Genomic DNA, 65787 nt, shown 5'->3' with positions numbered 1-65787 from the left:
CCTCTGGTGATAGAAAGGTGTTAGTAGCAGTCTCCTGTTGTAACTTTCCCCCTGATGGCTTTTTCTGTTTTACACTTTCTTTCTCTGTCTGACTAGCTGGAGAGACCTTCTCTTTTACTTGAATCTTTTCCTCTGTCTGACTAGCTTGAGAGACCTTCTTTTTTACTTGAATTTTTTCCTCTGTCTGACTAGCTCGAGAGACCTTCTCTTTTACTTGAATCTTTTCCTCTGTCTGACTAACTTGAAAGACCTTCTCTTTTACTTGAATCAATATGTCTTCTCCTTCCTCTACCATTGTCTGAACTGAAGGCTTTGGACTAAGCAAACAAGATACCAACATCCACAATGGCAATGTGCCAACTGGCAGAGTCCCTGGGCTTTTCTTTTCTATTCTTTTTAAATCTTCACCATGATGGTTCCATTGTGATATATTTAACAACTCCTCATTAAAAAGCCATGGGCTACATTTTTGTATTGTATCAACGTATGCCCTGACTGTTCTTGATTTTACTGAGATGCCTCCTTCCTCTAACAATTTACTTAACACTCTTTCAGTTTGTTTTTTACTAATTTCTGATCCCATATTTCTACTATAATACAACTCAAAAAGATGATGCCAAACAAAGCCGAGACAGAAAGAAACAAAAATGGAACAACACAAAATCATTATATCACCCTTTCTATCCTCCTGAAATGTCCATCCGTCCTTTCTCCCTATCTGTTCCTCAGATGCAAATAGTTTTTCCTCAGATGTGAGCGGTTTTTCTTCCGTTTCACCCATCTCCNTCAATTGGCTTGGTGTATCCTCCTCCCTTCTGCTTGTGATGGTCGTTCAGCTAAAATTTGGGGGCCAACAGAGGTGAGGCAAAGAACCTCACCACCCCACGCCCCCCCGGTACAAAGGCCTATCCACAGGTGTGGCTGTATGCTGGACCGGTAGTCAATGATGGGTAAGATCCAATTGCAATGGTACCAACCTAAGACAGGAGGCTGACGCCTTGAGGTCAGCTCATCCGATGATGGGTAAGGACCATATGTACTATTGGACAACCTAAGGCAGGCACGGTCCCTTAGCCACATGCTTGTTGTTTAAATAGAGAGGGGGAGATGTTGAGAGCCACAGCTGAAGGGGCCCCAGCAAACTTCCAGCTGCTAGCTGATTGGCTCCTCTGCGGAGATGCTCATTGGGCTGTTTCCCCACCCTTTCAGACCACGGAGCTGCTCATTGGGGGACTCTTTTGGCTCCACCCATGTGACCCAGCCAATCGGCCTCAAGAGCGGGAGGAGTGGGGGTTGAGAGGCTTGTGGGAAGCCGGTGGTGGCAGTTGGGCTCTGAGGGAATTCCTGAAGAGCTGTGTGGTGTGGCGTGTGTGTTCTAAAAATAAAGTTTGTTTCTGCTTGACAAGTGGCTCGTGAATTGTGCCCAGCCAGACTGCGGCAGACCAGGAAACAGGGGGAGAGACTCCACTCTCCAGATATAAAATATATACTGCAAAGGCTCACCCTCAATGCCTACCTCCTCCAGCCACACCCCACCTGCCTTCAGCTACCACCCAGGTAATCCCATCAGGGGATTAATTCACAGATGGGTTAAGTCTCTCTTAACCCAACCATTTTGCCTCCAAATGTTCTTGTCTCACAGATGAGCTTTTGGGGAACACCTAATATCTAAACCATAACAGCTAGGTCACTTAGTAGCAGAGAGTTCCATTTGAATAAAGGTCTCCAATTTCCCTTGGAAAATAACTCAACTGGCATTTTCCAAATACACCCCAGCCCTGTGCCCTCAGGTTGTTGAGGCCCAATGCAGACTGTGCCTGGGCTCACTATCAGCACTCGAGGGTGACAAGTGACTGTGACAGAAATGTAACTAGGATTTCTTAATAAGTGAGGTTTTCCTGCTCTCTCGTGACATGCAGGCCACGGGTCAGGGAGGGGGTGGTCTGCAGGGAGAAGAGGGAGAGTGTGCTTGGTTGGAGAGAAGGATTTTAGCAAGGGCTCCTGCTGGATGGGCACCAGGGCTCAGGATGACTTTGGAGCTGCCTAAAACACTCATCAAGTCTCTGGGCTCCTTCTGGTCCATAGCACCTGGGTTTCCCTGCAGACATTGGGTCATCTTTCAGGCAGGAAGAAGAGAATCAAGAGAAAGGGCAAAAGAGAAATCAGGCACTGAGCCCCACTTGGGGAGGTCAGAGGGCCCCCCCCCAACAGGTGAGTCTTAACATTCTAAGAAATCCTTGCACTCTGGAGAGGAAGAGAGCTTCCTGGACCCCACCTGGATGTTAGTACTGCTCTGGCGGAGGCGCAGATGTCCAATCCTGCGCTTCCTCTGATTTGTCTAGTGAGGGATCTAATGGATAATGTGTCCTGGGCACTACCCTGATGGTGTTGCTGGGTTCCTCCAGTGCCCCGTATAATTGTGGTCATGGGCCCCAGAGCATTGGGCCCCCCTGTCCGTTTTTTGGCAATGGAGCCCGATGCCTTTCTCCATGATATCGTGGGTACAGGGCATGCTAATCTTTGAGGTCCTGTCTCAGGATCCCATCTCTCAACTACGGGGGTTGGGGGCCTCCCAGCATATGGAGGTGGAGCTTTTGGTTGGACACTTACGCCCTCTGGTGATAGAAAGGTGTTAGTAGCAGTCTCCTGTTGTAACTTTTCCCCTGATGGCTTTTTCTGCTCTAAACTTTCTTCCTCTGTCTGACTAGCTGGAGAGACCTTCTCTTTTACTTGAATCTTTTCCTCTGTCTGACTAGCTTGAGAGACCTTCTTTTTTACTTGAATTTTTTCCTCTGTCTGACTAGCTCGAGAGACCTTCTCTTTTACTTGAATCTTTTCCTCTGTCTGACTAACTTGAAAGACCTTCTCTTTTACTTGAATCAATATGTCTTCTCCTTCCTCTACCATTGTCTGAACTGAAGGCTTTGGACTAAGCAAACAAGATATCAACATCCACAATGGCAATGTGCCAACTGGCAGAGTCCCTGGGCTTTTCTTTTCTATTCTTTTTAAATCTTCACCATGATGGTTCCATTGTGATATATTTAACAACTCCTCCTTAAAAAGCCATGGGCTACATTTTTGTATTGTATCAACGTATGCCCTGACTGTTCTTGATTTTACTGAGATGCCTCCTTCCTCTAACAATTTACTTAACACTCTTTCAGTTTGTTTTTTACTAATTTCTGATCCCGTATTTCTACTATAATACAACCCAACAAGATAACGCCTAACAAAACTGAAACAGAGTGAAACAAAATTGAAACAACACAAAATCATTATAATAGCCTCCTGAAATGTCCATCCGTCCTTTCTCCCTATCTGTTCCTCAGATGTGAGCGGTTTTTCTTCCATCTCACCCATCTCCAGGGACAGGCAACTTAAAAGCGAAACAAAAAGAAAGAAGAATCTTAAAATGGCTACCCATCCTCTCGCCCTGCCCTCAGGGGCGAGCAGTTTACCTTATCACTTACCCTCAGTCGCTCCCCGTGAGGGCCACCAAATGCCGCAGTCTGGCTGGGCACAATCAGGAGCCACTTGTCAAAAGAAACTAACTTTATTTTTAGAACCACACACGCCAAACAAAACAGCCTCTCAGGAAAAACCCTCAGAGCCTCAACTGCCACCACCGGCTTTCCACAAGCCTCCCTCTCCTGGAAAGAGATGGACATCGTTACCCTAAGTACATGTATGAAGACAGGAATGGTGTGACCCTACTTTGTGTACAACCAGACATGAAAAACTGTGCTCTATATGTGCACTAGGAATTGAAATGCATTCTGCTGCCCTATATAACAAATTAGAATAAATAAATAATTAATTAATGTTCAAAATAAGGGGTCCTGCATTTTTATTTATGCACAGCAAGTAAAGTAGCCGGTCCTGTCTGTCACTGGTGAGCTGAGTGTTCTTGGGCCTCCTGTTGAATTTCGTGGCAATGATACCAAGTATTAACCACAGAGGTTGCTCTGAAGATTTTGTGGATTAATATGAAAATTATCACGAGAGTATGTAACAGATATTCGATCACTTTTAGTTATCATTATCACTCTAGGGTTTAAAGGCATCGTTGGCAGATCCTCAAAGGCTCATGTTTCCTTCTCTGTGCACAGAACCCTGTGGCTGGCCTCTTGTCCTTCAGTACATCTAGTTCCATGGTCAACTGATACCGCCGATTATGGGTGACGAGTCCTGCTCCCCGCATGTTGAAGTCTGAACATTGGAGAAGCACGCCTGGGCAGGCATATCAAGCAGGGTTTCTTCCAAAAGGGGCCACATAGACTTCTCCCGGCAGGGAGTGGGGGCCATAGCTGGTTCCTGGTACCCCGAGAAGCGAGGTGTTCTGCCTTTTTATATGTCCTAGGCTTCCTTTGTTCTCCTGCCCTCGTCCCCTGATCTTTCTCCTTCCTGTGTAAGACTAGGCCCAGGGTGGCCAAAAGGTGGGAACCAGGTGGGCCAAAGGGGGAAGGGCAGGACACATTAATTAACAAGCTTCTACTCCATGTAGGGAGGGACAATTCCCAGGACAGGTTACCTTAGTAACAGGCTGGAGCAGGGGCAGGTTTTTGATAAGGGTGGAGGAAGGAATTAACATTTCAGTCCTTCAGGGGACAGTCTCCAACTTCCTGGGTTCACTCAAAATTGGCCTCCTGGATCCGACCTGACTCGATTTACCTATCTACACTGACTGCCTGTCTGATTCTGGCTTCACAGCCACTAGCTGTGAAGGGCACCGTGAAGATAAATCTGACCTTGGTCCCCACCCCAAGGAGCTCACCTCTAACAGGAAAACCTCTGGTCACTAGCTACCTTATCTCGTCTTTTATTTGTATTGATGAATACAAGTGAGCAGAGGGCCCCCCCACAAACCACAGGGAGCCCGAGCCACCAGGATCTGAAAAGAGACAGTGCCTGTGTTCCTGCTTCCTTGTACCTGCCGAGGGGCCTGGGACAGATCATCCCTTCTCCCCAGAGACAGATCAATAAAAGTAACCACCCCCTGCTCCAAGGAGGTCATGGTTATGGACATGGCCGCATGGGTCACCAAGAGGTGCACGGGAGCTGGTTAGGACCAGATGGAGAGCCCCCTTCTTCCGCTCCCCTGCTCACACTCACCCTCCAGGGGTGGAGGACGGCGGGGCTGAGTGAAGAACCGTCAGGTCCTGGGGCACCAGCCCCTTCTTCCATGGGGAATCAACTCCTGGTCCTTTGCCTGAGACAGTCTCCAGAGCTTCCGCAGCCTTCGTGGGGTGAAAAAGGAAACCAGCGTGAGCTTCCCTTTGACTCCAGAAATGAGCTTAAAATAAAACCCACAAAAATGTCCAGGTCCCTGCCTGGGCCACAGAAATCAGGATCAGGGTGGACCAGGGACAAGGGCACCTCTTAGACACTGACCCAGTGATACCAATGAGCAGCCAGGTGGGGACCTCGGTGCCAGGGATTTCTCCCTGCCTCTGCAGGGCTTGGCTTCTTAAATCCCTTCTGCATTTTCTTATCTCCAATCTTTCCTTTTTCCTTCCCTCCTTCCCTCCCTTCATTTTCGTCTGGTTGGGTTGCTATTTTTTTTTTGGTCACAGCTTGGTTTAGATGAGGGCACAGCTCAAGCCACTCATTCCCGGGAGGTTTGGCTGGTCACCCTTTTTGCGAGGAAACTGTCAATAGACATGTCAGAGCCCCGGGACTCCGAGGGCTGCCCTGGGTGGGGGCAAGGGGTGTCTGACAATCCATGATGCACTCCGGAGCTAAGCGGAGAGGGGACCAACTGTGGGCAGATACAGAGGGACGGGCCGCAGAGTGTGGTCAAGGGGGAGAGTGTCATCCCGGGTGAAGAGAGCCTGGGGGCTCCAGGCACAGTGGTTGAAAGAACCCTGTATGGGAGTAAGGGGGCCTTGGCTTGGCCCCAGGGGCTTGGTTAATGGCTTCTGGGGGGCTTTGAGCCAGGTCCCCTCTCTGGGGCACTCTGTTCTCATTCTCTGTGGCCTAATAGACACAATGGTGTCCTTCCCGATCAACCTTACACTTGCTGTTCCCAGAGGCTGAGCAGCCTCCCTCAACAAGCACCAGTCACCCCACGGGGGGCTTCTCCTTGGGACAGGTCACATGCCAGGGGGAGCAGCTCCTGAGCAGTGATGGCTTTGGTGCCTGAATACCCACCCTCCTCCTCCTCTGCAGGAGCAGCTCTGGGGGTTTGTGTTGGACCATCTTCTGTGGGTCCCCACTGGGACAGAGGACCAGCTGCTCGCAGCACACTGCTGGCTTCCCATCTGTCTCTCTTCTCTCCTCTCTGAGTGCTTCCTGGGGTCACCTTCTCCCCCCAAATGGCCACACCCAAATCCTTGACCCAGGGCCTGCACTTGAGTGGACCAAACCCAAACCCTCGGTGACGCTGTTGTTGGGTGTGTCCACATCGAGGACTGCCATGGCTTCTCAGTGAGTTGACCCCTTTGTCCTTAGACATGTCCCTGTGGAACCCAGCTTTCCTTGGGGGGATCTTGAGCTGCGTCTCTTCTGCCTCTTACTCTCAACCCAGCTGTGTGCTTAGCTCTCTAGTTCCGCCCCAGGGTTACAGTACCCCCGGACTCACAAGAAAGCTCAAAGGATTTTGCTACCTGCATGGTTGGGGTCTCTGCAAGGCAGGTCCAGCACGGCCTGAGAGAGCAAGGGAAGGACACTGGCCCGGGGCCTTTGTTTGGTTAGGGGACAGGCCGTGGTGAGCTTTGGGAGGTTTGGATCTTTGGCTTAAAGGAGGAAGCACCAGCCTTGCTTATCAGCATTTCCAGATAAGGGGCAAGATGGGCGGGGGAGGGGAGAGGCTTCAAAGCTGTGGGCAGTGCATTATCCAGGAGCGGAGTGGGCGCCTCATTACGCACCACCGGGTTGGTCTTGCTTTTAAAATCTAATCTAATAATCTCTTTTAATTGAGAATTTTAAGACATTTTCATTTCACATGATTATCGGTATGGTTGGATTAAAATCTGGTTTAACAGAATATTCTATGTGGTTCTGTGTTCTTGGTTCCTTTATTTCCCAGTTTAACTGCTTGCTTTTGGATCGAATGTTTTTAATGCTTCAATATTTTTCTCTATTATTGGCTACAATTTTTCCTTTTCTTTCTTTCTTTCTTTTTCTTTTTCTTTTTTTTTTTTGTGTGTGTATAGTATTCACCCCCAGCTTCCAAAAGCTCATGCCCATCTCACAATGAAAAATATATTTAGTCCCTTTCCCAGAGTTCCCGCAGTCCTAATGGTTGTAGCGTTGCTCAAAAGTCCAGGTCCAAAATACATGTGAGACTCAAGACAAACTCCTAACAACGAGTCCCTGTAAACATTGACAGCAAGTCACATGTCCATTGTAGACAGGAGCAGAGTAACACTTCCATACTATAAGGGGAAATAGGGGCACAGCAAGACAAGATGGGACCAAAGCATACCCAGATTCAGCTGGGCAGACAAGCCCCATGGCTCCATGTTCAGGATTCGGGGTACCTGGCATCCACTGTTCTCTCCCAAGAGCTGTGTCGCTTGCTCCTGTGGCCTTGTGGGTTGCAGCCCAGTGGCCCCTCTTTTGGCTTGTTTGAGCTTGCTTTCTGCGGCCCTCCTTGGCAGACACTCCATGGTGCTGGCATTTCTTAATCCTGGGGCTCCGTCTCACTTCTTCATGCATTGCCCTCTCAGGGTCTCAGAGCCCTCAGGGACACTGGCCCTGCTGCACTTTGCCTGGCCGCCGGGGCCTTCCTTGGAAATCTCGGTGGGAGCCTCCATCACCCCCTAACTCCAGCATCCTGCGTTCCTGCAGAACCAGCCTCCCGCAGATGATGCCATGCTCTGCTGCCATCTCAAGCAGCAGTCAGGCCTCTGGGGACCACAGTCACAACAGCTTCTGAGTGCCTGGGTGGCTGAACAAGGTGAAACAACTTCCCAGGCACCTCTGTGCAAGCAGGATGCTCCCATGGTCTCCTCTCAAAGGAATTTTTACCTTTACATCCTTGAGTGTGTGGCCTTGCCAATTGCTGAGATACCCGCAAGCCACATTTCCTGTCGTCTCTGGGTGGGGTATCCACCATGTCTTTAGTGGCTGCCATCTTCTTAACAACCCCACCTTCCTTAGCCCCAGCTTTACTTGAAGTTTTCTGGCCAAACTGCAAGTTTTTCAACTCTTTCTGCTCCTGATTATCATAATAAACTTGGCTAAAAGCTGCCAGCAATATCCATGTCACTGCCTGCATGCTAGGCTGCTGTGACCCAAAGACCTGACAAGAACAAATGTAGAGGAAGAAAAGCTTATTTGGGGGCTCACAGTTTCACAGGTCTCAGTCCATAGATGGCTGACTCCATTCCTTGGGGCTCGAGGTGAGGCAGAGCATCATGGCAGAGGATGTGGCAAAGCAGTTCAGTCCCTGGCCATCAGGAAGCTCAGACAGAGCATTCTGCTCAGCAGGGACAAAATATATACCCCAAAGGTACACACCGTCAGTCACCTACGTCGTTTAGTCACACCCTACTTGCCTCTAGTTACCACTCAATTAATCCATATAAGTGGATTAAGCCATTGATTAGGTTACACCTTGCATAACCTCATCATTTTGCCCCTGAACCTTGTTGCATTGTCTCAAATGTGAGCCTCTGGGGGACATCTCTTATCCAAACCGTGACGTTACCCATCCGTTCATGTAAGCTTTTCATAAGATTATTTTAAGTCCCCCGTCTGTTGGCTTGACACCTCGGTTATCTCTGAATCTGGGTCTGTTGTTTGCTTTCTCTCTTGTCGATAGATGTTTTCTTGCTCTGTGTGTGGGTGTGTTTACAATTTTTGGATTCAATGCTTTACATAATGTGTAAGAAAGTAGAAACTGAAGGCATTTAGAAATAAAAATGGGCGTGTCTTTTCTTCTTGATTGCGTGCATGCGTGCGTGCGTGTGTGTGTGTATGTGTGCACACTGTTACCTTGGATATCCTAAGTGCACCACCAGCTTCAAATTCTTCCAGTGTGCCCTTGAGCTCTGTTCTGTATCCCCTGTGCGCAGGAAGGTTCTGAAGGGGTTTTAGAAATGTTTTGCTCCGCCCTCAGCTCCACACCTGCCTTGTGCTCCTGCCTACAGGGAAGGTCTCTCTCCAGACCTCTACTCTTCCCCAGCGGGAAAGTCCTGGGACTGGGTCTTTGCATCCGGGAATTGTTTCTCTTCCCTGGTTCAGTCTCAACCTTGGGGAGCCTGGCGTTCCCCTCAGGGATCCTGCCTCTCACCAGCACTCAAAGTTCTCTAATGATCTTGACCCGGGAGAGGCTGGTGCGCCATAGAGGTATAGAGCTCAACATTTTTCCTTTTGTTCGGCCTCAACAGGTGCTCACCAGTTCCTGAGGAGGGGTCAGGTCTGCTGCCCTCTTCCTGGTGGTTGTTTTTGTTCTTTATGGGAGATAGGACCTGGCAGAGCTTCAGGCCCGCACCCTTGGAAGCAGGTTTTCTCAGCCTTACTCCCCGTGCTCAGCCTTTCTCATGAGCACCACAGAGGGGTCCACGGAGAGGAGTCTGTCGGAGTGTAGACTCTCCCTGGGAGTGTGGTTTGGTGATATTGCATTTCTGGATGCCAGGCCGGTTTCCTGGCATATGTCTCCTCAAATCCTCAGAATCTCTAAAGTGTCTTTTTGGATGCAAATGATTGCTGGCACCCCCAGGTAGCTTCTGGAAGGTGCTGGTCTGTGGAAAGACAAAAGCAGGGAAAGTGGGCTGGGACTTAAAGCCCCCCAGCCCCCAAGGGGAGAGGGACTGAAGGCTGAGCTGGTTACCAACCTCTGATGGTCTCATCAATCATGCCGACATAAGGAAGCCCCCACGCATGTCTGAAAGGTCAGGATTCGGGGAGATTCTGGAGAACTGAGCTTGTGGAGGGTGGCACACAGAACTATGGGTACTCTGTGCTACGAGTACCCTGTGCTTCTGTCCGCATAGCTCACCTTCTATCTGTATCCTTTGTAATATCGTTTACACACACACACACACTGAATTCCCTGAATTCAGTAAGCTGCTTAAACAAATTAATCGAACTCAAGGAGAGAGTTTTGGGAATCCCAATTTATAGCCAGTCAATAAGAAGTTCAGGTAAAAACCATGTGGAGTTGTGCCTGGCACCTGAAGGAGGGGGCAGTTTTGTTAGAGACAGCATCAGAACCCAATTGAGTTAGAGGCGGCTCGGCTGCTGCAGAATTGCTTGCTTGATATGTGGGGAACAACCCCCACATATGTGGAGTCAGAAGGGATCTGGATTGTGAGTGTATGGGGCAAGCTGGGGCTGAGTTTGGTTTTTCTACTCGAGTTCCAGGGATTTTAATCTGTCATACTAGGCCACATTTAGCCTTTAGCACTGGATTAAACCATTTAGAATATTTCTATTCACACGTAGGACAACCAAATTCTCCTCCTGTCGATGGAAAATAAGCCAGCATTCACATCCACCTCTCCTCCAAATGCTCTCTTCCTTTGGATTTCAGGGTGCCCACGTGCCTTGCCCCTTCAGCTCTCTGGTGCAGAAAGTTCTGATTCTGAGGACAATCCAGCTGTCCCTTACTGTCACAGTTGGAGTGAGACTCTTCAGAGCTTTGACTGCTGCAGAACCCAGCAGTCAGCCCTCAACTTCTGAAGGAGGCTGTTTTAGAATGATACTTTAAAGGTCTTGCTCTAGTGAGGTCACTGCTGAGACCTGAAGTGGTCGGTCCAGGGTACAGAAGGGCTCAGAAGAGGTTTTGGAGGGGAGAGTCTCGTGGAGGGGCCTGGGTGGTGACTGTGTATGTCGAGGAGGGGACTGCAGAACTGTGGGACGGTCAGGAAGCCATGGAACTATGCCACAGGCTCGCCGTGGCACCTGGCCTTCTCCACAGATAGTTCCAAATTGAGGAGGGAGACCCTCCACACTGACCATCCCAGATCCTATTGTTGGAAGTTGTTGGGGGTCCTGTGACATGAGGCAGGTCCAGGGTCCCATACTGCTGGACTGGGCAGGTCCAGAGGATGAACTACCCCAACAGAAGTGAAGCCTTCCTATCTCCTGATGGTGCCTCCCTCTGCAGACTCTCTCTGAGGAGGAAGGCCTCATCTCTAGCTCCAGTCCCAGAGACTGATTTGATAACAGGAAGAACATTTATTTCACAAATGGAGGTCATAAGCAAAAACATTCCCCCTCCCTGGTCTATGCCCAGCCCAGCCCACAAGTCTCCATCCTCTCAGAACCCACACCTGTTTTGCCCCTGGGGTTCTTGGAGGGTGGCACACAGAACTATGAGTACTCTGTGCTTCTGTCCCTCATACACAGCTCTCTTCTCTGGCCAGTGGCGTTCATACACTCCTGTCTTTCGTGAAGCAGGTGTCCTACTCTCCCAGACTTCAGCGTGGTCCAGAAAACCACTTCCCTGTGTTTCAGCCCCATGGCGGCCTTGGTTTGGGGGCCAATCTTCAGGTACTCTTCTTTCTGGCTGTACTCTGGCCAGTGGGGGAGTCCTTTTCCATTGGGGTTCCTGAGAACAGAATCAAATAGAAATTACCCAAAGCTACTTCGTGGTCCGAACATTTCTCTGAGACCTTTCAGGGAACCCCCTGGACTTTCTCTGCTTTCCAGAGATAGGGAACTCTCCATCTCTCGGGGCAGCCTGTAAGTTCTCAGAGCACCACCATCACAGTTCTGGGGTCTATCACTCGCACTTTCACCTCTTCCCAAAGGGTAGGCCCCACCCCGTGCCGCCCACCCACCTACCCACCCTGCTCCCTGTTTGCCACCAGTCTCACCCATGGCGAGCAAAGTTGGCCCAGAATCTCATCACCATCCTGCTGAGTTTGGTCTCCTCTTGTGAGGCGCCCCCTGTTGGTGAAGAAGGAAAAAAGGCTTTGACTGCATGGGCCAGCAGCAGCACCTTGTGGGAAATGCAGGACATGCATCTGGGGGAGGAGGATCAGGAGTTGAAAGCCAGCCTCAGCAACTTAGCATGACTCTCAGCAACTGAGAAAGACCCTGTCTCAAAGTGAAATACCCAAAGGGTTGGGGATGTGACTCTGTGGTCAAGTATCCCTGTGTTCGGTCCCTGGCGTGCACGCGCACACATACACACACACACACACACACACACATACACATCTTGAGTAAAGGACTCAGCCACGGGCACGCAGTTCATCGGGAAGCTGGTTGCCTCTGTCTTCTGCTCACTTATCCTGTCCTTGCGCACTCAAGGTCCAAAAGTCACCCCGGGGTTTCCTTTATCTTGTAGGATTTCTAGCTCTCGGGTTGTTTCTTAATCTCCTGTGTGCATTCACATTTCGAGAGAGTCTGAAAAATATCAGACATGCTAAGAGCCTAAGGAGTCACCTGACTGGGAGACGCCTGGTGTGTCATGAACAGCCATGAGGTGGGTCACAAGTCATCTGCAACTGCTGAGTTCACATATCAAAGACACTTGTGAAAAGTTTCTTAAAAATATTACATTATTACTATTTTTAGTATTATTTTACTGGTCTAGGTAGAATAGATGACTTTTAGATACAGACATAGACAGACGGTTACATATGACAGTGGATTTGAAGTCATCACCAGTTTTAACCTCACCCTTCCTCACATTCTGAGATGCCTTTTAAAGTGGAAATCAAGCAGCAGCATTTTTATTATAGAGGAGGGCCCTGCAGGTGGACCACCACCTCTCTCATTGATGTCACAGGTCAGGATTCTGAGAGTCACTCTGGCTCAGGACACACGCACATACCTCCTCCTTGCATAGTAGCAGGAGAGAGGCTGGGAACTGCTCTGGGTAGCTCAGCCCTGTTCCAGGGAGTCAGAAGCTCAGCCTGGGACAGCAGAAGTTGCTCAAGGCCACCAAAGCAACACTGGAACCCAGGCCTACTGTCCACAAGCTTGCAGCCAGCACAGCCGTTACCTTTTAAAAATGGCATCCCAAAGACAGAGTAGACGTCGTCCCCATGGTCTCCTTCCACCGACTTGGGTCTTTCACGTGATGCGAAGCTCGGGCGATACTGAAACTCATACATGTAGGTGATGGCTCCGGCATCTGAGAAGATACAGGTTTGTGCACAGTTCACATCACCAGACACACAGCTGGATGGTCTCAAGGTCTCTGGCTGTGCAGGAAACCCCTGGGTGTCAGCCTGGGACGGGGACAGAGTTCCTGGAGAGCCCAGGGACTGGCCTCCGGCTGCAGAGCTGGTCGAGGTGGAAATGGGACGTGGGCCAGCTGTTGCTGGAAGGAATGAATGTCGACCCCTTGGGTGGATCCACTTAAAATCTCATTATAGGGACATTGGTCCCATCCACATTCACACACAAAACATCTTTATGTGCCCAGTTAACACTGTGCATCGTCGAAAACAGACTCGTGCTCATTTGTTTCAAGAGAATGTTGAACCTGGTTGTTGTCTCCTGTTCTGCCTAGTTTTGAGCATTTCCAGTGATTTTCGCACCTACTCAGAGAAGAAGGAAGCAAAAACCAAGTGGCTTTTCTGAAAGTGAGGATATTTAAACCCAAACACAGGCAGAAAGAGAAGCACGCATCTCTGCGTCTCAGGAAACTGCAAAGTGGGGGGATTCATACTTCTGTCACCTCGCAAATCTCACTTCCTTCCTCACCCAGGGTGCATTAAGGTGACAAGATGGTGGCAGGGAAGAGACGGGGTCAGGAAGTGAGACCCTGCCTCTCTCCTGACCTTTCTTCTTCTCTGCCTTTTCATCTACCACCAAGGCCCCCTGTCCAAGCCCCAAGAAGATTCCACTTCTCCTTCTCATTGGGTCATCTAAGCCACCAGTCCCTGGTCCTTCAGGACAAACCCAGGGACCCCCCAGCCTGGAGACCTCTGCAGGTTGCATGGGTCATAATGTCCACAGAGGAGGGGTTGCTCTAATTGGGCAAGGGTGAGGCCCTAAGTTTGGCTGGTAGAGAAACATCAAGCCTTTCCCTACTTGGTTACAGCAAGAAACTTGGAAAATGCAGGAAAAAAAATAAAATGAACAGTGGGATAGGGAGGGGGAGCATGGGAGGAGTAAATGAATTCTCCACAGGGAAGAGGGCTGGGAGGGAAAGGGAGGGGCAGGGGATTAGCAAGGATGGTGGAATGTGATAGACATCATTCAACAAAGTACGTGTATGAAGACTCCAATTGGGGGTCAACATACTTTTTTTTTTGAGCAGATAACAATATTTTCATCGAAGACTATTTCAGTCTTTCCTAAGGTAACATTTAATAGAAGTCTATAAGATGAGAAAGAACTAAACAGAGAAAAAAAAAATTAAGCTAGATAGAAAAACACTTCCTTGGGGCAGATAGCATTGATGGCCCCAATTCTTAACTATAACACAACCACACCAATACACAGAAATGGCAGCACCCTCCTAACTTGGGCAGGACAAGCCTCCCTTTTTCTGCTTCTAATGCTAGGTTTGGCCAATGGAATGCAGCCAATGCAAATTAATTAAAATACCCTTGTTTTATTTATTTATTTATATGTGCTGCTGAGGATTGAACCCTTTGTCTCACATGTGCTAAGGCAAGTGCTCTACCAAGGAGCCACCACCCTTACCCCTATTTTTAATTTTTAACCTCAGTATTCCAAGTGATAAAAGAAGTTAAGAAGTTCATAGTCTTCAAGGGGTTTGGTGGTGTCACACACCTGTAATCCCAACAGTCTGGGAGGCTAAGGCAGGAGGATTGCAAATTCAAAGTCAGCCTCATCAACTTAGTGAGGCCCTAAGCAACTTAGTGAGAGCCTGTCTCAAAATAAAAGCTGAAAAGGGCTGCAGATGTGGCTTAGTGGTACAGCACCCCAAGGTCTGATCATTAGCACCAGGAAAAAAAGAAGAAGAAAAGAAATCTGCATTTGAATACACTGGAAAGCAATTTTTCAATATGTATCAAGAGCTTTAAAATGTTCCTGTGGTCCAGTTTAGTGACTAAGACTCAATCATAAAAAAAAATAGAAGACATATGATTAATCATTTATGCAATAAGGGTCTGCATAATGTTATTTGTTGCATCAGAATACAAGCAGTCAATAGGATAGAAATAGGAGGTTTTACGTACCTGATAATAATATATATTTTTACGGATTTTCATTGACATTGAGGAAATCTCCCAAATACAGTGCTTCCTGACCAAAATAACTATATAAATTAATTTTAAACTATATATAAGATGTAGAAAAATTATCAGAAGATAATATAGAAAAAATTTATAGCAGATGCCTCTGAGTAGAAGACTTCTAAGTGATATCTGGTTTCCTCTTTTCAAAACTTTCTACAATTATAACATATGAATTTTATATTCAGAGGCACTCTTTTGATTGGGAAGAATGAGACAAATACAATAAATAAAAGCTGACCAAATCCATATAGTCCTGGCAAATCCCTGAACTCAAAAGTCCTGAAATCTCAGAGCAAAGACACAAGCCCAGCATGAGCGGAGCCCCATGACATGCAGGTGGGGACATCACAGATCAGACAGAGTGGCACACACACCCAGGTTTATGGAAGGGCAGAAGAGCTTCCTGGGAACCCTCAGGAGGCGAAGTGGATTTGGCACATGTACTGAGGGCGCTTGGGCAGATGTTAGATCTGCTGTTTTTTTTTAAATGATGCTTATAAAGTACTGAATTTGAAAACACTTGCAGCATGGGTCTCGAAGTCAGGACCAGGGAGACATTTCCTGGCTTGCAGATTAGGTGGATGCAGATTGGTAGGAAAAGAAAGGTCTTGTGAGGCTCTTCAGTTGCACCCAGAAGGAGGGCCTGTTTCTCAGAGCTCCCCAGAGCCACAGGACCCTGGGAGGCATCGCTGGACGGGACATCCTCCATTGGCTTCTGTGTCAGTTCCCTTCCTGTTGCTAAACCAAACATGGGACACAACCGACTTGTCAGGAGGAAGGACCCGTCCTGGCTTGTGATTATAGTTCACAATCATTTGGCTTTGTTGCTAGGACCTGCAGCAGCGGGGGACACCATGCCTTCAGGTGTCCTGTTCACCTCATGCCACTCAGGAAACAAAGAGAGAGTCTGGGGTTCCAATATCTCCTTCAAGGCCAAGTCCCTGGGGACCTAACTTCATTCAACTAGGCTGTCCCTTCTAAAAATTCCCCCTTGTCCCAATGTTCCTAATTGGCTGTGACCAGATCTCTAACACATGGGCCTTGGGGGACATTCAAATTTGAACTATGACAACTGTTATCTTCTTCCTGTCTCTCTTCCTCATCTCCCCACGGGTGTTTTCCAGGATCACCTCCTATCACCTCCCAAATTAAACTCCTTGCACTTGAACTTTTTTTTTTTTTTTTTTTTTTTTTTTTAATTTTTTTTAGTTTGCTACTAGCAGAAACCAAACAGGAGCGCACCCTCCCCCGGGCCACGTGGAACCCGCCCTCAGGTCTGAACTTCCCAGATCCCACATCTGTCTGTGCTGGAGCCGGGTGGATCCCACATCAGGCTGGTGAGTCCATTTCCCTCTCCCACTCCACCTCTGAGACTCACCTCTGTGGCCACGGGCCGTAAGCACAGTCGGGACACAAAACATGACATCTCCCATCAAGTCCATGAACTGGTCTTTCTTTTTGGTAGGGTCCTCTGTGTCTCCTAAATACTCCGCGATGGCATCAGTAGACTGCTTCTCTGAAAGGTTCTGAAATCATCAATAAAGTGACCAGCCAGCAAAGAAGGCCCCATTGATCATGGACACCAGATCCCACGCTTTGCTCTGCCTTGGAATTGATCTTTACTTTGGAGCAAGCCCCCAGCCCTTCTTTCTTTCTTAACCAACCCCCACGATTCCTAGACTCTTACAACAAGTGGGAAGGACTTCAACAAGAGTTTCGTGGCCATCTTCTGGTCTAATGTTTTTTCAGAGAGTGGATAGCCCATCGCCTGTTGGGGGGGAAAAATGGCTTAGCATTTGTGAATCATCAGGAATTAAGGGAAAGAACCAAACGAGACAAACAACACAGCAGTGCAGAATGAAGGTCCTTTGGCCCCTCTCTGAAGGGTGTGGGTCTTTGATGCATTAAACAAAATAAATGAATCAAATGAACTTGTACCTAGAAAGTCAAGGAGTGCAAAGAAGGTAAACAGATGTTTAGGAGAAGCTGTCCTTGCTATTTAAATATATCTTTATCTTTAGGTCAACCTCTGTCTATCAGCTAGAACCCAGCCAAGGGTCAGCCCAGAGAAGGCAGGTGCTGGCCAGGCGAAGGCTGAAGTAGAGGGCTTAGGGACCGAGGGGAAAGATCACACCTTCACAGACTGAAGAAGCCAAAACCCCCCATGAGGGTTTGTCCTTTAGTCATAACCTCTGAAACCCTTCTGAAGTGAGAACTGTAGAACTCTCAGCATGTGACAATCCTGTCCAACCTCTGCATTGACCCAACTCGAGCCTGGCTGCTAGTGGCTTAAGGACATGTCCTAGGAGGAGCCCAGCCCTCTAAAATGCCTGCCATATTTCCAGGTGGAAATATTGTTTTTCTCCAGCCAAGCAGGCCCCAGACCCTCTTTGAAGGCATTTACATTGCAAAGTTTGCAATTATCAATTCTTTCTCTGTCCTTCGAGATAGAAATATCCCATACAGAACTGTTTCCTCAAGGACCTGAGAGCATTTAAAAAAAAAAATTGTCACTTTGAAATGTGAACCTTTGAGGGCATCAGTCTTGAGTTCTCTTCCAGTCCTGGTAGAAGGATAAGCCCTAACCTCCGTGGGGGCCTTACCGCAGCTGAGCCTGATCATCAAATGCCCCAGGTGAGCCAGGTGATGCACCCCCCACCCACAGTGCCTCCCCAGCATCCCAGACTTAAGACATTTCCAGCATTTGCCATCAGGGAATTTGCCCCACTGAGAGCTTATTACTGAAGAAACCCTGTTCCATCTGCTTTCAACTGGTTTATCTTTAAGAGAAGAAAAGCCTCTTCCCTTTCAGAAGCCAGTTTCAACTCGAAGAGAAGCAAGTTTCTCTGACTCTGTCCATATGGTGCCTGGGAGCACATGGGGTGACCTATGGGCCCATGAGTCCAAGCCCAAGGTGGAAGGGGCTGGCCCAGATCTCACTCTCTGAACCCCCCCCCCCCCCGGCTCCTTCCTTTTCCTAAAGATACTTTGTTTTCTACTTTATTTATTACAATTATTGTCTCTACTCTGGCCCTCCCACCTGGACAAGTTGGGATTCTTTAATAGGAAAACAATCAGTGTTTGAAGGGAGGGGTTGCCGGGGCTCTGGCACCCCAGGGTCAGTTGGGGCATCCCAGGAAATGTTGACTTGTGGCAATGGGGACAGTTGCACTGAATTCAGAGGAAGAGATTTGAGACTGGAGAACTCAGGGGACCAGAAGTTGGAGGGAAGATAGGTGATCAGGGGTCCATCTGTTTAAGTGGCTTGTATGTTCTCACCTTTGGAATAAACCAGCCAAATTCATGCTTGTTGACTCCCAAGATGTAGGGGACTGTGTTGAAATTCTTTTCAGCCAAAATCGCCTCAGGGTCCTTTGGTAGCACTGTCCCATCAATCACAGTTGTGAGGAAAGGGTATCTCTAGGGAAGAGAGCAGGTCATGTCTGTGATTCTCCTTCCCCAGGAAACACGCCCATCCCCCTCTGCCTGTCTGAGGGCCAGGCCAGCCCCATGGACCATATATATGGCCATTGGCAGTGGCAACAGAAACGCAGGCTCCTAATAAGGTGAATAAGTCTCTGATAGGATAGAAATTAGTAGCATTGATAAGGTGACAACTAGTCGGGGGAGCAGAGATATTCACTCAAATTGAAATATATACAGGTTATTTATTTATTTATTTATTTGGGTACCAGAGATTGAAGCTGGGGGTGCTTAGTCACTGAGCCACATCCCTAGCCCTTTCTAACTTTTTTTTTTTTTTTGAGAAAGTCTCATTAAGTTGCTTAGGGCCATGCTAAATTGATGAGTCTGGCCTTGAACCTTAGCCTCCCAAGTCACTGGGATTACAGACATGCTCCATCGTGCCCAGCCAGGTTGGGTATTCTTTATCTAAGTTGCTTGCAGCCAGAAGTCTTCCTGATTTTAAAGATTCCTTTTATTTTTGGAATATTGCATAATTGGATATCTTAGAAATGGTACTCAAGTCTGAACACACTATTTTCAATGTACCTGGAATTACACCAGGGCTTGTCACATGAGGGCACGTGTGAGTTTTCTACCCATGACATTATTACAGCCCTCAAAATATTTTGGAGCATTTTAGATTTCATATTTTCAGATCAGGGATGCTAAACCTATCATACATAGAGAGATCTATGATATAGAGAGATAGATACACATACACACTTAAACCTATCTACCATTCAATTTGAAATGTGCATATATTTCTATCTATTTGTCTGTCTGTCTGTCTTTATATCTCTCTGTTGATCTGTGTCATTCTTGGAGAAAGGAGGAGAGTAAAATACCATATCCCTGAAATGCTCCTTTATGTTCCCAAGAACTCAGCCTAGATTGAAGCTAGGGGTGCTTAACCACTGAGCCATATCTCCAGCCCTTTCTTTTTTTTTTTTTTTTGGAGAACAATGAGAGCAGGTCAGATGCCTAGATAATATTATCTTGAAGGATGCTGACTGGCTCTCACACACGCTAGGAATTAGGGCCCGTGAGTGTTCTCTGTGGAAAGCTGCTTACTTGCATGCATGCCAAGTTCCTTGAGAGGCTGGTCATCCAAGGGACAAGTGAAGTGAACGATGCCATTGCTCTGTAGCCCAGCCTACGAAACCCCTCTCCCTGAGGTCACTGACACAGAGCAGAGCACGGTGAAGGTGGTCATCCACCACTGGACAAAGCACCCTGAGGGGTGGATATGCCCTGTCCAGCCTGTCACCACCAGGCCGTCCCCCTGAAGGGTCTTCATAAGCTTTCTGTCTTGCACACCTTGTGGGGTATTTTCTCTGTCTCTTGGTGACCTATTCTGCTGCCCTAGACAGCTGCGCTGTGGACCAGGCACACCCTCTGTGGTTGCTTCTTGCTATTCACGGTCGTTACGTTCTGTAAAGTGCTGTGAATCCTGGATCGGTGGATACTGAGCCAGAGCTCCACGGGGAAATGAGGACCAAGGTTCCTATGAGGCCCGTGGACTTTGTTTTATGTGTAAGTCTCTGGTTTAAGATGCTTTAGATCACATGGATTTCTCACAAAGAATCAGTTATGCATCGTATTAACTTATAATAACACACCAGGCAGGAGGGATTAACATCTCCCTGGCCCTAGGTCACCCACATGCAAATTGTAGGTGACCTCCCAACCATGCTGTCCAATACCGGCTCTTAATGTCCTTCCTTCCTCATTTCACGAGTTCCCAGGTTTAACCTCTTCTTCACCCAGATGTTATATCAGCACCTCCCAGGATGGCCTCACCTGCAGAGAGGCAGGCTCAGGGATGCTGCGGAGGTGCTGCTCCTGGTGCGTGGCCAAGAGCACCACAGCCCGAGGCTGAACCCAGCTTGTCTGTCACAGGCATTTTCTCCCCAAGGCACCCAGCTAAGGAACACCAGGCAGCGCATCTGCACTGTGCCGAGTGGGCATTTTAAACAGAGAAAGTACTAACGAAAAGCACCAATGTTCACAAAACAACAACAACAAAACACACAGCTGGCATGAAATAGATGGCACTAGTTAGGACAGAAGATGAAACAAGAAGACAAAATTGTTTTGTTTGATTTCAGATGGGAACATGTCTCATGTGGCTCAAACTTTTAGCCCTCTGCACCTATCTGTAAATAACCACCAAAGTGCTGTGCGTTTGATTTTGCAAATAGGAGAATTCACAAGGACAGAATTGATGATTAAGGAGGATTGACTCTCTCTCCCTCCCACCCCCCTCCAACCTCTCTCTATTTTGTGGTACTAGGATGGAATCCAGGGCCTCATACAGGATGGACAAGTGCTGTGCCACTGAGCTGTATCCCCAGCTTTATCTTGCTATCTACATTTATTTTTTAAGTATTTATTTCTTTGTAAAAGCTTATGATGAATAGTTTGTGCGGTGATTGCTTTCTTGCTGTCTAACTGACAACATTAAGCAAACATCTTTTCTATGCCTTGGAAAATTATCCATCTCTATTTAAATATGAGTTTTCACGGATCAACCGTTTGCTTTGCACAGGAGCAGAGCACCCCACCCTCAAGATGCCTCCACTGAATGGAATACCATGAGTTAAAGAATCCAGGGTGACTGATATTACGTTGATAAATTTCTTAATTTTCTGATTTACCTTTGATGCAAAATACAGGGTCACAGTCAAGTGGATGCACGTGTCACCACTTGGGAAGCTGGCTCTGGGTATCGTTATGTCAAACTCAGTCATCAAGGTGTAGCTGTGAAGAGCCTGTGTCCTGGAGCTGAACCCTGGCTCTGCTACCTATTAGCCAGTAACTTGGGAAAGTAACCTCCCCTCATGGGTCGCTTGGTTTTCTCATCTAGGAACCCACAGGGAGCAAAAGACAGAACACACGCAATGCTCAGGTGCTCAATACCTGGAAAAGGCTCAGTTAACATTGGGTATTACTGATGCGCAGGCTACTGCAGACCCCAGCAGACACCAGCCTCCGGTGCCCCTCTCCAGCTCCGTACTCTATGGGCCACATTTCCCTCTGGGGAACATTGTGGGAATGGCATGAGGGAGGGGACAGATGAGCTTGCCAAAGTCCCTGTGCTCACGGAATGCCCTGGGGCAGGGTTAGACACAGGGCCTCTGTAGGGCACCTTCTCTGCCCACCCTGGGACACATCACAGGCACTCAGACACTCAGATAGGCTTCGAAGGCCGATTCGATGGAAGGAAGCCAATCTGTTTTGCAAACAAAGCCAGGCTTTTAAGAAGGGAGAGGACGCGCTTTATAAAGAAAGGCAAGTCTGGTGACACCAGGGGTGTGAAAGCCAGGACCGAAAGAGGAATAGAAAGTGGTACAAATCCAGAAGACAGACCTGAGGCCCTACGGGGACAGCCTGTGGGGGGACAGTGACATCAGCAGCAGTGGGGACCACAGTAATTGCCACCGTGCACTCCTTGGCTGCTGCTGGTTCCTTGTGAGGGCCGCAGCGTGGGTCAGAGAACTCAGGGGCATCCCCATTTCCCTCACTTCCTCTCGGAGCTCACAGGACTCCAGCCACTGCTCTGGCCCTGGTCTAAGGCACAAGGCTCCCTTGGCTTGTAGAGGCCAGGCTCTCCGCCGGCCTTCCTGTGTCTGCTCTGGCCTCTCCTCTGCCCCTTCTAGCTTGCAGTGAATCGGACTGTCGTAAAATCGAAGACCACATCCCTGCTCTGTTCAGAGCCCTTGAGCACCTCCCATCTCCTGCTGGGTCATAGTCACGTCCTTCCAGTGACCACCCAACCCCAATGACCAGGACCTCCTCAGCCTCCAACTCGCTCCCTCCACTCCACACACAGGGGCCTCTTGGGCCCCTGAAGTTGCTGTCCCCTCTGCCAGGAACACTTACTCCTCCTGCAGTTGTCCTCACAGCTGGCTTCCTTTCCTCCTCCAGAGCTTGACTCCAAGGTCACCTGCTCATCAACCCATCTGCTGACCCCTCTATTTACATCCAGACCACTGGGCAACTCTCTCTTTCCTTCTGAGACAGGGTCTCACTAAGTGGCTAAGGCAGCTGGAACTCGTGACCCTCCTGCCTCAGCCTCCTGAGTCGCTGGGACTACAGGCGTGTGCCCCTACACCAGCCCCTAACCTCGTTCACCTTACCTCTGACCATGACCACACACCACATCTCTCATGTTATTTTATTTTTTTCCCCATTGTGCTCTCTTCCCCCTGGAAGGAAACGCTTCAGGAAAGCAGGGACTCTTGCCTGTGCCGAAGTGGCTCCCCCTTTCTCCACAGGAGAGCCCTCTTCACCACGGCGACTTAGGACTGTCAGCAAAAGAGTCCATTGTAGGTAAACTTCCTATTTTCATGTCGCCCTGTTTTACTTGGCCACTGGCCGAGAAGATACCAGCACTCCAGGTGCTGGACACCCCTTACTAGTTTTTCACAAACATCCAGTATAGTCCTTTGAAGAAAAGTGCAAACAAGGCCTCTGGTCTTGAGCTGGGCTTCACAGAGATGTCTCCATTTTCAAGATAAGTTTTACCAACCGGGCTCCATGGTAACAGCTGGCAGGGGGAGGAAAGAGAGGGGAGAAGAAGCTCTCCCCTTCTCAGGTGTGGTCCTTGAAGGGTCAACTTGCCCAGAACAGTGAAAGAAAAAGCTGCTTTTATGTGAACTTCTGAGCCCCTCCCTTTACACGCTGGGTATAAAACTCTGAAACTCCTTGAACTCGGGGTTCAGGGGATTGATTGATTACAGCAAAAGCTGTGCCCTCTGAACCTGGCTGCAGCCAAATAAAACTGTTTCCTGCTGTCTTCGGTGCCTGGCCTCCTCTGTCCCTACAACAGCGCCACTGCCAAATCCCAGCTGCCAAATCACATCCTGCAAGGTAATCAGTGCTTCTGAAACTCTGATGGATGTCTGAATCGATCTCATTTCATCTGACTTTTAAGAGAAGTTCTGGGAACTCCTGGAAGGGAGCCGAGGACAGGGCTGTAAGAGGGTGCTCAGTCGATGTCACCAGATCCTGGAAACATTAGGAGGTGGGAGGGAAAGAAGGAGGAGTCGGGAGGATCCTGTTGGGGTTTCCTAGGTCCTGAGAGGAGGGCCGTGTCCTCAAGACTGAGATCCTGGGGCCTCCTTCCCTCCCTCCCTGCACCGCTAATCACCCTGGGGTCTCCCGAGGAGGATGTGTCCTCCTCAGCAAAGACTCCTGAGCCCCTTGTCTAGTTATCTCTTCCTCCTGAGAATGTCCTAGAGCGGTCTCCTCCCACTGGGCCTTTCTGGAAGCAGGAAATGTAAAGGAAAAGGGTGGCTGAGTCCAGGGCACGCAGAGGTGATGGCTGGGAGCACCTGAGCTGCAGTCAGGGGAGAGGGCCACCTGCCTATGTAACCCTAACAAGGGACCTCCCCTCTTTGGGCTTCAGAAACACATACGCAAGGAGTGATTATGATTCCACAAAGAACAATTCTTTCATTCATTGTGAATTGGAGCTCAAATGTCTTCAGACGCAAAACCTGTAATCAACAAGCCAAAGGGCCTTACCTTTTTGGGGTCTTGCGATAAATCAAGACTAAAGAATTTCTGTAAAGACAAAGGCAAAAGACGTGGTGAGAAAGGCTTCCTTGGGGGAAAATCTGATTTTTCTGATTTTTGATACCCAGAGGTATCAGGGCCTCGCGCCCAGGGCCTCCTTGGCTGGGCCCAGAGCAGGCAGTCAGGACAGGGTCTGAGCTGCACACGGGCACAGGGTGGAGGCACAAGAGAGGGCAGGGGCAGGTGCCAGCAAGGGAAGGACGACCCCGGGACCTACAGTGAGGGCCGCCGGAGCTCCAGAGAGGACGTCTGTGGTTGTGCCCTCCTCTCCTTATAAGCAAGGTCCTCTTGTGCCAAAATGGGGTGGATTTGCCTCTTTCAAGGCATTAGAAAGTACACTTGTTTACTTCTTGGAAAACTTGGCGTACCTTGTGTGAACCTGAAGAGCCAGGACCCAAGTTCCAAAGTCACACTGGCTTCACCCCATGGACATGTGGGCAGTGCCTCATGCCGTGGCCTGCCACAGGGCCTAGGAGCATTGTCCAGGGTCCAGATAAAGAGGCCCAGGGTTCCAGCTTCTTCTGAGCTCACACTGACACCTTGCAACCAAGGGAGGGGGTCCATTGGCCCCGCATGCACGGGCTTTGTTCTGCTGGGTAAGCTTCTCTGTGGTGACAAACCACAATGAGGGTCCACCAGTCTTCCAGTGTCATCTGGAAAGCACTCAGCTGACTAAATGAATGCGTCCTCTCTTTGAACTCTCACCTCATCTAACCATGGAACCCGTAGGCGTGTTTCTTTGGGGATGGTTCTTGGTGAGCAAGAGCCATGCTCAATCCTACCTGCATCGCTCCCTGGACACCCTCCTCCACGCTCCCCCCAAGCAGTTGTTCAGGGGGTGGGGGTGAATCAGATGAATGCGCGAATTGAGCCTGACAGCTATATATGGAGGATGGATCATTGCTTTGGTTGGAGTGGATGATGGAGTGAAGATTTACGGTGCTAGAAGATGCGAGAATGTTAAAATGATTGGAAATGGTTCAAGGAAACATCACGGGTTGATACTGGATTTATGGAAGGATATCAATGGATTGAATGGATTAATGGTTAGATAGTCGGACAATTAGATGATGAATGGATGGATGGATGAATGGAGGGGTGGGTGATAGGTGAAGGAATGCATGAATGGATGGTCATCTTAGCCTCACAATTGAGGCAGAATCTCAGCAAACGTAGAGGATTGGGCCACTACTGGGTTATAGTTTCTGAATCAATGCTAGCCACATTGTAACGCCTTCCTGAAAATCTTTGTGCTTAATACCCTCAACCCCCAAATGCAGGATGGTGGTTACTTCTGTGGATATAAAATGTTCAACTTCTTGAAAAGACATCTGAGCACAGCAATGACAAAATATTGACTTTTGATGAAGCCGGGGGATTGCTATGCAACTCTGCATCATGTGATTGTTGGACCGGTTGACATTTGAGGTGTTGGACCATAAAAAGGGCAAAACAAAATTACCACTTGGGATCAGGAGCCTGACACTGTTCCTGAGAGGTGAGAAACTGAGTGACTTGATGCGGGCAAGAAGAGAGTGCGCCTGGGGCCTGGTGAACAGGGTGGGGGCCCTGGGAATGGAGGCACCTACCATTTTCTTCGTGGTCTCCAAGAGATCCTTCTCCGACTTCTGGCGCAGGCACTCAACCATCGCGGCGGAGCTGTGGGTGGGACATCCACTTGCGGCAGCAACTTGCTGTAGAGACCACAGATAACAGCAGAGTTCAACAGCAGTGCTCCTCCCCTCCGCGGTGCCTGACTTCCGAAGGCTGCAGGGGGAGGCGGTAGGTAGCTGAAAACACCCCAGGCCGGCAGGTGTGGGTTTGGGCCCCACTTCGTACTCCTCTGTTAACTAGTTAAAATTGAGGCACGAGCTGGTTACACAGCTGCATCTCTGTGAGCTGATTTCTGCTAAAATAGGCACGAGGGTCTATCAGGAGCATGGAACCCCAAATCCCACAGTCTGGTTTCCAATCCCATGGTGACCGAGAGCTGTTAGAGGGAGCCATTCATTTTCTAAAACAGAGAAGAAAGCTTCCGCTGTCTGCAACCAAACTGGAGTTCCTAATCAATCCCAGGGGCAGAGGTGGTGGCCACATTGGAGAAGTCATAGAGGGACGAGGGTAGGCTCTGCGATGATGGGGCCATGGTGGGTAGGGGGCTGTGGGCTCCCCAGAGCCTCAAACAGGGCCTGCTACAGAATCGGTGCTCAGCGAAAGGGCAGGAGTAAGAGAGTCTTGGATTCCCTTTGCTCCAAAATTTGTGATTTCTTTTGTTCACAAAGTGCAGCTTCATCTCTGCCACTTTAATTTCCTTGAAAAAAAAAATAAATGCCTCCTTCTTGAAGTGAGCCTGGGCATCTGGGCATCTGTTGCTTATAACCAAAGAACCCTCTGAACCAAATCTCGAACATTCTACAGATTCTCATGTCTCCAAGTCCTCCCTCCTGCTTGTCAGCCCCTTTCTATCCAGTGCTCTCCAGCCACTCTGCCAAAAGCAGCTCCAAATCCCGCCACATCGGGAGATCCAATGGGTGGTCCTCAGAACTAACCCTGTTGATGATGATAACACCGGGACTAAATGCTCCTTGTGGGTTTAATCATTAGATCAGATTCTGTTATTTCTGTCCCTGTCTGTGTGTGTCTCTCTCACATTACGGGAATTTGAACCAGGGGCACTCTAACCCCAGGGTACATCCCCAACTCTTTTTATTTTTATTTTGAGACAGCATTCACTAAATTGCTGAGGTTGGCCTCAAGCATGCAATCCTCCTCCTTTAGCCTCCCAAGTTTCTGGGATTATAGGCCTGCACCACCAGACCCATCCTGTTCCTTTAATTGGTTCCTTTAATTTTCTTGTTATAGTTGAAATTGTATCATTTCCACGATATGTGATCATTAATGTCATTAAGCTATCTCTCCAGCTGGAATGGATGATTTCAGTGGTGACTAGATATATGATATATCAAAACTTTGTGGAATATAGAACAAATCAGTAAATGAATTCTCCGGAAACCAGCCCTGGCCACAAGGTCCTCAGAGAAGAATCAGTCCAGACCCACATCATGCAAGCGGAACCACTAGGACTCAGTCCGCGACAGAGACATGACCTAATCCCAGGCCACTGTTCCCTGTCCAGCCCCACACCTGCCTTGAAGCCCTGGGACAGGTGGGGGTGATGGACACGGCACTTTGCTGGAGGTCAAGTGTCTGGAGAGTTTGAATGGAAGCTCTGCCCTGGTCACTTGCTGAGCTCCAGGAACCATTTCCATGTTCCACCCCAGTGTCCTGGCTCCAAACGGGAGGCTGGACAAGGTGGCCCCCTTTCCTCTCTGCTCAGTTATCCTCATTCCACTGGCTCTTTGAGAATGTCCCCCCAGATCCCGTGGAAAGACCCCCGAGGATCTCTGGAGAGGTGAGGAAACTGTGCGGGAACTGTCGGAGGTGAGACCTACCTCAGCTCCAACACTGGTGTTCCTCCTGAACATGCAGGGGCTGAGGGCCACGCCGCTCTCAGAGATGGCCCGGTGGAAGAGGTTCTTGGCCAAGGGAGATAACACCTGGGGAGGGAGGGGGGCGGAGAGAGTGGAGGTTATGCTCACAGGGAAGAATCAGGGCCACCTTGGTCCCCCAAGCCAACTCTGCCCTGGCCTGTTCTCTGGTGACGCTGGCACCCAGCCAGCAGATGGGACAGCTCAGTGCCCATCCTGGCTTGGCCTGCTTCCTGGGCCTGTCTCCCCTGGGAGGACCTCCGCAGGGGGACATCGGAGCACCGAGTAAGAGAGAGAACTGGGAGTGGTGTGGGCCCATCATGACAAGCAAAGGCACTGGAGAGGGAGCTGGGCAGCTCCGAGCCACAAGTTCTGATCCTTCCATTATGGAGGCACACAGCCACCGTGCGTGATGATTATTATCGTAAAAACTGGGAATCATTCGGGGTTCTAAATGTCATGAAGTTGGGTAAATAAACATTTTTCTTTTTCAGCCTTATCATGAAATGCTACCCAATAATTAAACAAAATATTGCAGCAGAAGGGTGTTTGGCCTTTAGGGAAGCAGTCATGATATCCTGAAATGTCAAGGAAAGTGCTAAAATGTCGATGCCTAGGCCACCCGCGGTAGGTGGTCCAGAGGCCAAGAGGAGAGATCACTGACAGAAAGGTGGGGGAGAGAGAAAGTCTTACAAAAAAGACTGAGAAATGCATCTCAAAACCTCCACAGTGACTCTCCTTGCACAGTGGAAATACGAAGGACTTCTTTCTTCTTTGGGATTATTTGCTTTTTTTTTCTTTCTTTTCTACTTTAAGAATATATATCACCATTTTCTTCTGAGTATCCAACTATGAAACCAGTAGATGTTTGAAAACTACAGTGACCAGTTGACCCCAGGGTCAACTTCAAGGTATCAGAGGATTTCTTAAGGCTCCTCAAACCTTCTAGATCTTCCCTCCCAGCCTCACTCCCCACATCAAGTCATTTCACGTCCCCAAGTTGTGCCTGTGTCCGTGTCCCCTTCCCCACCCCTCTCCATTCCCTCTTCCACCCCTACTGTCTCCCACTGACCTCACCCCATGGCACACGATCTTTCAGTTCAAGTCTGCTAGCCTCCCTGATGGACATGGACCAGGCATCAGACCACCCCAGAGGAAGCCCCTGACTGTCTTGGTGAGCACATCCCTCAGCACGCAGATCTGGCTTCCACTGCAGCAGTGACCTCCTATCAAACCCTCCTCCTGACCTTTTATTTATAGTTCATAATATTAAAATGATTAGGAAGGAGGGAGAAAAGTCCCTCTTGCAGTCTGGGCTGGAGATGCTGCTGGCCCCAGGACAAAAAGAGGGTCTGGGCCCTGACTCTCCCCCATCTGAAGCCAGGCAGTGAGCAGAGTCAACCCTGAATCCAGGTCTTTTGTAACAGAGGAGCCTGTGGCTGGATCCACTGGTCTCCAAGAGGTCCGGGGTGGGGCGGGGGCAGGAGCACTCACAAGAACAGAGACACTTTCTCCTCCTGCTGACTCTCCAAAGATGGTCACATTGTTTGGGTCCCCTCCAAAGTTGGCAATGTTGTCCTGGATCCAGCGCAGAGCAGCCACCTGGTCCAGGTGACCCCAGTTCCCTGGGCTGTGCTCATCCCCGGTGCTGCGAGATAACAGGGCGAGGTGGGGGTAGAGGTGTCATGACGGGGCTCCCAGGACCAGAGATGGGCTGGGGGCTTGCTGTGGTTTGATATGATTTTTCTCCCAGTGGTGCCTGTGTGGTCCCCAGGGTGGTGACGTTGGAGGTGGTGTAACCTTTAAGAAGTGGAGCCAGAGGGAAAGAACTGACATAGTTCTGATGGGCTCTCATTGCTCTTGGAAGAGGTTTGTTATAAAAGAGCAAGATGGCTCTTCCCTGCTCTCTGGCTCCCTGTCTCTGTCTCTCTCATTTTCACATGTGCTGCTAAAACGCCATCTGCTGTAATGTGACACAGCCAAGGGGCCCTACCCACAGCTCGCTCCATGTTGTCTGGACTCTCAGCTTTCAAAACTGTGAGTTAAATAAACCTCTTCTCTTATGAAGTAAGTACCCAGTACCAGGGATTTTGTTGTAGCAATGGAAAATGGACTAATATAAAAAAATTGGTACTGCTGGATGTGGTGGTGCACACCTGTAATCCCAGTGACTCAGGAGGCTGGGGCAGGAGGATTGAAAGGTCGAGGCCACCCTCAGCAACTTAGTGAGACTCTGTCTCAAAATAAAAATAAAAAGTACTGAAATACACCTCAGTGGTAAAGTAACCCTGGGTTCAATCACCAGTACCCACCTCTCAAAAAAAAAAATTGTTTTACTGAGGAATGGGATCAGTGAAATAGCTATACCCGAAAATGTGGACGAGACTTTGGAAAAAGGTTGGAAGAGTTTGGAGCAGGAGTGGGCTTGGAAAAGCCTCCAAAGCTGTAAGGGGTGACCATGGTTGATTCTAGTGAGGGCCAGGGGACAAGTAGAAGTGTCTCCGATGGAAACGAGGATCAGATTGGAGTAAAGACGACCCTTGTCATAGCAATTCAGGACACTTGGATGAACCAAGCTTGTGGCTAAAAATGGCAGAATCGTTTATTTGGTGGAAGACACTTCTAAGCCGTAAAGCCCTCAGATGGTGGCACGGGTATTACTGGCTGCTCCCAGCAAGAATCACCATGAGCCTGGACAGCAAAGAGAAGCAGAGCAGGAAGATTCGGAAAATTTGCAATATGATACGGAAGGAGCAAATAGAAGGCATGCAAGGGTGGAGCAGAGGGACCCCTTGAGAAACAGGTGAGCAGGGGGCAATCATTCTGGCCACTGGGAAAGGCCCAGACCATCTGAGAAACCTTCAAGGCCTCCATTGCCATCCCAGGCCAGAGGCCTTCCAGGCACAGAGGTATCAAGGAAATAGCTGCGGCCACTCTCCTTCTGCTCCCTGCCCAAGGCCATCCCACCCGACATGGGCTCCCTGGCCCACAGCCAGAAGAACTGCAGAGGTCCTTGCCAGGACAGCGGGAGCCCTCTGCTCAGCGTGGCGTGGCTCCGTCTGTGTCACGTGGTCACTCTGACTGCTGAGCAGGGAGAAGGAGACAGAGTTAAAGATGGATCCTGGGGTCAAGGAGAGGCGGGGGCTCCCAACAGAAGCTGTGGCCCTGCTGCTGGGATCACTCAGGGAATCAGTGTAGGGGGCCGGGGGGACACTCAGAGGCCTGAGCATGCAGAAGGAACGGTGGCCGTCAGAGGGACCGAGAAGGAGCAGCCAGAGGGTGAGAGGCATCCAGGAGCCAAGAGGAGGAGACATTTCAAAGAGCCGTGAGTGGTCATCTGTGAGAGGCCACTGCTGAGAGGTCACGTGAAGTTGCGCCAAGAGGGGCTGAGGTCATCAGGGACCTGGACAAGCACAGACAGGAGGCCCAGACAGGAGGGAATCGGCCTGGTGTGGGTGGAGGAGACAGGGCGGAAGGAGGTGGAGAGAGTCTGGGGCCGTATTGCTGGGACAGGAAGCGGAAGCACGGTTCCCGGATGGAAGAGAAGAGGCTCCCTGGGCAGGTGACATGTTCTGGGCATGTGTGGCCTCCGACAACCTCGACAGGCAGACCTGCACCCCTCCTCCGGCTTGGAGTCTTCCCAGTGGTGATCAGACCTTGCTCCAGAACCCCCAGCCACCATCTCAGGGTCAGATGTCAGAAAAGAGTCCCAGTGGCTGCACCCCACAGGACACCTGCTTCCTGTGCCCGTGGAGAAGGCATAGAGAACACTCTAGCCTTGATTCTGACTTGTGCCAGATGCCAAGGAGGAACCAAGCTGAGTTGATGCCAGCACTTCTCCAGGGAGCAGCGATCCCTGGGTCAGATCTCTGGTGACGTCCCACCTCCAGCCACCCTGGCCTTCACGCCCCTGCACTCGCTGAGCCCGCTGCTTCCGTCCTTTCTGGGAGGAGATGTGCCACAGTCCACTGCCCTGCTGCATGTGAACGGGCAGCGCAGAGGGCGGCACAGGCGAGAAAGGTGGAGTGTGTCAGGGTGATCCTAGGTGGAACTGGTCCTCGACAGGCAGAGCAGGCACCCCAGGCAAAGGGAGCAGAACGCACCAGAGCTCAGAACCCAGAGGACAAGTTTGGCTGGGGCATGAGAAGGTGGGTGCTGGGGTGCAAATACGAGGAAACAAGGATGCTTTGTCCAGTGCCTTACCTGAGGAACCCCCAGATGCCCAGGCGGTACTGGATAGTCACCACCACCACGTTTTCATGGGTAGCTAGCGCCAGCCCGTCAAAGTTTGATGCCCCACCAGAGACTAAGCCACCTCCGTGGATCCACACCATCACCTGGGCAGGGAGGGAGCAAGCTTACAGATAAAGGAAGCAGAGAGGGAAGAGGGGTCTCTGGTGTGATCCCCTACCTCTTGGCCATGCCAGGACCCCAAATCCACCAGTGCACAGCAAGGTTGCAGAAGACAGTCTCTCTCCTCCCCAGCTCTCCCAGCTGGGGCCCAGGGACCACCCCTCTGAGTGCCACCTGGTTGCCCTTGCCTTTCTCTCTAGCCCCCAATGCCACATCCTTCCAAGTCTCTTCAAACTGAGAAGGTCAGCCTGGGAATAGCAAAGGCCAGGGATGTCCAGTTCTTCTAATACTGCTGTTGCCCTTATGCCTGGACCATTTAACCAGCTCGACATAAGCAACAGGCAGCACTTGAACTTCAGCTGCATCTCAGTTAACTCCAGTGGGGTTAAACCTCCCTCTGCGGGGATGACTGTCTTAAGAAGCATGCATGAGCCTAGGGTGCCACCCCTCGGCCATCTCTGCATATCCAAAGCTACCCACTCCCCATCAAGCCCAGGCTCACATTCTCCTCCTCCAAGAAGCCTTCAGTCATTGCTCAGACACTATCTGAGAACGTTCTGTGGACCGCGACTGGGCCAAGAATTGAGCATGGACACAATTCAAAATTCATGGTTGTTTCGTTAAAGATCTCATGTAGCAGAGAAGAAATGAGAGTCAGTGAAATAATGTGATATTGCTAGTGAAAAAATAACCCATAATGTGCACAAGTAAGTCCTAATGTGGTCCTATTTGACAGTAAAAATGAGGCACTTCACCTGCCTAAGAAGCTGCAGGGAGTAAGTGGTAGAAGTGGGACTTGGTCCCAGCAGCCCCAGGGCCCACGTTCAGAGCTGCCCGACTCCCTGCAGCCCACTGGACAGCACAGTGAGCCAGCCCTTAGGGCAGGAGGAAGGTCCTGCTGCAGCTCTGACCTGTGTTCCAGGAGGGCTCGCTCTGCGCACTCAGCCAGCCCTGAGATGAAGCCCGACCACCATCATTAGATCCTCACACAGGATTCTTCCCATGAGAGGAAGCAGAGGCTGAGGGAGGTGGAGGACTTGCCCAAGACTCTCAGCCAGGCCAAGGCAGACCCAGGATCCAAACCCAGACCCTGGAGATCTAGACCCTGTGTCCACAGCTGGGGGTCTCCTGCCTCCAGGCTCCCAGAGCCCTGTTTCTCCTGCACCTCTGATCCCTGCTGTCCCCAGGGAGGGACTTAGTCGGGGGTCACCTGAGTGAAGGTGAGCTCAAGGACAGGTCAGCACAGACAGGCTGGAGAGACCAGGACGTGTGTGACGCAGATGGCAAGACCTGGAGGGCAGGGGCTGCTGGGGAAGGCGCTGTGCCCCTGCTCCCCCTAAGCCCAAGTCTCAATCCACCTTGTACCTTGCGTAAGACTGACTTCTAGTCTCCAATTCACAACCGCCTTCCCCACCTCTGGGAACAACGTCAGGGTTTTCCTGGGGGACTGGGCGCTGACACTGCCCTTTCTTCCCCCCCAGCAGACCCCCCACCTCTGGCCTGCCCCTGGCAGCTGCCCCACCTCTGGCTCTTCCTTGGCTGGGAAATGCTGACTCACTGAACGTTACTCTGGACATCAGTCTGCACCAAAGTTTAGGGAGGGAGATGAGCTTCGATGAGACCCCAGATGATTGGCCTAAGGCAAGGAAAGTGTTCCGGAGGTGGTCCGGGCTCTGCCTCCTGCACCTGTGTCATGGGCCGGTGAGGTTTCCCACATGGATCTTGGAGTGCTGGGGAGAGGGCACATACTTGTTTGATTTCCTAGCCCATGTTCAAAGACATTGCTTTGAAGATCAGAAGACCTGCGCTCTAGACCTGTGAACCCTAGTGTGCGACCTCCCTTCCTCCATCTGGGCCTCATTTTCTGTATCTGTAAGGATGGTATTTGGGGTCGTTGTCTTTTCCCTAAGATTCTCTGCACTTTAATTCTATTGAAAATTATATCTTAGTTGCTCTCCAGCTAGCAACTTAGAGTAGTCACTATTTCTATGACTGTCAGAAAACCTGAAAAAATTCAGGAGTGCATTTCAGATTACAGCAAAATTTTCATCATGAAGACACTGGGGAAGGGAGGCCTGGTCTGGGATGGGTGTGCTGAGAGCTGCCTCCGGCTCTTTCTCGGGGAGGCTGGGGCTAGAATTCCCACGTGGTGACCAGTCGGGTGGGTCATCTCTTGCTTACCGGCAGCAGCTCTTTGCTCTTCCGGTTAGCAGGGGTGTATATATTTAGATAAAGACAGTCTTCAGAGTGCTTACGAGAGGAGGAAGGAAATTTGTTGCTGAAGACCTTAGACAGCGTTGGGCCTTTTTCCGTGATTTGGGAGCACCTGTGGAGGACAGAAGAAAGGGTCCCTGAGGTTCATACATCTAACAAGATCATCCTAATTCTGGAAGGGGCCCTTGACTGGATGTTTTAATCCTGTAAATGCAGTGGTCGCTACCAGACTTGCGACACTGAGATAGGGAGAAGCTCTCTGAGGGTCCTGGTAGAAATCTTGGGTAGGGGCTCAAAGACTATGCAGAGTGGGAAGGCCTTGGCTTCTTCCTCCCATCAGACAGCAGATGCCAAGGGGGAATTGTCTCAGCTTTGGCCCTTCCCGCTGCAGTGAAGCAACTATTGTACCTGTTCAGGGCACCGCTGGGGGGAAGGCACCATCTGATCTAATGAGATAGGACTGCGAGCATCTGCATCATGGCAGTCCAGTGGCCTACTCCAGGCTCCTGCTGCTCCTGCTGAAGTCAGGCAGCTGTCCCCCTGTGAGAGAGGTGCTAGGGTGTGGACCTATCTGGCGACTGGGACGGGCTTCCAGAATAGGTCAGCTCTCCCTGGGTACCTTCCTGCATCTTGCTTATGTCCATTGGGACTGGAAAGCCACAGCAAATTTGCAGCCCTGTGACATTCATGGCAAACCTGGGCTGAGTGCTAGCTGTTGCTCAGACGGTTGCAGCCGTCACAGGTTCAGGGAACCCAACATTCCATGTACTTAAAATCTCTAGAAGTCTCACTGAAGATGGGCTGACACAAAGCTACACGGTGAAGACAGGAATGAATAACCCTTTAATGTGTAGACACTGTAACATGATCCCAAGCATCAAGAACATTGAGGGAAATAGGACCTCAACAAATGGACAGAGTGAGGCAGCAAAGGTCAACCCTGAAACGATGAAGCAGTGGAATGTCTCCCAGGAATTATTCCAAACAGCTGGGGTTTTGTTTGTCTGTTTATTTGTTTTACAGGAGCTAGGCAAACTTCAAGAAAACATCAAGAAACAATTCATAAATTTTTCAGAGGAATTTAACAAAGAGATTGAAATTTTTAAAAATCCAGAAAAATCTAAAGCTGAAAAATACATTGAATAACATAAAAAATACATGAAGAAAGTATATGAGATCGAGGGCACAGCTTCAAAAGACCAAATACTCAGATTGTTAGAGTTCAGGAGGGAGATAAGAAAGACAAATTCCAGAGACTCTAACAGACAATGTTCCAAATCTGGGGAAAGATATTAACTTCCAGGTACAGGAAGGCCAAAGGTCATGCATTTGATTCAACCCAATAAAACTACACTAAGACGTTAGAATCAAACTCTCAAAGGTCAGAGACAATGCAGCACAGAATATGCCTTTTCCGGAGAAATAAAACTGAGGCAATTCATTGCTCCCAGAACTTTCCTACGAGAAATGCTAAAGGGAGTTCTTTACATTGAAAGAAAAGGATGTTAGTGTGTCACAAGAAAACATCACTGTTGAAAGTGAATATACAATTATAATTATTTTAATATTGTAGTGATGCTAGGTAAGCCACCTACATCTTTAAAAAGAATACTATTCAGAATAATAATCACTACGTTAATTTGTTAATATTAAGCAAGACAAAAAATGATGTCCCATGTGAGACCAAAAATTAAAAATGGGGACAGAGTTAAAATGTAGAGTTTTTGTTTTGTTTTGTTTTCTTTGTGATCAAAATTAGGGTCTTATCAGTTTAACATATTATAACTATAAAATATTTATTGTTAGCCTCATGGTAAATAAAAAGCAAAAATGTGTATCAGATGTGCCAAAAAGAAAAAGCAAGGGATCAAACAAAAGATGTTGCTAGAGAAAACCAGTTAACCACGAAGAAAGATAGCAAGAAAGGGAGGAGGGAAGAAGGTAATCTATGAAAGCGAGATGCTTGATCTGTGGGGACAGTTGGGGACTTTGGCCTTCTGGGCCCAGCTAGACAGGGTGCCTGGGCACACCAGCCACTGTTCTGGCCCTTCCTAGGGATCTAGACACACCAGCCTGGGAGTTGAGAAGTTGCCATGTCCGTGTGCCCACTTATGCACCATCCCTCACCTTCCCGTACCCAGGCCCAGCCACGAGGTTCAAGACAGAAGACACAAGTGGCTACTTGCTTCTTCCTTCTGCTCAGCTGTGCTTTGTTCAAAGCACCAATCACGAATCCTATTGTCACATATGACCCAATTCATTTATTGCCTTGCGTATTATTTATTCTCTCTCTCCCCACTAGGTTTGGAAGACCCAGGAACCCACAACGGGCCTGGAGTGCAATAGATGCCCAAGAACTATGTGCTGAACAAAGGGTTCTAGAAATCTCCGAGAGGTCCAGAAGGCTTCAGGGCTCTGCAGTGTCTGGAGGATACCAGAATAAAGCAGAGCCAAGCAGAGGACGGCCTCCACCCCTCACTGCAGCATCGAGAGACAAACACCCTCCGAAACAAGCCACCTCACTTACATAGGCGGGAAGGACGTGGTGTCCTTCACATCCTTCCAGGGCTCCACAGGCTCTGGGGGAGCAAACCTCCGGGGTCCAACAGGGGCCTTGGCAAAAGGGACACCCAGGAAAATGGACACAGGCTTTGAAGATCCTTTCAGGGTTGCGGACTTCCCCTTGACTTTGCCCTGTAGGGTCTCCACCTCGGGCGGCGGGAGCTTTTCTTCAAATTGACCTGGGCAGCAAATGAGGACGTTAGAGGGGGAAATGCTAGTCCTGGGATCCAGGTGGGTTTTGCCACATTCTAAGCATGTGACAATGAGTCAGTGACCTAGACCCTCTAGTCTGATTTCTTCTTTGGCCAAAGAGGGATGAGGAAAGTGTCCCACCTGACCAAAAGCTCTGGTAGAAGAAGTCCATTGGAATTGAGGTCTAAATGCATTCAGGCAAAAGTCGGCGAAAACAGGAGAGCTTCTGAGAATGTTGCCCTCCCTCTTAGAACCTTCTGGAAGCAGGTACCCACTAGGGTCCTGGTGCTGAGCTGGTTAAGAGGATGAACAAGAGGGAGCCCTGTTCTCAGGAGGGCTGACCTTGGGGGGAGAAGGAGCCACAGACATACCTGACCTGAAGCTGGGAAGAAAGAGGCCACGTCCTGGTGGGGGACCAGGGAGGGGCTGCAGGAGGGAGAAGAGGAAGCCAGGCCTTCTGATCACATGCAGCTGGGACTTGCAGAGATAGAGTCTCATTAAGTGCGTAGGGCCCTGCAAAGATGCTGAGGCTGAATGGACTTGTGACCCTCCTGCCTCAGACTCCTGAGCCACTGGGATTACAGGCGTGCACCACCCCACCCAGCTCGGAAAAACTCTTTACGAAGAAGCCAGGTTACACAGCAGTATCCACATCTCATGGCACTGATGGCCAGTTCCCTACTATGAACATTTAGGTTGGTTGTTGTCGTTACTGAATATTATAAATACACCAAGAGGTATTTTTCACGGGACCCATCAACAGACAGTTCCCAACTTCCACTGTTCACACCTCTGGTGTTTTGACTTACAATTTTTTGACCTTTTTGATCTTGAGATTATGAGGACAGAACCCTGTCTGAAGTCAGAGTCAGGGTACAGCAACATGCCCCCAGGTGGTGGCCATGGAGGTGAACTTTTTCTTTATTCTGTCCCAATCCCCTACATTACGCTTAGACACCTTTAGAGAATTAGGAGAATGATTTCACGAATACGGTCACGTCTACAAGGACTTCTGAAGAAAATGATCTTCCTGTGGCCAGTGATCTGGGGGCCACAAGAGGGAAAGGAGACTAACAAGTGGGTGTGTGATTCTGGGGCTCATCCTTGGGAAGTGAGTGAGTTGTCCAGGTAGTAAGATGCCGAAGGATGTGGGCACCCTAAGACTGCAAGGAGGTGCGTGAGGAGGCAGGGGGTCATCCCCCCGAAGGTGAGAGTGCACACCCTCATTGCAGGGGCCAAGGTGAGGGAAGGGCAGGAGCTGAGAGTGAAGCCCAGAGGCAGCTTCAGCTGAGATTGGGAGCACCCACCAGAGAGGAGGCAGGAGGAGGACGGAGCCCCGGGAGGCCAGGGAGGACAGGGGGAGGGCTGGGTGCTGCTTCTAGTAGGTGAAGGAAGGTGAAGTCTGAGCAGAAACACTAGGTCTGACCTGCGTCCGACCAACGAGAACTTTCAACCCAGATGAAGTGAGCAAAAGCCACATTACCCAAGAGGATGGATGGAGCGAGAGCCTTAAAGGAGAAGGGGAGGAACACTAGTTACCCTGGATGTTCCGTGGAATGTGCACATACTGAGCACTGAACTAGGTTCCTGTTCCTTTAAGGTAATCCTAAAACAAACCAACAGTCCACACCTTGCTAGGTAGGTATTCACATGGCCACGTTACGGATGAGGACACAGGGAACTGGAAGGAGTCTGTATGGGCTCCCTAAAGATGGACATCAGGTGGCATTGCCGGGGGAACCCTGGGTAAAGGAATGTTCCACTCCTGGTTTGGTCTGCATTTTTCCCCTCCTTTTTATTCTCAGTCCTAGGACTCTCACAGTGTTGCACGTCCAGGGAAAAGTTAAATCCAGATGGGGCCTGGGCTGTCGGGACACTGATGTGCAGAGCAGAGCCTGCATTAGCAGCCAGAGGAAGGCCGGGCGTGATGTTTCAGGTTTCTTTGGGAGAGGGGTCTGTCATGGTTTGGCTATGAGCTGTACCCCTGTTACTGCAGGGACATTCAGAGGGGAAACAGTTAGACGGAGAGCTTTAACCTAAACAGTCCACCCTAGTTCGAATGGGCTGGCCGGGTGGTGACTGTAGGCAGGTGGGACTGCACGACGTGCCTGGGAGTGTGCCCCTTCTCCCCACCTTCATGATCCCCCCATGATCAGAGCAGCTGTCCTCCTCTGAGCCCTTGCCCCATGATGTGCTGCCTCACCTGGGGCCCAGAGAAATGGAGTTGCCATCTATGGACCAAGACCTCTGAAACCCATGAGCCCCCAATAAAATTTTCCTCCTCTAAATTGTTCTTGTTAGGTATTTTGGCCACACGGATAAAAGGCTAACTAAAACAATCTCCCTCTGCGTCTCCATTTCTCAATTGATAAAGTGGCACAAATATATTCTGAGGTCCCTTGTGATAGCCCTGCATTTACTAAGACTACAATTTTCTGTCTTTGGACTTGGGGATTCTACAGGCACTCTCCCTCCTAGGTTCCAACCCATCCAGAGCCCACCACCCACCTCCTGTATCTGGTTCTCACACCCTGGGTCGGTATCCACCTGCCCTAATCACCCAGAGCCAAGAACCACCCAACCAGGGACCGTCCTGACACCCGAGGGGTCCCCGAAATTATCCAAACCAATCAATCCTACAGCTACTTACCTTGCTCACCTCTTCCTTCCAGTGGAAACCCTGACAAAGGTCCTTCCCACAGTCCTCAACCTCTGTGCCTCCTGACTGACCCAAGTCCTTCCCTCTGTGTCCCCAACCCCAGAGGTAAGTCCCTTCTTCTTGGAAACTATAGATAACAACTTAACCTTTTCAGACTCTTGGTATGTTGGCCTTACAATACTTCAAACTTCCTACTAATACACTCTGTTTTAAGTCAACTCCTTTATATTTACCATTCCTTACCAGAAGCTTCTCTAAAACAGGCACCATCCTAAGTGTTTTGGAAAGAACCACCCATTTCATCCTCACAACAGCCTAATGAGGTGGGGACGGCTGACATTCTTATTTTAGAGATGGGATAACCTAGGCACAGCAAAGTTAAGGACCTTGCCCAAGGACACCCAGCTCAGAAGTGCTCAGCTAGGAGTCAGACCTGCCCTTGGCCCCGGAGTGGATATTTTTAATACTCTACTAAGCCACTCTCCATGATCTGGCCAGATTTCAGCCACTGATCAAGGAAACAGTAAACTGAGCTCTTATCTCCTTGCCTGTGAGGCTCGGGGTTATCTCATTGTCTTCCTGCACCTGACACCTGCAGCAGCATCCTTAGGGAGCTTATTCTTCCCTGAATCTCCGGGAGGCTGGGGCTGGCTGAGCCGGGCTACTCCAAGTCCTAGTTCAGTGAGTGAACACTGGTGTAGAACCAGACCCGCAAGCCTTGTCCTGTAAACATCTCAGCCCTCCTCTGCCCAGGTGTAGGGTTCTCCAAAGGACCCCTTAGTATTTATATTTCAGGACTCACCACCCCAAGCTGTGTTTGTGGCAAGAGAAGCCAGGATGACCAAAACATAGAGCCACATCATGGAAGGATGGCAGTTCTCTGCAAATGAGATCCTTTCTCCGTGTCCCTCTGAAGGGCTTCCCAGGTCTCAGCCCAGAAGCCTGACGTCCTGTCCCCACAGCTTGATTGTCTGAATGTGAGATGACCCAAATCTCCTCTCTTCCCCAGAACTCCTGGGGGACTGGTGGGACCTGGAGGCCAGATCTAGTTTGAGTTCAAGATCTTTTATCTGAAGTCCTGCCACTCAGCTCTCAGATTACAGATGACCACAAACTGGTCCAGCAACTTCTTGCAGATGGGTCTCTCCTGGGTAGACTCTAACCTCAGTGCACTGGCACCAGCAGGCTGAGTCTTCAAGGCAAGGTGTAGCTTTGATCTGGAGTCCTCAGATCAAGTTGGAATATTTTAGATCAACTCACAGCCCAGGAGCTGCTCGGCTGGGAGACACATCTTTAGCTTCCCTGGGCTGCCGTCTCCTAGAGTTCCAGGCTCTTAAGTTTGGAAGTGATCTTACACTTTATTCAGTCCCCTTATGATGTCTAAATTAGCTTTGTGATATTTCAGCCAAGTAACCCAGCCTGCTGCTATATATACATCCGGGTGAGGGAATCTACTACATTTCAGAGCAAGGCTTTGGGGGCAGAATATTCATACAGTAAATAAACTCCACCTTTCCAAAATCCTTGACTCTCGGCAGACATCCATACATTTGTTCATTCTTTCTTTAAACATTTATCCAAATGTCTGGCTCTTGATAGAAATTAAAAAAAAAAAACAGGTATAAAAAAAACTACAAACCTCAAATTCTGTGAATTTAGTCTTTTCAGGTCAGGTCTGAGGTAACAGAGAGAGGGACAACAGAGCATGATATCGGTTTCCAATTTAGCTATTTGATAGAATTTCTATCCAAGTTCTATAATATCTCATCCATGATCTGCCTCCCAGGAGCCTCCACAGGAGAGCAGCATACTTTTCCCGTCTCAGTGCTGCCCTCTGCTGGACTCTGGGAACTTCACAGGTGAAGACACATTTAGTCCTAAATTTTGCTTTGGTTTGATTTAATGAATCATGTCAAAGATTGTTTGGGGTTAGGGGGAGACTTTCAGTTAAAACAAAACCATATGTTACAATTGGAAATTAATTAGTTATTTTGTGTTTTTTACAATGATAGAAAGGCAGAGGTGATGAAATGTGACCATTACTTGCCTAATACAATGATGGAACTCTAGAATAGTGAACTTGTAGAATATGAGGTCATTTACAAAGAGCCTGGCTTTGTATCCAGCCCATCTTCTCTTGATAAACTTAATGCCATAAATAATATTTTAAAAAATATCAATGTTTATTTATAACATTGATCAAATTATGCCCATAAATGTCAAGGACATTAAAGCAGATTTTTTTTTTTTTTTTGGAGATAATCAAGTAACTTGGAGAAATACAAGTGACACACTATTCCAATGCAGTGGCCCTTATATGTTGGAATGACTGTAAGCAAAAAATAGCTGTCCAGATCCCATCTAAGAAGATTCTATTTTGGTTGGACTGGGGAGTGGCTGGCAATTCCTCTAATTAGACTCCTGATAGAAAATCTTCAATCAAGTGAAAAAAAAAAAAAAGATGGATACAAGTGTCATTTATCTGTCAACTTAAACTCCAAAAAACATCTGATGGCATATAGAAGCAGAAGAAAGGCAGAGGGCCCTGGTCTGAGTGCCTTGGAAATGGGTTCCACCTGGCAAGACACCTCCAAAATCAGAACCATATCCAGAGATGCTGAGTCTGTCTGCAGCGTATATGGGACGTGTGTGATGTCGTTTAATAAGAGGATGTTTTGAAATGTGAGTTGAACTCTATTTCCTAGTTGTTCATTTCTCCACATATCAACGTTGAAATTACCAGCAGCAGAAACCAAAGAATTTCCAGAATGCCTGTGTGTGATCTGGTCCTCTGCCTAGGGCCACGGAGTGGCCTTGAGCAGTCACAGCTAAGAGGTGGTATATAGGGACCCACCTTCCTCTCTTCTCTGCAGGGTCTCTGATGTTTGCTATCTACCATCTCCTGTGGGTCCCCGGAGGGGCCACTAGGTACCTGTGCACAGCCACCTGCATCCTCTGACTCCCCTCCTCGTCCCTCTTCTGCTCTCCTCTCCCAGGAGCCCTAGAAATCACCTGCTCAAAACGACTGCACTCGTCCAGCTCAGGGTCACTGAAGCTCTGACTATCATGTCTTCTTGTTGAATTGCCCCCTTGGTCATTATATCACGCGCCTCCTTCTCCCTGGCTATATTCATCTACCCAACATGAATGTGGCCACCCAACTTTCTTTTTGTGTATCTGGGTGGCATGTCTTCTCCTTCTACTTTCAAACTCTCTACAACCTGTGTTCACAGGGCATTTAATTCCCAGTTTGCTTTGGAAGATGACACTGATGATGTCACCCCCACCCCTCACATGCATAGTGGTCTGTGCCGGCCAGGGCAGGCCCCTCAAGCAGAGAGCAAGGGAAGGACACTCACCTGGGGTCTGTATGTGGCTAGGGGAGGGGGCCATCATGAGCCTAGTGAGGTTTGCATCTTCCACTGGCATCAGAGGAAAAAGCACCAGACTTGCTTATCAGCTTTTCCAGATAAGGGGCAAGATGGGTGCGGGAGGGGCGAGGCTTCTAAGCTGGATACTGGGAAGTCCCGTATCCAGGAGTGGAGTGGGCTCCTCATTATTCACCTCCGAGTTGGTCTTGCTTTGTTTTTAATATTTTATTTTTTAGTTGTAGTTGGACACAATACCTTTGTTTTATTTATTTCATGTGGTGCTGAGGATCGAACCCAGTGCCTCACACATGCTAGGCACACGCTCTACCACTGAGCCACAACTCCAGCCCCTTGCTTTTTGAATCCCATCTGAGAATCTCTTTTCATTGATGAGTTTGAATCATTTTTATTTAATAGAATTATTAAACGGTTGGATGGAAATCAGGCATCTTGGATGGAAACTGGTTCACCTGTTCCTTTTTTCCTGTTGGCTTGTTTTGAGGTTGAAAAGGTTTTATGATCCCATTTAATCTCCACGATTGGATTATTACACAGATCTCTTCAGAAATGTTCAGTGTTTGAATAATCATATTAAAATATATATCTTCAAATAATATAATAGTCCCATGAGGTTTTAGATACCTTTTTGCAACGTCAGGTCTTAAATTGTTATGTCCCATCTTTTATGCGATGGCTGGGGTGTTTGCTGGCCCTGGACACCTGCCCTCTCTCTGCACTTCTGTCTGGGGCTTGGGACCTTATGTCTGCTGGCCCAGTGCCCTGTGGCTCTTGTGTCTTGTTCTAGCCTCGGTCTAAGGGGGACCCTGTGTTCCTCAGTCTTGGAGATATGATCTTCTCCATGATGCTGCCCATCTCCAGCACAAAAAGTCGCTAACGATCTTTTCCTTGGTCTCAGTAGGTGCTCACCGGGGCCCTGAGGGAGATCAGGTTCACTGCTTTTTCCCAGTGGCTGTAGGATTTTGTTCCTTTGTGGTAAAGGGTCTGAGTAGGGCTCTGTCCCTGCACCCCCGGAGACAGGCTTTCTCCAGCCTTTCCACCTGCCTCCAATATCTCCCGTGAGCACCCGAGAGATGTCCAGGGATCAGAGTCTACGTGGGTGTGAGCTCCCCCTGGGGCTGTGGTTCCCAGCGAGTTTACACTCGCATCCTGGCCCACACAGGGCTTGTGGCACTGTCCTGAATGCTCTCCGCACACCTCTGATGACACCTTCCACCGGCATGTGAGCCACGGTCCAGGAGGACCTCTCCTCCGGCAGATTTCAGGCTTTCGTTCATCAGATCTCTCTGCAGGGGCAGCTTCCTGGAACCACCTCTCTCTTCATCCTTCTCTCCCTGGGAGGATGGACTCACCTCCAGCCCAAGACGCAGACGCTGATGTGGTCTCCAGAAAATCATTGATTCTCCAAGTTGAGGCCACAGTGCAAACCTTCCCCACCCAGGCCTCTGCCACCCCACCCCGCGGTTCCCCAGCCTCCACGTTAGGACTCCTCTGTGGCCTGCGCACCCCTGTCCTCTGGCTCAGCCTCCTGTCACAGTTCCCCATGTTCTCTCTGGGGAGGTTGCCTTGAGGCCTCCCTGGCCCTGAGCTCAGTCCAGAAAGCCACTTCCTTGTCTTTCAGCCGCGTGGCTGCCTGCGTGGTGGCGCCAATCTGCAGGTACCCTTCCTCCTGCTCGTACTCTGGCCAGAGGGGCAGCCCGGCTCCATTGGGGTTCCTGGGAACACAATCAAACAGAAAGTCCACAGATCCACTCGTGAGCCCCGCATGTCTTGAGACTGACAGGATTCCCTGGTTTATCTCTTCCACAAGGCCCATCCCTATGCAGCGTCGGGGAGCTGTCCCTATCCTGGGGCACCCTGTATGTTCTCAGAGGACTGTAGTCACAGGTAGGGGGTTGTCACTCACACTTTGACCCCTGCACAATGGGTAGGCCCCACCATGTGCCACCCATCCACCCACGCTGCTCCCTCTTTGCCACCAGCCTCACCCATGGCGAGCAAAGTTGGCCCAGAATCTCATCACCATCCTGCTGAGCTTGGTCTCCTCTTCTGAGGCGCCCCCTGTTGGGGAAGAAGGAAAAAACACTTTGCTGCTCAAAGTGGGCTGTGGGCCAGCAGCAGCAGCAGCAGCAGCTGGGAGCTTGTGGACAGCAGACTCTTGGCCCTGACTCCACACCGACTGGTCCAGGTCTGCCTATTACGAAGAGCCTGTCCCTTGGTGTGCACTTTCAGCTTGAGAACAGCTGGTCGAGGACCGCACTGGGCATGCAGTCCATCCATAAGCCGACTGCCTTTGTCTTCTGGGCCCACCTGCCCTGGCCCTCCCCACTCAGGGTCCTAAGGCCACACACAGGGTTCCCTCTACTTGGTGGGACTGCTGACTCTTGGGCCTTTTCTTAATCTCCTACATGCATCCACATTTTCAGAGAGTCTGAAAAATATCAGACAAGCCACCATCCTAAGATGTCTCCCAAGTGGGGGTCGCCTGGCATGTCACAAACAGCCATGAGGTGAGTCATATAAGTCATCTGCAACTGCTGAGTTAACATATCAAAGATACTGTGAATGCTTTTCTTGAAGTATTATGTTATTAAAAATTCCAGATAAAATATATGAATTATAATTATATAGACAGATATATGTGACATTCGGGTCAAGGTTAGCACCTAATCTAACTTCCCCTCATTGTTGTATTCTGCTGTTAGTAGAAAATCCCTCAGTGGCAAGCAGTGGCCCCCAAGCAGGGCTCTGCAGGTGACCCTCACTCTCAGGTCAGGACTCTGAGACTCTGTGCCTCGAGGACCATCACGAGTACACATCCCCCTTCTTGCAGGTGAGAGCAGAGGCCTGCCCAGCGCTGCTCAGTCCTGTTACAGTGAGTCAGGAAATTCACAGTCAGAGAACAGGGGACACTTGCTCAAGGCCAGGAAAGCAAGACTGGAACCCAGGCCCCCTAACTAGCAGCCAGCAAAGGCTGTTACCTTTTAAAAATGGGGCTCCAAATACCGAGAAGAGCTCATCCCCGTGGTCTCCTGTCACTGTGCTGGGTCTCACGTCTGATAAGCAGCTCGGGCTGTACTCAAACTCATACATGTAGGTGGGGGCTCCGGCATCTGAGAAGACACGGATGTGCGCACAGGTCACATCACCAGACACGCAGCTGGATGGTCTCAAGGTCTCTGGCTGTGCAGGAAACCCCTGGGTGTCAGCCTGGGACAGGCCAGAGTTCCTGGAGAGCCCAGGGACTAGCTTAGGGCTGCAGAGCTGCTTAAAGTGAAATTGGGATTTGAGCCAGATATTTATTGAAGCACAGAATGAAGGAATTAAACAAATCAAATAAATACATGGAACATGTTTCATTGAGATCACACTAGAGCTCTTTCTCTTCAAAAATCTCTACAACCTGATAGGCGCCTCCTATTCCTCTGATTTTGAGCATTTCTGAGGTTCTCTCCCATTCAGAGAAGGGAGGGGCAAATCCAAGCTGCTTGTCTGCAAATGAGGATGTTTACAGATAAGTGTGTCCACAGACAGATCCATCTGCCTCTCGGGTTTCAAGAAAACACAAATCTCCTGGATTCATATTCCGGTGACCTTGCATGTCCTGCTTCCTGATTGGCCTGGGGACTGTGAGGTCATTAGGGTGATACAGTGATGCCCACCACAGAAGGGGCACAGGAGGTCAGAGTGCCTGTCCTCACCTCTCTTCCCCCCCCTTCCTGCCAGGCTCTCTATGCACCAAACCCTGCTGTTCAAGCCGCAAGAAGAGGCCACCTTTTCTGTCAACTAGCTCATCCAACCCATCAAGCCCTGCCCTTCTGGGACTAACTCAGGGACCCCCATACCGGGGACCTCACCATTTTTCATCAGTCATAATGTTCACATAGGGAGACTCTAGGAGGGGAAGGGTCAGACCCCAATACAGGCTGGTGGAGAAATCTCCCCATGGGTACATACAGTAGGAAAGTTGAAAAATGCAGAATAAGGAGAGAAAAAAAAAAACAGCACTCAGAGAAAGCTTCTTCAACATTTTAGCAAATATGATTTTTAGGTCTATAAAATTGGCATAATATCCTATGCTACTTTGGGATGTAGGATAATCATCACTTCCCACCATCAGACATTTACCCACAAAGCATTTGACAATATATGGCATCACCACAGGAGAACAAGGAGGAATTCACTGAATCGTCCCTCCCAGCCTATGCAGACTGCACCTTGGCTCTTTGAGAAGTGGCACTTGGGAGTCTGTGACTCGAATCTACTCATTAACATCTGCTTCCCAGTCAGGCAGAACTCAGAGGGTTTAACCTTGCCTCTGCCATCCAACCAGTTTAGACAGGAGCTCAGAACCCACTCAGAGAGGAAGGAACTCTTGTGAACCAGAGAACTTAGTTTAATCAGCAAGTGGCCAAAGTAACTTTGTATAACTTCCTATCCCCATAAACGTACGTAAATACAGTTTGTTCATGTAACCGTTGTAAGTTGAGTGAGTGTTATAGCTCTCAGAATATCTTATTTTTCTCTACTCACTGTGCTTTTTCTCCTTACCTGTAGTTGTTAGCAGGTAACTACAACAGCGACAGCTAAAACAGGAGAATAGCTCAGCTGGTTTTCGACATGCTTAGAGAGCCCTGAATTTTAAAACTCTTTTAGCACGTTGTGGAGAGAGGTCTGGGCCAAATAATGATTTCCCAGCTTGAGGCTAGATTAATGAGGACTGGTCACAAAGCCTGCGAGGCTTTCTAAAGGTACCTGGAATACGAAACACCTCCCGCCCAGGTGAGTTCACCTATCTGTGAGCGTAAGAAGGCCCTCCAACCACCCCGCCTTGGGTCCTTGTTGGAAGGTCCTGTAAAGACCTCAGTCAGGCCCCCAGCTGGCCCACACCGGCACACAGCAAGAAAGACAAACCAGCATGGACTCGGAAACTGCCCCCTGCCCCGTCTGTGTGCCTCCTGCTGCCCTGTCCTTGTCCCCTCCTGATCCTGTACTGAATCCTACCCTTACCCACCTGCACTAGTTAACAACTTTAGAGCAAGCTTTGACCTTGAAAAACTTCCCCAGACCCATCTTCCAATACTTGCCTTCTGGTCCCAGGACCCAGGGAAGGAGCCTTGGAGCAGAGGCTGTCTGTGCCTCACTCATGTCCCCTGGGTCTGGGCAGGCCACCCTGACGGCCTCCTCCACCCTCTATAGCTCTTTGCTCAAGCTTTTGTCTGGTCACTAAAATCTACTTTGCCCACGTTTGTAGCAGGTCAAAATGCCGCAAAATAAACCATCCCAGGGAACAGCCTTCAACCGGGGACCAGACCCCTCCCCAGGCTACACGGAATCAGACATGGAGCCCTGGCCCTTGGCAGTTTCCACATCTGTCTATGCTGAGAGAAGGGCCAGTCGGACACCTCAGCTGGTGGGTGTGAGGTCCTCTCCCAGATGCAACCTCTGGGACTCACCTCTGTGGTCACGGGCCACAATCACAGATGGGACACCAAAAAGCACGTCTCCCATCAAGTCCAGGAACAGGTCTTTCTTTTTGACAGGGTCGTCTGTCCCTCCTAAATATTTCTCAGTGGCCACTGGAGTCAGTTCCTTAGAGAGGTTCTGAAGTCATGAAGAAAGAGACCCCCCCCCCATCTGAGAGCCATGCAGAGGCTCCCTGGATGTGACACTCCGGGACCCTGTGCAAATCCTACCTGGGGTGGCGGGGAGGGAAAGGAGGGGAAATGGGGCTGGAACCGGGGTCTCAGGGTTTTTTCCTGCTATTGAGTTGGTCGGTGACTTGGGGGAGCCCCAGCCCTTCTTGGTTTCTCAACTAATTCCCTAGGCTCTTACGACAAGTGGGAAGGACTTCCACAGGAGGGACGTGGCCGTCTGCTGGTCCAGTTTGCCTTCAGAGAGCGGGTAGCCCAACAATACCTGTTAAAGAGAAGACAGGATTGAACATCCGAAAACCACCAGGAACCAACAGGAAGAACCAAATGAGCCGGCCGGGACACAAAGGCAGAGAGAAGGTCCTTTTGGGGTCCCTATGTTCCCTATGTTTTGGGGTCGTTCATGAATTTGAAAAAAAAATCAATGAAACAAAAGGAGTTATATACAGAAACTCAGGGACTAAAAAGAGGAAGTCTTAAATAACCATATTTGTCATGCCGAGAGACACCATGGTCATCTAGGAAGGGAGGAAATTGAGGCCAAGGTAGGGTTGAAGTGAACGGCTCAGGGAGCGAGGGTACATCCCCCACATACTCAATAACTAAGGAAGCCAAACTCCACTGTGATGGTTTGTCCATTTGGCAGAACCTCTGAAATCCTTCTGATGAGCAGTGTAGACCTCTCAGCATGAAAAATAACCCCACCCAACCTCTGCACTCCTTGACCCAACTCCAACATGGCTTCTAGAGGTTTGAGGTCATGACCCCAGGACCCGGTGGTGTCTGCCTGTGATAAAGGTCTAAGTTCTGTGGAGGCCTTACTTCAACGAACTCCTGTGCTTCCTCCCATGAAGTCTGCTTCTCCCACAGCTGATCATGGACCAAGAATTCCCATGGTCTGACCTTATGGATTCACCCCTCACACCCACAATGCCTCCCGGGGCATACCCCATCCTTGAGACCTCTCCAGCTTTTGCTGTCCGGTGATCGGAGTTCAGGTCATGCTTGATCTTTTCCCTGTTGCTATTGTATTACTGAAGAAAACTTGTCCTGTTCCTTTAACTAGTGGTCAGCTTTGAGAGAAAATAATATCTTCTTTCCTTTTTATTTTATTTATTTTTTTTCTTCTTCCCTTTTACAAGACAGGAACAACTTTTCTGAATCTCTCCAATGAAGTGCCTGAGGATCGTGTGGGGATCTGTGGGGCCCAAGGTGGAAGCCACTGCGTGTTGGATCTAATTCCTCTGAACTTTTCAGCTCCTTCCTCCCTCTAGAAATACTCGCTTTTCCCACTTTCACAGTTATTCTCCAGGTAGGCCCTCCCTGCCTGTACATTTCAGGATTCTTTAATAGAAAAATAATTAATGGGTGTTTGGGGAAAGGGGTTCCCAGGGTCACTCTACTCAGGAGAGAGTTTGGTCATCCTGGAGAAGGTCTCCAAGAAAATGTCTGCTGGTCCCAGTGGAACCCAGAGGAGTTGGAGATGGAGAAATGGGAGCCGAGAGGGAGGGAAGCCCGTGAGCCTATGTGGGGGTGCATCTGTCTCAGGGGCCTGCATGCCCTCACCAGCGGAATGATCCAGCCAAACTCTTGCTTGTTGATTCCCACCATGTAGGGGACAGTGTTGAAATTCTTTTCAGCCAAAATCTCTTCAGGTGTCTTGGGCAGCAACACTCCGTCAACCACAGTGAGCAGGGATGGTTGGTCCTAGGGAAAACAGTGGCACACTGTGTCATCACCCCACCCCGGGAGACACCCAGGGCTCCCTCTCTGCCTGTTGGAGGGCTTGGCCAGCACAAAGACCCCTGTGGCTTGGACAGTGCTCCCAGAATCTCAGGGTCCTAACAAGGAGGTCTAAGTCTGCGAGACACAGAGGAAAGAAGTTTGGGGAGGTAGCGGAGATAAGATGATGGCGGCTGATCTTCAACTAAATTAAAATGCATACCATGTGTGTTATATATTTGAATTTGTAGCAGACACTCTTATATGCATGTATATTTATTTACCTGTGAAGGTCCAGCAAATGCTGAATGAGTGAAAACTGAGCCCTGGCCGCGGGGGAATTGTAGAGTTAGGCTCTCTGAGCCTCTAATGGAATGTTTTCGTATTTCTTGTTTTCTGTGTGAGATCCTGTCTAAAGGCAGGTTACATAACAAGCATTTCTTATAAAGAACTTGTTATGTGTGTTGTTTATTCATAATGAAGCGCCAGCTGGGGAGGACCCATTATTGTCCCAACCCTGGGTAACAATATTGGAAATGTCTTTGGCTTCGGCCACACAACAGTGCACTAGGGATTTCAGAACTTCATCATCTCACGAAGGCACACGTTCAGCTGTTTCTCCATCTTTCCACAGCTCTCCAGAGGGGACTCCACCACGCAGAGGCAGACCCCCCCTCTTCCTCTGAACTCACAGCCAAGACCAGCATAACTCAAGCCAGAATGAAGCTCTCGGAGACTTCTGTCTTCTCCACAAGGAGAAGGCCTCTTTGTGCTTAGGAATACCAGACAGCACTTCCTGACTGTATTCGAGAAGAGCTTTCAACAGGGAATCCATCAGCACAGGGCAAGAAGGTGAAAAGGTGGCATCCAAGCCACCGCACAAAGGACCCTTGGTAGCACAAGAGATGGAGCAAGAAGAGCATTTGTTCATGGGACCTCAGAGGAGAATGTGGGCTTCATGAGACTCAGACTTGTGCATCTGGGGCACGTGACCATGAGTGTGTCACAAGCATTGATTTAAGGGTAACAAACATGTTAGCTAGTAAATGGACTCAGGAATACAGAATCTGTGATTAGGGAGGGTCTACTGCATCTGTCTGTCTGTCTGTCTGTCTATCTATCTGTCCAGCTGTCACCTGGTTTAAGCTTGTGCTCATATAGGGAAATCACTAGCCTTGAGGGTATACTGAGCTCATCCCTCGAGGGGCCTAAGCTGAGACTGGATTCCGTTTTTGAGAGGGAAAAATATCAAACCCAGGGCCAAGTCCTACTCCGAAAGGCTGACAGCACAGAGCAGAATCCAGAAGGCAGGAAGGTCCTGCAGTTCCAAGACCTGGGAAGCCAGTAAGAGGAGCAGCTCACGGGAAAGAAGACACTCGCAGGGACCTTGAGCAGGCGCTGGCCTCGGCAGTGGCCTTCAGAGTGAATGCTGTGACAGGGGCAATGGTATGAGCCCAGGGCAGAGGGGATCAGGGCTAGTCCTAGGAAGGTCCCAGAGCCCTGGGCTTGGAGGAATGCCTCCCAGCAAGGACAAGGTACAGTTGTGTGGTGGAGCATGCTTCCCGAACGACACTGGGCACATAGTGGGCCACCCGGGACACGTAAGGGAGCTGACTCACTGGAGACAAGGTGATCGGCCTTGTAAGCAAGGACAGGTTTTAAGCAGGAGATGTAAACACAAAGGGGAAAGCTTGGCCCAGGGGACACAGAGGAGCTGACTGGGAGCACTGGACTGGGAGTCAGGGGAGTGGGTTTCAGTCCTGCCTCTGGTCCACCTGGCTGTGTCACCCTGGCAAATGACCTCCCCTCTCTGGGCCTCAGCAATACACACACAAGGAGGGACTGTGATTCCACAAAGGAGAATTCTTCCATTCATCGTGAATTGGAGCTTAAAGACCTTAAGACTCAAAACCTGTAATCAAGAAGCTGAAAGCCCTTACTTCTCCAGGATCTCCTTGGAGAATAAGACCAGGACGTTTCTATGAAGATAAAGACAGGGGATGTGGGTGATAAGCCTTCTTGCATAGAAACGGATCCTTTGACCGGTGCCCCGTAGCTATCAGGCTCTCCCACCTGGTGCCTCCTTGGCTGGACCCAGAGGAACAGGGCTCCCCTGGGCAGGAGCAGAGGGTAGAGTTGTAGGATGGGGGAGGGGCAGGCAGCAGCCTGGGCAGGAGAGACCTGGGCCCCAGAGTCAGGGCCCTGGAGCCCTGGGGAGGACCCTGCTGTCAGTGCTGCCCTCCTCTCCCACTTACTCCCTCTGGTAACCACCCCCACATTTCCTCTGGGGAAAGGGACATCATGGTGCCTGGGGTGATGGGCTGTGGCATCTCCCAGGAGATGGAGCAGGAGGTGGGATGGACGATGTGAGAAAGACACTTCCTCCTCTCTCCCCCCCTTCCCTGCTCCCACCTCATGGGTTCAGGAAATCATGTGTGACCTAGAATGTTCCATGTCCCTGCATACAGCTACTATTGCAAGGATGGGTGAAAGCCAGTGTCAGTCCAACAGAACAGACCCAAGTCTATCACTGCATAGCTAATGTCACCCACCTTTGGCAAATGATTGGAACAGATGGTTTCTGAGCAGAGAGCATGCAAGTCTAGACTGCGGTTGTCTTTGTTTTCCCCAGGGGACAAATCTTCAGGAAGAAGCCACTAGATTGGAAGCTGAGGGGTAGACTCAGGTTGATTCTTCAGGGCCCCTGGCCCCAGCCACGCCCTACACCATCTGCCCATGAACTTTTCACTTACCTGGGGATTCTGTGACAATACAGTGTTTTTACTGTTCAAAGAACCTTGAAATGAATTTTCACATCTCCCATTAGAAAAACACCCAAACTCACCAAAACACATTCCACCCCCACACTTTGCTTTGCCACGTGTTCACCAAGGTTACAGTGACTGCTTGGTACACGTCGGGTAGCAGGTCTGACCTTACGTAGGAAAGGACTCCTAGGAATCCTTCCATCATGAATTGTAGCTCCACCAGCCAAGAGTATGGTGTGGGTGTGTGCATGTGTGTGTGTGCACATGTGTGTGTGTGTGGGTGGGTGTGTGTGACTGTGCACATGTGTATGCACCAAGGACAGTCCATAATCGTGGGAATACTTCCACAAAAACTCAGAAAATCTCAATGGGAAGTCCTGGAATCTTAGGTACTTTGGTCATATAAACGGGGTCCTCTTGTGCCACACAGAGATTGACTGAGTATTTGTCTCTTTCTGGGTATTATAAGACAGCTGTGTCTTTATTCTTGGAACACCTTGATCATCTTATTTGATCATGATGAACCAGGACCCAAGCCCCAAGGCCACACTGGACTCAACCCACGGAATCATAAGCAGAACACAGTGTGGGTGGCCTGCCCTGTGGGCTCCAAATGGCTTCTAGTGTTCAAGGTCAAGAGAGAGAGGCCAGCAGTCACTTGAGCCCACATTAAACTTTCCTCACTGAGGGAGTTGTTCCCATGGGTCCCGCAGGCTGCTTTTGTTGTTTTTCTGGCTAAACTTCCCTATGATGAGAAACTGCCGTGACCATCCATCAATTATGTAATGTCACCCTCCCAGAAAAGCATCCCTGATGACTATAATGAATGTGTCCCTTCTCTGTTCTCCTACCACAATTAACTCACCATACATGTATGTGGCTGTTTCTCCTTGGAGAGCCCTTCGTGAGAAGATACTTTGTTCAATTTATGTCTGGATTTTCTGCCATGACACCACCGTTCCATATTCTTAGAATGGATAGACACGTGGATGGATAGATGGATGGATGGACAGATGGGTGGAGTTGGCCATTACTAGTTACTATGGATAAAACTGCATGAATATGTGAATAAAGAGATGATTACTAATAGTAATGAGTGGATCATTGATTTTGGAGGACTGGGTGACAAAGCATAGATATATGATGGGTGAACAACTCATGAATGATGGACAGATTGAAAATAGATGAATGAAAAATTATAGATGGATTGACAGCTAGACTGATAAAAGGATGTGAATGAATTGGATGGATGAATAGATGGAAGATAAATGAGAAGATACATAAATGCCTATCTTAAAATTTTAATTGAGTCATAGTCTCAGAAAAATCTAGAGAACGTGGCTATTAACATCATAACTTAGAGAGCTTCTAAACAACCAAGATAAATTGTGACACTTTCCTAAAAACTTTGCACTTAATATCCCAGCCCCCAAATCATTCAGGATGGCAGTTACATGGGATAGTTTGATTCAGGAGGGCCGAATCCATGAAACCTGGGATCAAGTGCATAGGCTGGGGCTACTGAAATGAGGCACATACCATTTTTACTGTCATCTCCAAGAGCTCCTCCTCGGTCTTCTGGCGCATGCAGTGAACCATGACTGCCGACGTGGTGGTTTTACACCCAGCAGCAATAGCAATTTGCTACACAGATCACAGGCAATTAGCATAGTTTAAGAGAAATGACCCTTCTCTCTATTAATATGGGAAGAAGTGTTGTATCTCGTGGCCAACTTCTGAGGGCAGTAGGCGGGCAGCAGAAGACACGTTAGACCACCAGGTGCGGGTTCTGGGTTGCACAGGGTGTGTGGCCTCTCTTACTAACTGGAATTGTGGCATGAACTAGCTTGTCTCCATTAAAATGATGCAGTGTTCCTCCCCAGCATCATAAATACATAATAAGTAATCTGGGTACGGTGTTCTCAAAGTTGAATTCAAGAGAGGCTCTTTGGAGTCAGGGTTAAGAGCTTCCAAATCCTTCTCCTCCCCTGACTCGCTATTTGGTCTGCAGCAAGCCACTCAATCAAGATGTGCCTTGGTTGCCCCACGTGATGAGGATAATGATTACCCTCTTCTTAGAGGAAGAATCAGTGAGGTACTGAGAGGTGCACCATATCTCCCCCACACTAGAACCTGTGCAGAGGGAAGGAGAACTGGATAAGATCATGCGCACCGCACACTTCAGAAAGCTTGGAACACAGGTTAAGTGGGAGCCCCAAGGAGACCTTTCTGCCCAGCCCTCCTCCCTTCAGTGATCCTGGAGCACCTCTTCTGAATCCCACAAGAAGAAAGTGCCCCAAAGACGGCAGAGCAGAGGAAATACTACGGGAGTTGTTCAGGTCAAGACCTACCTTAGCCACGGGCTTGATGTTCTTCTTGACCAAAGCAGCAGTGAGGACAACTCCACTCTCAGAAATGGCCCTGTGGAAGAGGTTCTTGGCCAGGGGAGATAACACCTGCAGGGACGTGGGGAGGAGGAGAGTCTATGCTCATGGGGAGGGGTCAGCCACTCCTGCTTTCAGGTCCTCTCAACCTGCTCCTGTGCTCTGGCCATTCACGTGAAGAGTTTGGGGTCAGTGGACAGGAGACCTCCTTCCCTGTCCTGGCCTGTCCTGGCTACAAATTCTCCCCCATCGAAGTCACAAATTACGTTTTGGAATATCCATTACTCAGAATTTATTCTGAGAAATGTGATAACAGGGGGCCAGAAAAAATTCTAAAAAAGTCCATGCTGCTTATAATAGTAAATCTTTGAAACAACTTAAGTCCTGATATGGGATTTGATGAATATTTTTTCATTCTTACCATGGAATACTGGACAATTATTAAAGATAATGTTATGTAAGGAGGTTTAACATTTAATAAAACTCTAATGTTATACTACAATATAACAGAAAGATGGGGTTTTTTTTTTTTTTTTTGTAAAAATTTACCCAACACATACATAGATGACAGAGAAGTGCGGTGGCGTGGAGTGGATGATTAATAGATAGATAAAACTGTGGAAAAAAGACTAGAGAAGTTCATGACCACTATTCACAGTCACTGTCTCTGGGCTGGGGCACTATGAAGACTTCTTCTTCTTTGGACTTTTGTATATTTTTCCATTTATTCTTTTTTAAAATATTTTTTTAGTTGTAGTTGGACACAATATCTTTATTTATTTTTATGTGGTGCTGAAGATCTAACCCAGTGCCTCTTTCTTTACTTTAAAAATATGAGCATTTTCCTCTGAGTAGTCAACGATGAAACCGACGACACATGCTTCAAGAATACAGCAATTAGGCTGACCCCCTGCTCAACTCTGAGGTCATCGTCGGGATTATTCGGGTCCCCAGCACCTTCTAGAACTTCCCTCAGCATCTCCCAGCCCTGTTCCTCACACCAGTAAGACATCTCATGCCCCAGGATGTGTCTGTGATTCACGTCCCATGTGCCACCTGTCCCCCATTCCACTTTCCCTCCCTGCTCTCCGTCCACCTCCCCAGCCCGACTTGTCCCGTGGTCCCAGGGAAAGCATCCTTCTCTCTAGGCACGATCACCTCAGGGAGGCCCCTGCTGATCACATTGATGATCACATTCCCTCAAAGCAGTGATCTGCCTTGGAGCCAAACAATAACCTCTTATCCAAATCACGTCCTTGCCTGTTCTCATTGTCACTTGTACTCACCCATACTGACCAAGAAAGTGGGGTAACTTCAAAGTTAAAATGATAAGGTAGGAAAAAGGGAATATCATAGGGGTAGGAACAAAACCATTGTTACAGGCAACTGGAGAAGCTATAACCCCAGAACATGAAGTCGAGCCCTGGAGACCACGGAGAGTTTATGCCTTGACCCTTCACCATCTAATACTGCTCAGTGAGCAGAGTCATCCCTGGATCCTCGTCTCCCAGGTAAATGTGCCTGTGGCTGAATTGGCTGGTCTCCAAGAGGTTCCATCATCAGCCTCATCAAGCCTGGGGGTGGGGCAGGTGTCAAGAGCACTTACAAGAATAGACACGCTTTGTCCTCCTGCTGACTCTCCAAAGATGGTCACAGAGCCCGGGTTCCCTCCAAAGTTGGCAATGTTGTCCTGGACCCAGCGCAGAGCAGCCACCTGGTCCAGGTGGCCCCAGTTCCCCAGGCAGTGCTCATCCCCAGTGCTGGAAGAGAACAGGGTGGGGTGGGGACCCAGATGTCATGGTAGGGTTCTCAGGTCCAGTGATGGGCTGGGGGCCCTCACTCAACCTTCCAGAATAAAGTTAGACTCTGCATCCCTGACACAGGAATCTTCTCCTGCCACTCATTCCTGCAGCACTGTTCCATGTGGGGTCTGCGTTCATTCTTCCAGAAAGGATTCCTTAGCAGCTACTATGTGTCCAACACTGGTCTAGGAGCTAGAGCATATGTGGGAACAAAATAGGCAAAATCTGACTGCACTCAGATCACTCCACAGATCACAAGCAAACAGATGGGAAGAGAATGTCAGTCAATGAAAGTGATTTGAGGAAGAATAAAAATGGGTAAAAGAAGAGGCAGAAGACCTTTGCCTCTGGAGCCCGCCATTTTTGCAATCCCTCTCTAAACTCCCCCTCCTATCTCTGAAGGTCTGGTTTACTCTGCTGCATTATCTGTCACCCTGTTGTCCTATGGGTGCTGGAAGATCATAATTAGAATACTCAACACTCTGAAAGCCAGTAAATGTATTTTCAGTTACAAGTGACTCTCGTTCCCCCTCAAAATGCTGTAAGCAATTCATCAAAACACTGTGATACACTGAGTGGGTCTTTTTCAAGGAGATATTCTCCTGGCTTGGGACACATAGTAAAATGAAAGAAGCCTACTAAAGAGTACTCCCACAACAGTGGGAGAAACCCCTTCCACCAGATAGGAAAATCTCAATATAAAAAGTACAGAAAACAAGGGAACACAACACCTTCAAATGGCGATCACGCCCCAACAACTGAATCCACAAATATCAAAGCGGCTGAAATCCTGGTCGAAGAATCAAAGAAGTTGACAGTTAAAATGAGCAACAAACTAAAAGATCTAAGGAATGAACTAACTGAGAAATTACAGGAGGTGAAAGATCATTTCAATGAAAAGATGAAGATTCTGAGAAAAAAACAATCAGAAGTCTTGGGAATGAAAGACTCAATAAATCACATAAAAACAGACTATGCTTAGAATATTCAAGAAACCTGTGACTACACTCAGAGACCAACACAAGAATCCCTGGGATGGAAGAGGGCTCTGAGATACAAGGTAGAGGTATGGATAATTTGTTTTGTTGTTGTTACCAGGGATTGAACATAGGGGTGCTTAACCGCTGAGCAACATTCCCAGCCTTTTTTGTTGTTATTGTTTTGTTTTAACTTATTTTTATGTTTTCTTTTGAGATAGGATCTCATTAAGTTGCTTAGGGCCTCAATAAATTACTAAAGCTGGCTTTGAACTTGTGATCCTCCTGCCTTAGCCTCCCAAGCACTGGGATTACAGGTGTGTGTGACCGTACCTGGTTGGATAAACTTTTCAGTGAAATATAATCAGAAAATTTTCCAAACTTTGGGAAAGAAATAGATATGTAAATATAGGAAGTATTCAAAACCCCAAATAAACAAGATAAAAAAAAACCCTCCCTGTGACACATTATAATTAAAACACTGAACACAGAGAACAAAGGATATTAAATGCTTCCAGAGAAAAATGTCAGTTCACATTTAGGGGTAAGCCAAAAAGAACAGACTCTAAAAGCCAGGAGGACTTAGAATAAGGTATTCTGAGTCCTGAAAGAAAATAACTACCAACCATGATTGCTGTATCAAGCAAAGCTATCCTTCAAGTGTCTTTGCTTTGGTGACTGCAATGGTTTAATGTAGTTTGTCTCCCAAGGGCTCATGTGCTGTGGTGTTGGTCCATGACGTGGAGGTATTAAGAGGGGATAGAACCTGTAAGATGTCAGGTCTAGCAGAAGGCAATTAGGTCATTGGGGTTCAGCCCTTAAGGGATTAATGTAGAGCTCATGGAACGCTGGTTAGTTCTAGCCAAGGCCAAGGATGTTGAGCTCTCCCCAGTACTGACATCACCCGCAGACCTGGACCATTCAACCAGCTGGAAATAAGCAAAGAGTAGCATTGTACTTCAGCTAAAGGACACTTTCCAGAGGCCCAACTGATGGAGCCACCCCATCTGGGACTGAGCGAAATAAATTTCTTTATAATTTGATTTATGACTTTTTCTTTCTATTTATCCAGCCTTGGGCACTTGGTCATATCCATTGGAAACAGGCCAATGCAGGGGGGCTCATGTGCAGGGAGGAGAGTCCAACGCCTTACCTGAAGAACCCCCAGATGCCCAGGCGGTACTGAATGGTCACCACCACCACGTTCTCATGGGCAGCGAGGGCCAGTCCATCATAGGTGGATGCCCCGCCCACCACCAGGCCACCTCCATGGATCCACACCATCACCTGGGTAAAACAGATGCAGCCACACTAATCATAGACAGCAGGATAGAGAAGGATGTCTGGTTTCATTGTGGATATCTTGGCTGTGAATCAAGGTGGCCATTAGCAGAAGTCTCCCCAGTGCTCAGTATGATTGTAAAAGACAGCATCTCTTCTCCATTCTCCCAGCTGGGTGCCACTCAGGGCACCTGCCTCATCCTCCTAGGGCCTTTAAATCTGAGAACATCATCACGGGAACAGCAAAGGCCAAGGACACTGTGTTCTTTCCAACATTCCTACGGTCCTCACTCCTGGAACATTCAACCAGCTGGAGATAAGCGAGGGGCAGCTCTTGTACTTCAACGCTAACTCCCATGAGGACAACTTCCCTGAGCAGGAATGACAGTCTCAAGAGTCACACGTGGCCCTTTGATGCCACTACCTAACAGCCTCCTCAGCCTGCTCTGAATGTCCAGATGCTACCTGCCCTCCTAAGCCTAGCTCATGACCCACTCCTCCAGGAAGTCTTCAATCATTGAACCAACATCATCTGGAAGCCCACTTCGTTCCAGGGACTAGGAGGACAATTGAGCATGAGAGTGGATATCACAATTCAAAAGTCATGGCTCTTGTTTGAGAAAGCTCACGTAGTAGGGAAGAAATGGGAGTGGATGAAATAATTTGTAATAATATCGCTAATAAAAACCAAGAACTCAACAGAAACTATGTACTGAGAACTCTTTTAAGCATTAAAAGCAACGTAGTCATTTCACAGGAAAATAGAGCATCCACGAACCCAAGAACTTGCAATTAATTTAATAAGTGACAGAAGTAAGATTGGACCCAGGCTGTCTGGTAACAGGGCCCACGTGCTGAGCTGCCCGACTCCCTGCAGCCCACTGGACAGCACAGTGAGCCAGCCCTTAGGGCAGGAGGAAGGTCCCGCTGCAGCTCTGACCTGTGTTCCAGGAGGCTCGCTCTGTGCACTCAGCCAGCCCTGAGATGAAGCCCGACCGCCATCATTAGACACTCACACGGGATTCTTCCCACAAGAGGAAGCAGAGGCTGAGGAGGTTGAGGACTTGCCCAAGACTCTCAGCCAGGCCAAGGCAGACCCAGGATCCAAACCCAGACCCTGGAGATCTAGACCCTGTGTCCACAGCTGGGGGTCTCCTGCCTCCAGGCTCCCAGAGCCCTGTTTCTCCTGCACCTCTGATTCCTGCTGTCCACGGGGGTGGGGGGCTGAGTTGGGGTCACCTGAGTGAAGGTGAGCTCAAGGACAGGTCAGCACAGACAGGCTGGAGAGGCCAGGACGTGTGTGACGCAGATGGCAAGACCTGGAGGGCAGGGGCTGCGGGGGAAGGCGCCATGTCCCTGCTCCCCCTAAGCCTAGAGGTCAGCTGGGCAGATGGGTCGCCGAGCACACAACAGCAGGATGAGCAGATGAAGGAGGGAACTCGTCCTCACTTCATCATACGTACAAAGCACAGGGTGTTGGGACTGGACCACCTTGCAGCCCAAGCTTACACCCCTTCCCACCCCCTGGGTGGCCTTCCAGGTGTTCCTGGCGGGGTGCTGACATGCCTCCCTCTGCCACCCCAGGTGTGGCCTCTTTTCCCCTCAGGTGCTCTTCTCCCTGCGCCTGGCAGCCCGCCCCACCTCTGCTCTTCCCTTTGATGGGGAAATGCTGTGGGCCTCAGCCTGCGCCCAGGGCAGTCAGGCAGGGAGAGGGGCTCCAGGAGCATCCCAGATATTTGGCCAAAGGCAAGGAAAGGGAAAGGACGTGGGGCTTCCAGGGGACCGTGGAAGGGGTCACAGGTGGTGTGCTGAAGAAAAGTGACACACGTGCTCCACTTCCTAGTCTGTGCTCAGGGATGTTGGGTGACAGATGAGAAGACCTGAGCTCCCGTCCTGTCCCTTTCTCCATCTCGGTTTCTCAACCTATAAAGGAAGGGCGAATTTTCTCTAATTTTTTTTCAGCTCTTCTTTATTTGAAATTATGTCTTAGCTTCTCTGAGAATCAAAGCCTTAATTTAGTAACTAAGAGTAATCTTTTTTGTCCCTCTTTTATGTGAAAGAACTTGAAAAATATTAAGATGTGCATTCCTGATGTACAGCAATCTCCCCCAGATGCGTGAGGTCACTAGTGGAAACTGAGAGAAGAGAAACACATATTTCCTGTGGAAAAAGGGACCCCTGGGCCCCGAGTCATCCTGGTCTTAGTGCCCCTGCTCCAGCGGCCTTCTGCCCCTTCCTCTGCACGGCTGGCTCCCTGACGTTGGAGCTCAAGGTTTGACAAGTGGGGCCCGCGCTCACCGGCAGGCTGCTTCTCCTGGTCAGGTCTGCGGGAGTGTAAATGTTCAGGTAGAGGCAGTCTTCAGAGAACTGGAGGGGAATGTTCTCCTTCCTGTTGGTAAAGAGCTCTGAGAGGACCTGCCCCATCTCGACATCTTGGGAGCACCTGGGAAGGGAAAGAAGAGCTTTGAAGGTCCACCTGATGGAAGCTCAGGGTGTCACCTGGGGCCAGACCTGACACTGGGTGTGATAAGGCTCTCAGTGGAGATTTCATGGTGAGACTCGAGATGCCAGCATGGGTGGGAGGCTCTCTGAGGGTCCTGCTGGGAGGCCCCGTCCTGTAGAGTGAGAAGGACTTGGAACGTCTTCCCTTTCTGGATACTTAGGGATGCCCTAGGCCAAGGAAGGGAGGATGCCCATCCACTGACAAGAGATGACATTTCCAGGACTGGGCCCTGTTCCCTGCGGGGCTTTGTGTCGTGGGCTGCGGCATACCTGTCCACCTGGTAGGTATGTCTCGTCTGTGGGAGACTTCCTCCCACCAGACCCTCAATGACAGATGCTCAGCCCGCAGCAGGTGGGGTGTCACCAATACGAGACCACCCCAGAAGAACTGCATTCTAGCCCTGCCACTGATGTGACCTTGGGTGAATTCCTTCCTGCTCTGGGCTTTAATCTCGCTGGTCTCAGTGAGGGGAGTCTTTCCTAAGGGTCCTGCAGCCCCGACATTCTAAGATTCCATCAGCTAGCTATCCCATTGGCTACCCCGGTCAGAGGTCTCCCAAACCCAATACAGAGAGGAAGTGGTCAAATTTGCTGAGTTCTCCCAGTTGCCAGGCACTGATTTAAATTCTCCTGTACTGACTCCTTCAAGCCCGAGATCTTCCAGGCATAAGTTCTATGATTATCTCCATTTTGAAGGTCAAAAAACCAAGGCCCAAAGAGGGTAGAGACCGTTTTCAAAGGTCACATAACCAGGAACGTCCATGCTATATAGTGCTCATATTTCCAAGTATATTATAAACAATATTTCCCAATCTCAAAAGACCAGAAGACCCTGGTATGCAGAAGAGATCCCTGAGAATATCAGGTTGCGGGAGGACACAGATGTCCACTAACAGAAGTGGACCCAGCAAAGCTCACTTCCAAATTTCCATTCTGGGGAATTTTTCTTAGATTATTCATCTCCAGGAACCATGAATGTGTGTAATGATCCAGCTAAAGCCTGTTAACCATAGTCATTTATGATGCCGAGAATATAAAAACTATCTTAATGAACCCAAATAAGAGATGAAGTCCATAAATGACTTTTTTTTTTGTACCAGGGATTGAACCCAGGATACTTAATCACTGAGTTACATCCCCAGTGCTTTTTAAATTTTTATTTTGAGACAAGGTCTTGCTAATTCGCTGAGGCTGGCTTTGAACTTGCAGCCCTCCTGCCTCAGCCTCCCAAGCCATGCATGACCATCAATTACTTTTTAATACCTCATTCCATGTGACAATTAAGTCTCGGACTGGGATATGAAATGGAATAAAGATGACACGGGGATCAATGGGCAAGGTGCTCACCCAAACTCTGTCTGCTGTCTGTCCATTCCCAAGGGAGCAGAGGACAGCAGGTCAAAGTCTGGAAATGTGACTTCCAGTGTTAATGGCAGTTCCCAGTAGAATTGCATGTGATTTTAGTTCTTCTGTTAAATTTGCTTCTCAGCATTTCCTAATTTTTCTGCTTATCAGGAGGTAAAAACAGTGAATGCCATTTCTTAAAGAAAGGAAAGAATGCAGCCAGAAGTGGGATCCCGGACATCAGAAGTACCTTGCCGAGGAGATGAATCATGAAATGACATACGTAGGTGTGGGAAGTGCTCTGGGGGTGGCCAGGAGGCTGACTGGAAACTGGGGCTTCTGTGCCCAGGTTGCCAGGGGACTGGGCACCACCTTTGCTGTGCCCGGGACTAGGTATGTAGACACACCTGGGAGTTGAGATAAGGTGAAGTCAACCTTCCAGGGCACCCCTCACTTCTCTATCACACTCCTGAATCACACCAAGGTGCACGTGAACACACACACACACACACACACACATACACACACACAGAAGAAATAAGATATCTACTCCTTACCTCCATCACTGGCTCAACTAATTTTCCCTCAGGGCACTAATCGCATTCTAATAGATCACATAATTCATTTATCATCTTTCATGTTGTTCATGATGTCTCTCATCCCTGATGGAAGAAGCCCCAGGAAGGCAGAGATCTTTGTTTTGTTCACTAATGGATTCTAGGAACCCACAACATGCCCGACATTCAATAGGTGCCCAAGAACTAGGTGCTGAACAAAGGGCTCTAGACACCCCTGAGAGGTCCAGAAGGCCTCAGGACTCTGCAGTGTTCTAGAAGGTTCCAGAAGAAAGCAGAGCCAAGCCCAGGATGGCCTCCACCCCTCCTGCAGCACCGAGGGACAAACCCCCCTGGGACAGGCCACCACTTACATAGGAGGGTAGGAGGTGGTGTTCTTCACAGATCTCCAGGGCTCTGCCGGCTGTGGTGGAGCAAACCTCAGGGGCCCAAGAGGGGGCTTGGCAAAGGGGATGCCCAGGAAGACGGCCACGGGCTGCGCAGATCCTTCCAGGCTGACGTACCGCCCCAGGACTTTGCCGTGCACCGTGTCCACCACGGGGGGCGAGGACGGGTGTCCTGCTGGACATGGGGAGCAAATGAGGACATTAGAGGGGAAAGGCCAGACCTGGGTTCCAGGTGGGGTTGGCCACATTCTAGGCATGTGACACTGAATAAGTGACCTAAACCCTCTGGATCTTAGATTCCTTTTATGTAAAATAGAGATGAGGAAACTGTCCAACCTAATTAAAAGTCATTGAAACTGACCAGAAACCTCTACCCAGAAGACCCTTACCATAATGAAGCAAAACCCCCCACCATGTTTGTAACATGTAAGTTCCTCTTCTTGTCAGAAAGCTTTTTACACAGTATATGAGCAAAAACTTCTGCAAAGGGCATTGAGATCTGACTAGTCTAAAAAAATGAAACAGAGAGCACTTGTCATGTAAACCTTCAAATCCCTCCTCCCACTGGGTATTAAGTTCAAAGAATTTCCAGATTCTTCTTCCAGAGGAGAATATTTTAGGTGCTAGCCCCCCTGGACCCTGCAGCCGATAAACCTGTTTCTTGAAAATTTCTTGGGTGCCCAGCCTTATTTGTCCCACATGGTCATAAGACCCTGAGGTCACCAGGCATAAACTAAACTAAACTAAAATAATGAATATCAAGAGGAATAGCCCAAACCACTGGAAACTCGTGGATACGTAACCAGGTCCACGCTTCGTGTGATTAAGAGCAACCTCAAGCTTGCTTCCTTTGGCGTGTGGTTAATGATTATCAATGCCCCAAGCTGTCCTTCCATGGAAGCTTATGCATTGGGATACAGGAATTACAGGTTTCTTTCTTCTTGGTGCATGCTCACATTTCTGCACTGAAGATAGATCCCAGTTTTTAGACTTAGAAAAAATTTTATAAAGAAATATGGGGATGTATATGAATATTGAAGGAGGACCTGGGAGCTGATCAGATTATGGGGCAGTGGAAGGGGAAGAAGACCAAAGAGCAGGCGTGTAAACCTGTCTCTGTGTTAGGCAGGGTCCCTGAGGAGGTCAGTGAGATGTCCTGGCAAGAGGCCACGGGCCCAGGGCACCTCCAGACAGGAAGGAAGTTGGTGAGGGGGCAGAGAATGGTCCTCCTGAGGGTGAGGGTGCACACCACGGGTGCATGTGACCTCACTGCAGAGGCCGGGGTGAGAGGAGAGTAGGAGCTGAGAAGGGAGCTCAGAAGCAGCTTCAGCTGAGATTGGGAGCACCCTCTAGAGTGGGGGGTGGGGG

At 49.2% G+C, this 65787-nt stretch overlaps 2 protein-coding genes across 7 annotated transcripts in view; both read right to left on the bottom strand.

Moving 5' to 3' along the window:
- Positions 1 to 11153: 11153 nt before the first annotated feature.
- LOC125612967 (liver carboxylesterase 1-like) lies at positions 11154 to 40665 on the bottom strand. The gene is made up of 14 exons (XM_048792168.1): positions 40438 to 40665; positions 36750 to 36951; positions 34190 to 34334; positions 31859 to 31992; positions 29150 to 29303; positions 27620 to 27724; positions 25757 to 25861; positions 24117 to 24155; positions 18402 to 18542; positions 16810 to 16890; positions 16501 to 16648; positions 12908 to 13039; positions 11772 to 11844; positions 11154 to 11503 (listed from the first exon to the last, which is right to left on the bottom strand). Exons 1-14 carry the CDS (start codon positions 40496 to 40498, stop codon positions 11266 to 11268), a joined length of 1758 nt encoding a protein of 585 aa, XP_048648125.1. The 5' UTR covers positions 40499 to 40665; the 3' UTR covers positions 11154 to 11265.
- A 2731-nt stretch (positions 40666 to 43396) lies between these two features.
- The window catches only part of LOC107144854 (liver carboxylesterase 1-like), a 24584-nt gene continuing 2193 nt past the window's right edge, over positions 43397 to 65787 (bottom strand). Inside the window, exons 2-16 of one of the 6 annotated variants that reach the window (XM_048792163.1) lie at positions 64387 to 64591; positions 61911 to 62055; positions 59485 to 59618; positions 57159 to 57312; positions 55520 to 55624; positions 54708 to 54812; positions 53154 to 53162; positions 52953 to 53057; positions 52341 to 52379; positions 50245 to 50385; positions 48860 to 48943; positions 48481 to 48628; positions 46006 to 46137; positions 45013 to 45085; positions 43397 to 44739 (exon numbers count right to left, since the gene is read on the bottom strand). In XM_048792163.1, coding sequence (XP_048648120.1) covers positions 44556 to 44739; positions 45013 to 45085; positions 46006 to 46137; positions 48481 to 48628; positions 48860 to 48943; positions 50245 to 50385; positions 52341 to 52379; positions 52953 to 53057; positions 53154 to 53162; positions 54708 to 54812; positions 55520 to 55624; positions 57159 to 57312; positions 59485 to 59618; positions 61911 to 62055; positions 64387 to 64591 — 1763 coding nt within the window. In that variant the 3' untranslated portion in view covers positions 43397 to 44555. Of the gene's footprint in view, positions 44740 to 45012; positions 45086 to 46005; positions 46138 to 48480; positions 48629 to 48859; positions 48944 to 50244; positions 50386 to 52340; positions 52380 to 52952; positions 53058 to 53153; positions 53163 to 54707; positions 54813 to 55519; positions 55625 to 57158; positions 57313 to 59484; positions 59619 to 61910; positions 62056 to 64386; positions 64595 to 65787 lie in introns of all 6 variants that reach the window. The other 5 variants (XM_048792162.1, XM_015488716.2, XM_015488715.2 and 2 more) reach the window with 5 other exon arrangements.

The sequence above is a fragment of the Marmota marmota genome, unplaced genomic scaffold, assembly GCF_001458135.2.
Source record: "Marmota marmota marmota unplaced genomic scaffold, marMar, whole genome shotgun sequence".
Lineage (NCBI taxonomy): Eukaryota > Metazoa > Chordata > Mammalia > Rodentia > Sciuridae > Marmota > Marmota marmota.
The sequence above is the reverse complement of the archived record's forward strand: the minus strand, read 5'-3'. Positions and strand labels throughout refer to the sequence as shown.

Bases quoted from the DNA above. Each gene is read 5' to 3' on its own strand.
- LOC125612967 (XM_048792168.1), bottom strand. From the start codon at position 40,498: ATGATGTGGCTCTATGTTTTGGTCATCCTGGCTTCTCTTGCCACAAAC. The intron at 31,993-34,189 runs GTAAGCAAGAGA...CTCCCTGCCCAG, and splicing joins AGAGCAAAGAGCTGCTGCCG to GTGATGGTGTGGATCCACGG. The intron at 16,891-18,401 runs GTGAGAACATAC...CCCCCCCAACAG, and splicing joins TTGGCTGGTTTATTCCAAAG to GCGATGGGCTATCCACTCTC.